General features: G+C 38.0%; 1 protein-coding gene across 2 annotated transcripts; it reads right to left on the bottom strand.

Annotated features, from left to right (window-relative positions):
- Positions 1–24,632: 24,632 nt before the first annotated feature.
- Positions 24,633–54,250, bottom strand: LOC118626508 (guanylate-binding protein 6-like). Of its 2 annotated transcripts, none has more exons than XM_036256299.1 (11): positions 54,127–54,250; positions 47,688–47,883; positions 44,667–44,794; positions 43,351–43,460; positions 42,978–43,171; positions 29,762–30,007; positions 28,741–29,021; positions 27,875–28,087; positions 26,500–26,602; positions 25,965–26,158; positions 24,633–24,965 (listed from the first exon to the last, which is right to left on the bottom strand). In XM_036256299.1, exons 2-11 carry the CDS (start codon positions 47,875–47,877, stop codon positions 24,744–24,746), a joined length of 1,881 nt encoding a protein of 626 aa, XP_036112192.1. In that variant the 5' UTR covers positions 47,878–47,883; positions 54,127–54,250; the 3' UTR covers positions 24,633–24,743. The 2 variants fall into 2 exon arrangements, with proteins under 2 accessions (XP_036112192.1, XP_036112191.1); XM_036256298.1 differs by lacking the exon at positions 54,127–54,250 and adding an exon at positions 52,292–52,336.
- Positions 54,251–72,089: the final 17,839 nt, after the last annotated feature.

The raw sequence follows: 72,089 nt of genomic DNA, 5'->3' as shown, positions 1-72,089 counted from the left end.
CATTTTAATGATGTTAATTCTTCCAATCCATGAACAAGGTATGTGCTTCCACTTTTTATATCTTCCTATATTCCTCTTTCAATGTCGTGTAGTTTTCTGCAAATAGGTCCTTTACTTCTTTGGTTAAGTTTATTGCAAAGTATCTCAATGTTTTTGCTGTAATGGTAAATAGAGTTGTTTTTTGTTTCTCTTTCTGTGACTTTATCACTGGTGTATAAGAATTTCATCAATTTCTTGATGTTAATTGTGTATCCTGCTACCTTGCCAAATTTGTTTATTAAATCTAGTAGATTTTTGATGGAGTCATTAGTGTTTTCTATGTACAATATCACGTCATCTGCAAATAATGACAGTGTCAGTTCCTCTTTCCAACTTGGATCCCTTTTATTTTTTCTTCATGTCTAATGGCTTTGGCTAAGACTTCCAGTACTATGTTAAATAAGAGTGGCAAAAGTGGGCATTTCTGTCTTGATCCTGTTCTTTAGGAAAATGCTTGTAGATTTTGCCCATTGAGTATGATGTTGGCTGTAGGTGTTTCATATATGACATTTATTATGTCACGATCTGATCCTCTATTCCCACTTGCTGAGTGTTTTTATCAGAAATAAGTGCTGGATTTTGATGAATGCTCTTCAGCATCTATTGATATGATCACATGGTATTTATCTTTTATTTTGTTTCTGTGGTGTATCACATATATTGATTTAGAAACATTGTACCAGCCTTGTATCCGTGGGATGAATCCCACTTGGTCATGGTGAATAATTTTTTTGATGTATTGCTGGACCCAATTTGCTAATATTTTGTTGAGGATTTTGACATCTATGTTCATCAGGGATATTGGCCTGTAGTTTTCTTTCCATGTAGTGTCTTTATCTGGTTTTTGAATTAGAATTATGCTGGCCTCATAAAAAGGGTTAGGAAGTTTTCCTTCTTCTTGAAAATTTTTGAAACTGTTTGATGAGAATGGGTGTTAGTTCTTCTTTGAATGTTCGTTAAAACTCCCCCATGAAGCTGTCTGGGCCTGGTCTTCTACTTGCTGGGAGTGTCTTGATTGTATCTTCAATTTTGTTAGTTGTTATTGGTCTGTTCAAGTTTTCTATCTCTTCCTGGTCCATGTTTGGGAGATTATGTGTTTATAGAAATTTGTCCATTTTGCTTAGATTGTACAATTTGCTACTGTATAATTGTTCATAGTATTTGTTAATTATCCTTTGAATTTCTGTGGTGTCAGTTGTTACTTCTCCTCTTTCATTTCTGATTTTGTTTATTTGGGTCCTCTCTCTTTGTTTCTTGGTAGCTTAGCTAACAGTCCATCAATTTTGTTTATCTTTTCAAAGAACCAGATCTTTGTTTCATTGATCTTTTGAATTGTTTTTTTTTTTTTGGTCTCTATGTTATTTACTTCTGCTCTGATTTTTACTATTCTTTTTTCTACTTGCTCTAGGGTTTTATTTTTGTTTGGTTTCTAGTTTTTTATGTTGTGAGATGGGGTAACCAATTAGAAATTTATCTTATTACTTGATATAGGCCTGTCGTGCTATGAACCTCCCCCTCAGGACTTCTTTCACTGTGTCCCATAAATTTTCTGCTGTTGTGTGTTCATTTTTATTGGTTTTCTGAAGTTTTAATTTCTTCCTTAATCTCCTTGGTAACCCATTCATTGTTTAATAACATGCTATTTAGCCTCCATGTGTTCCAATGTCTTTGCATGTTCTTGATGCAATTGATTTCTAGTTTCATGTCATTGTGATTTGAGAAGATATTCAATATAATTTCAATCTTCTTGAACTTGTAGAGACTTAGTTTGTGTCCTAACATGTGGTCTATCTTTGAGAATGTCTCAGGTGCACTTGAGAAAAATGTGAATTCTGTAGTTTTGGGGTGTAATTCTCTGTAGATATCTGTTAAATCCATTTGATCTCGTGTTTCATTTAGAGTCTGTGTTTCCTAGCTAATTTTTTGTCTAGAGGATCTATGCAGTGTTGTCAGCGGGGTGTTGAAGTTTCCTACTATGATTGTATTGCTGTCAATTTCTTCTTTGAAGTCCCGCAAAAGATTTTTAATATATTTTGGTGCTCCTATATTAGGTGCCTATATGGTTACCAAGGTTATATCTTCCTGTTGGATACATCCTTTTAATATTATGTAATATTACATATGGTTTCTTTGTAGATAACTTTTTGTTTATCTATTGCTGCATTTAGGATTCTCTCTTTGTCTTTAAATTTGGCATTCTAATTACTATGTATTTTGGTGTGGGCATATTTGGGTTTCTCTTACTTGGGGCTCTCTGTACTTTTTGAACTTGAACGCCTCCTTCCTTCATCAAGTTTGGGAAGTTTTCTGTCACTATTTCACAAATATATTCTCTAACCCTTGTTCATTTTCTTCTTCTTCTGGACATCCTATGTTGCAAATGTTGTTATGTTTCCTGTTGTCCCACATTTCTCGTAAGCTGTCTTTCTATTTGGAATTGTTTTTTCCATTTGGTTTTCTGATTGGTTGATTTCTTCTACCCTGTTTTCTAATTCATAGATTTGGTCCTCAGGTCCCTTTAGTCTGCTGGTTGTTTCTTCCAATGTGTTCTTTATTTCTATTATGTCATTCTTCATTTCCAGTTGGTTGTTTTTCAGTGTTTTTATATCTTTACTCGTGGTGTTGAGATCCTTATTCATGCTGTTGAGCTTCTTCAAGCTCATGGCTTTGAACCCTACCTATGATAACTTGCTTAACTGTATTTCATTTATGTCATCTGCAGTAGAGTTCTCTTGTTCTTTCATTTGGGATTTGTTTCTTTGTTTCACCATTTTGATTATCTCAGTAGGTTTTGGAGCCTGCCAAATTTTTCTTGTGGATGTTGGTGTTCTGCTTATTTTGGCTCCCTCTACTGGATATGAATGACTGTGGGAGGACCCTCATTAAACACTACTATCATGTCTTAGTTTCTTGAGTAAATTTGCAAGCCCATGAAAGGGTCAGTTATCCTCTAGCTTTATGCCTGGAGGCCATTAGTCTCAGTTACTTGATGAGCCTTGGATTGTAGCCCCCAGCTGGATGAAACGCTCCCTCAAGTGTTCAGTGCAAGAGGATATTTAGAGGGTGGGGTAGATGCTCTTTATAAATGAGCATCAATTTGCCTTTCTCTGGCCCAGCTGGGTGGAGTTAAATCTTTGAGGGAGGGGATTATACTTCTCCCCACAGCTCTGGGAAGGAAATGAACTCCCCCAGCAAGATGGTCACTGTCCTCTGTGACTGTGACTCAGCAAAAACTCTGAGCACCCTCCAAATTCTGAATGTTTCTACCCATTTCAATTCTAGACTTCCCTTCCTCTGTTGGAGGCCAAGGTGAGTAGTTGTAGTTAACTTAGTGCTCTGTCGTGGCCCTCTGCACTGTGGAGCTGGCTTGGGATTTTAACCCCGGAAGAGGTGCTCACAGCTAAAAGAGCTCCTGTCCATGGGCTCACAGCCTGCCCTCTGGTGCCTCCAGAGACCTACCAGGCTCAATTCAGTGTCCTTTTTTCCTGTCCCTGGTTATATGGGTCCTCTCTGGCTGCTTCTGTATTGCTTTTTCAGATGATTTGTCTTTATTTTAGTTGTAATTCCAGTTTGGTCTCGGAAGATGGTCGATGTAGCTTCCATTCACCCCACTGCCATTTTGGAATCCCCTATGAGATCTTCTTATATTCAGGATATGAGTGCCTATCAGATATATATTTTGCAGACATTTTCTTGTATTTGATGGGACGCCCTTTCATTTTGTTGATGGTGTCTTTTGTTGTGCTGAAGTTTTTTAGTTTGATGTAATCCTATGAATGAGAAATTATTCTATGAAGTGACCGTTGCTGGACTACGAGCTAGATCCAGGGCACAAGAGAGATTGTGTTACAACACTCAAGTTCATGCACCCAACACTTCAAAGCAAAATCACAAAACATCAGAGTTTGGAATAAGGACAGGTTTCTTGATCAATAAGACACCAAGTGAGATAATGGGAAATTGAATGGTGCCTCAAATCCATCTTGTTAGCTGGACTAGGTTAAGTGTTTTAGTGCATTAGTGGGAACAGGTGTGTAGAAGTGTTGGGGGGCAATTTCTAATTTGAGCACCTTGGAACTTAGCCATTTATGATAAAGGAGCATCAACCCCAGATCTTTCCGGACAATGGACCTTTGGCTCCTAAATTGTTCCACTGTTTACCTGCCAGTTATATGGTTCCATGTTTGTGAATTGAGTAAGACTTTGGTTCTGGGTGTAGCGGGAGGTCAGAGTACTCTCCTCTACACATGCTTTTGCATTTTTGGTCGGTTATCTCTAAAAAGCAACTCAATATCTCATTTAAGGGCATAAAACCACCTTGTGGTTACAATTGCTTCCCATAAATCTCAGTGTCTGTCTGATCAAATTCCCCCCTATGCCTCACAGCGTGTTGGTTTCTAGAACAGGCTATTTCTGTGGGTCACAGACCAGTACCCCTATTCTTCTGCCTTGTTCTATATAATTCGTTAGTGCCTGGCATGGGGAGTGGAGGATATCCATGTCATCTTGTCTCTGCCTAGATGTGTGACTCTATGTAAGTTCCCGTAACAAATTCTTAATGTACGCTGGAGTTGTCAGCAGCCTCTTTCTTGATGTCTTGGTCTCGGAGAAATTTTACAAACACGTCCTCAAGTTTATTTTTGCTTTTGTTGCCCTCGCTTTTGATGCCAAATCCAAAACATTGGCTGGACTGATGCCTAGGGCTCTACAGTTCCCAGTCTTACAATCAAGTTTCAATCCATTTCAAGTTGATTTTTTCTTTGATGTAAGACAGTGCTCCAGTTTCATTCCTATGTATGTGGGTGCCCAGTTTTTCAACACCATTTAGTGAGGAGACTGTCCCATTGTATTTTTTTCTCCTCTGTCATAGCTTAATTAACTGGACATGTTTGAGTTTTTCTCTGTGCTTTCTAATCTGTTCCATGATCTACATGTCTGTTTTTTATGCCAGCACCTCTTATTTTGGTAACAGTGCTTCCTACCTAGTGCTTCAGGTGGAGGTGGTCACTAACTGTTCCTTTATGTTTCCTCATTCCAAGACCTTCATGTCCCAGCTTCCCTACACCATTTGCATTAGACATGATTTCATGCAATTTCTACATTAAAAATATTCTATAATGTTTGGTGGTGGCTCTGTTTTTCTGAGAGAATCCATACTGATGCTCTGACATTGAATAAGAATAAAATTCTAATAAAGGATATTTCTGACATTTTAAAATTGTTCACTGTCCTGTGCCCCTACAACAGTCTTATAGTATGAGCACTGCATAAAAACAGATAAGTAATTTTATGAGAATATGATGATTATAAAGCCATAGTTTTAACAACATTTAATTTATCTATTTTTATTTTAGAGACAAGGAAAACTCTACTGTAGAGACTTGTATGTATTTTAATCCTGAGTACACAGTTTATACATATGCATATGTATAAAAGAGAATTAATTAAAATATTAATAAAAATAAAAATAACATAAATGATAATGCATTACTACAAATTTCATGTCAGGAAAACTTCCCCAGAATGAGCATATATTTAATTAAAACAGGAAATATTTTATTTGTTTAGAGTTAATTAAAAGTTGGAATTTTTTAATGATTGTATTGAGCTTGATGTGTGATAAACTTTTATATGCATTATCTCAGCGACTCCTCACAAATCGTCATGGATTGGTTATTAATCCTGTTGCGAAGAGACTGTGGAGTTAACTAAAGCGGAGGCCTGGCAGTTCAATTAGTTAAATGGTATACCAGGAGCTCTCTCTGGGGGTCACTCTCTATCTTTATCCATTTGCTTAATTCCACAGAGGTGGATGTGAGGTAGATTAGTTGCCCATCTTGCTTCTCATTATTACTTCTAGAGCATTTATCCTTTTTCTTTAACCACCTCTCAGAACCCCCATGCCATTAAAACACACAAAACAATGAAGACATAGTGTGTCTCTGAGGCACGTGTCATTAGATCATGCTACTCGTTGCTCCCTCTTATTCCTAGGTCCTGGATCCCCCAATCCTGTCATTCACTGAAGAGTTTAATTCCTGATTCTTCCCCATTTTACCTCTCCTCTTGTTCTTCATCGTGGGACCTTTACCATCCAGGACACAACCCTCTAAGGGCCTGACCTAGCAGACCCTTGACTTTCTCACATCTAAATTCTTGTCAATTATTTTACCCCAGACTGGACACTTTTTTACTGGCAATTAAACCTCTCCCATAATCTCATTTTCAAGCATCCCACACAATTCATACCTCTCAACACCTCCACGATGCCATATCAAATGGTCAATTCCCCACCTTCATTTTCAGTATATTTTATTTTAATTTAATTAATTTATTTATTTTTGTTACAGATGTTTCTCCTTTTTCCCATCCCACTCCCTCCCTTCCCTCTCCCCAGCTTTGTTGTCCATGTCCACTATTCATGCATACATGCATATAAGTTCTGTGGTTTATCTCTCCCTCACCACTCCCTCTTTCTGGGATTGTCAGTCTGTACACCACTTCCACGTCTCTGGGACTACCCCATTCCTCACACTGTTATCTTCATTATATTCCACAAATAAGTGAGATCATATGATACTTGTCTTTCTCTGTTTGGCTTGTTTTGCGTAGGATAATGCTTTCCAGGTCCCTTCATGTAGTCTCAAAGGATAAGAGATCTTTCTTTCTTCCAGCTACATAGTACTCCATTGTGTATATATACCACAACTTTTTTATCCATTCATCTACTGATGGACCTTTGGGCTGTTTCTAGATCTTAGCTATTGTTAATAGTGCTGCTACAAACATGGGGGTACATATATTCTTTCTGATTGGTGTTTCAAGCTTCTTAGGCTATATTCATAGAAGTGGGATCACTGGGTCAAATGGCAATTCAATTTTTAATTTTTTGAGGTAACTCCATAGTGTTTTCCATAGTGGCTGCACCAGTCTGCATTCCCGCCATCGATGTACTAGAGTCCCCTTTTCTCCACACCCTCGCCAACACTTGTTGTTTGATGATTGGTTGATGGTGGCAATTCAGGCAGGTGTGAGGTGATAGCTTATTGTTGTTTTAATTTGCATCTCTCTGATGATTAGTGATGTTGAGCATTGCTTCATATGTCTCTTAGCCATTTGCATGTCCTGTTTCGAGAGGTGGACCTATTCGCAGAAAACTACAGGACATTGAAAAAAGAAATAGATGAAGATATAAAAAAGTGGAAGCACATACCTTGTTCATGGATTGGAAGAATTGACATCATTAAAATGTGCATACTACCAAAGCAATCTATAGATTCAATGCAATACCCATCAAAATACCAATGACATACTTCACAGAACTAGAACAAATACTTCAAAAGTTCATATGGAACCAAAAAAGACCTTGAATAGCCACAGCAATCTTGAAAAAAAAAAAAAAGAATGAAGGAGGATGGATCACATTACCAGATTTCAGGGTATACTACAAAGCCACTGTAATCAAAACAGCCTGGTACTGGCACAAGAACAGGCATATAGACCTGTGGAACAGAACAGAGAACCCAGAAATGGACCCAAGGCAATATGCTCAATTCATATTTGACAAAAGTGGCAAGAGCATACAGTGGAGTAGACACAGCCTCTTTAATAAATGGTGTTGGGAAATCTGGACAGCTACATGCAAAAAAATGAAACTAGACAGTCAGTTTACACCCTACACAAGAATAAACTCAAAATGGATAATAGACTTAAATGTGACTCATGAATCCATAAAAATCCTAGAAGAAACTGTAGGTAACAAAATTTTAGACATATACGCAGCAAAATTTTTACTGGTACATCACCTAAGGCAACAGAAACAAAGGAGAAAATGAACACATGGGACTACATCAAACTCAAAAGCATCTGCACAGCAAAAGATACAATCATCACAATGGAAAGGCACCATCTGTATGGGAAATCAAAATTGCCAATGATATATCAGATAAGGGGTTAATTTCTAACATATATATAGAGTGCTCATACAACTCAACAAAAGGAAGACAAAGAACCCAATTAAAAAATGGGTAGAGGAACTAAATAGTCATCTTCAGTGTTTGACATAGGTATCACCTCTTCCTGCTCAAAGTGTTTTATTTTTACGGCTGCTTCTCTGTCAGGCAGGTTGAATTTCCTTTATCTCTCAAGCAAGCTTTTTATTCTTTTCATTATTTCTGCTTCTATGTTCTCAGTACTTCTTAGTCTCAAAATATCATAGCTTCTCAGTCCTTGAGACATTTGTTTCTGAACACTGTCCCCAGTCCCATGGCTGCAGTAAATAGGTATAAATAATATCATTTCATTATTTCTCATTTCAGCTCTTGCTTCAAGCTTTTAAATCCCATTATTTGTTTCACATCTCCACTGTGTCTAATAGATATCTCAAACTTTACATGTCCAAACAAAATATGTTGATTTCCCACTTCTGTGATCCAAAACCTGATCCTCTCACAGTCTCCCCTATATCAGTAAATAACAACTGTTCTAACATGTCCTGATTTCTGCTTTTCCCTGCTGTCTCAAATTCAATGCTAGGGCACACCATGGCAGCTCGAAATCTGAAATACACTTAGTGTCAAATAAAATGTCAACCTTTCCAGTCCAACTCCCTACTGACACTCATCTCGAAATCCAGACTCCTAATTTAATAATAGTGTTCACTCTTACCCTCCTAAGTTATACCCGAGGCCTGGCAATAGTCACTGTTAAAAATCAATTGAAGCCCTGGCCAGTTTGGCTCAGCTGTTAGAGCATCGGCCTTCGGTCCAGAGAGACCCAGGTTTGGTTCACACTAAGGGCACGTACCTCAGTTACAGTTTGTCCCTGGTTGGGTCGTGTGGGTGACAACCACTTGATGTGTCACTTTCACATCGATGTTTCTCTCTTTCTCTCTCCCCCTCCCACTCTATCGGCAAAAAAAAAAAAAAAAAAGGAAAAAATGTTCTGGGATGAGGATAAAAAAACAAATTGATTGAAAAGGTATATGCAGAAAGAAAAGTAATCAAATTATACTTCAACAGTAGATAATTTTCAAAAAGTAGGTATGTCCTTGTAAATAACGGGTTCTTCACCTTCCTAATGCCATGACCCTTGAATACAGTTCCTCATGTTATGATGACCCCAACCATAAAATTATTTTTGTTGCTACTTCATAACTTGTGCTACTGTTATGTTTTAGGCGACCCCTGTGAAAGGTTGAGATATGCTGTTGTAAATCATGTAAGTCAAGAAATATATTTTTACAGATACTCCCAGAGGCTTAGTCACAGGACCTCGCAATATGAAGTTTCTCCCTCCTCCCACAAGGAAACTGTGGCAGACAGCTTCTGACATGGCTCCCAATGATTCTAGAGTCATTCAACTCCACAGTATTTACACATTTGTGCAATTCTCTCCCTTCTGAATGTCAAGCTAGTGATTTGCTTCTAAGATTATGGCAAAAGTTAGGAGATCTCACATTCGTGACTAGGTTATAAAAGATTGATAATCTCTCTCTCTCTCTCTCTCTCTCTCTCGCTCTCGCTCTTGTCTTGGTCACATTGATGAAGCATGTTGTCATGGTAGAAAAGCTTACGTGGTAAGAACTTAGGGTGCTCTCCAGATAACAGCAAGTGTGTAATTGAAGCCTTTAGTTCAACAACCCATGATGAAATTAATCCTGCCTATAACTGTGGGAGTGAGATTGGGAAGTGGATCCTTCCCAGTCAAGGTTTAAGATGACTGCAGTCCATGTGGGCACTGTGACTGCAGCCCAGACAGAGCCTGAAGCAGAGCCCAGACGCACCACACCTGGATCCCTCTTCTTGTCCTGCTTATGCAGGACTCGTGTTATTTTCCTAATAGGTTGCTTGTCTTATTTTTATCTTGATATAAAGATTGCTTTGTGTATTCTGAATGTGAGCTGTGATTGTAAATTCTTAATTTTAATGTAAATTAATCCCTTTGTCCTGTTGTCCACCTTGGAGTGCATGAAAATAATGTCTTTGATGTTTACCAAAACCTTTTGTTCTTTTATATTTTGATCAACAAACCACCTGGAATTAACTTTTATCTATCTATCTATCTATCTATCTATCTATCTATCTATCTATCTATTTTTAATTACAGTTGACATACAATATTACTTCTCAATTCTGTCAATTTTCACCCATCCATTCAACATCTCTCCCATCTGACAATCATCAATTTCTTCTCTGTCTCTACGAGTTTGTTTCTGTTTTGTTTTGCTGTTCAGAGTCCACATATAAATGAAATCATATGGTACTTTTCTTTCTCTGTCCAACCTATTTCAAGAGCATAAAGCCCACTAGGTCCATCCACACTGTCTCAAATGGCAAGTTATCATTCTTTTCTCCTGGCCAAGTAATGTTCCATTGTATGTATGTACCACTTCTTTTTCCATTTGTCTATTGAGGGACACAAGGATATTTTGTATCTTGGCTGTTGTAATGATGCTGCAATGAAGATACGATGCATACAGCTTTGTGTATTAGTGTTTTGGTTTTATTGGGATAAATATCCAGAAGTGAAATTGCTGGGTTGTATGGTTGTTCTATTTTTAATATTTTGAGGGAACTCTATGCTGCTTTCCATAGTGATTGCACTAATTTATAATCCCAACCAGAGTGCACAAGGGTTTGGAACAATTTTTTTTACAGCAGTGTACCTGATTGTTCATTTGGCTTAAAAGGAAATATAGCCAGATATATGATTATGTACTGATTTATGTGCTGGGACCTATCGTTTGGATGGATGATGAGAGACATGGAAGAACATGATTAGAAAAGTGGTGAGAAAAATTTTACCTAAGAGGTATGTCTATAGATCATTCTGAATGGGGAAAAAGTGAAGATATTTGCATGCCATGGGAGTCCCTACCAAAATGTGCCATCAGCAGAGAAGTTTAGCATCAGAGGGTGAGGATGCCCCATTCTGTGGGTATCGGTCGGTCACTTTCCCCAGCTACCCCTGTCACCACTTCACAGGCACATAGACAAAACGGCCATGCTGGCAGGTGTAGAGGGTGATCAGGGACTCAGCAGCGTGGATTCCGTTCTCTGACACGGGTCTGCTCCACTGCTGAGTGCCGAGCCAGCCAGCAGCAGAGACCCACACTGAAGCCCCGCGACGGTGCCCTTTCCTGGGGTGATCATTCTTTTTCTACCCTGATGTCTCTGCTGTTTCTTTTTCTGTCTGTTTTCCTCTACCACTAACCTGATTTTTGGAGAGAAGAAAATGACTTTCACAATGTAACTTCGAAGTCATTCTGTATTGCTTAGGTTTGTGCTAGCCTTGCATGCTTGCTCTACCACCTCGCTTCAGGGGGCATGTCCGGTCATTCTTTACAAACATGCAGTTTTCCTCTACCAGAGAAAAACAGCAAAAATAGAGTTAGTATTAAAAACAGAGCGATGTGAAATGGGGCCAAGAGGCCTCTCGGAAGCTGAGGTAACATGTGAACGATGTGAAACTGAACTTTTGACCTGGCCTAAACCAAACTACCACATCCTGGTACAGTTCTTGGAGCTAGTCGGCATCACTGAGCTCTCGAAATAAAATAAGATGTTAACCCAGCAACAAACATTGATCACGTACAACATAGTGTAAATCTGCTTGCGGTCACCAATGTCATCTCTTTCTAAACAACTTGTGTTAACTCCTTTGAATTTCCCATTTTCTGTCTTCATAAACTCTGTCCCTAACTTTCCCTCTTGGATTTCTATCATATCTTTGTCTCCTGGATGGCAATGTTTAAAAAATCATTTGTTTGCCTTCAGATCTTGGTCAAAATTGATTGACACCACTCTAGAAAGAAATTTGCAGGAAGGTGTTACAGTAACAGAATTTTGTTTTAATTGATATTCTAAAACTGAGCATGTTCAATAACTTATTTTTCGTGCTTTCAGTTTCCATCTGAATTATGTTTTATGAAATTCCATTTGAAGTAACCTGGAATTAAACTAACAGACTGTTTGCCTGACTTAAAAAACATTGTATGAGGTCATTTTAAACAATATCTGGATGTGCATTCGATTTGAAGGGATAAGGAGAGATTCCCACCCCTCCCTTCTTGTTGCTTTTCAAGAGCAAGTATGTGACATTTATCTCCTTTACATCTTTTTAAAACAGGCTGGTCAATATAAGAAGCTGCAGGTGGGCCTATTACTCGGGCTGATGTCATCACTTACAATCATTAGTTTTGGTTGTCTTCAAGTTATGCTTCATGCCATAAGGAACAATTTTTTGAAACACATAAATTGAACCCTGTGTTTTTTTCTGCCAATAAGCCTCAATTGACTCTTGTTGCAATTATTGTAAAGTCCAGTCTCTTCCCTGACCTGCAAGATAACATGTAACACCCTGGCTAGAGCCTGCCCCTCACTAAACCTAGGCTATCTCTGTTTCACCACATGAACCTTCATTCAAGATTAAATTACCCAACCTACTCTCCAATCAATAGTTTTGCTCAAGCCCTGGCCAGTATGACTCAGTGGTTAGAGCCTCAGAGGGTTGCAGTTTTGATACTCCACTCTGACCCCGGCACCTGTGGGAGGCAACCAATAGATGTGTCTCTCTCATTTCTCTCTCTTTATCCCTCTGTCTCTATCCCCCCTCCCTTCACACCATGTCCACTCTCTCTAAAAATCAATTGAAAAAATATCCTCGGGTGGGGATTAACAACACAAAAAAGTTTTGCTCCAAATCCTTCTGCTTACAATTCATTTCCCTCATTTTTTTCTCACTCCATTGTACTCATTAAAACTTCGTTTCAAATCTCATTTACTCTGGGAGGTGTTTCTAAAGAACTAATCTGGATTGGGTCTCCTCTCTATATTAACCTATGCACCCTGTACTGGTCCTTTACCGTGCTTATCAGAAATTAAAATATTACACCTGTTGGTAGGACACTTTGTTAATGTCTTACTTATGGACCATTAACATGCGTGAGTGTGCAACCATGGCTATTTTGCTAACCATGGATTCTCTGATGCCTTCCCCAATGCCTTCCACAGGGTCACATGGTCAATGTTTGGTACATATTTGTTGAATAGCTAAATGCAATCATGATTGAACGTGCATTCTTTATCAGTCTGGTCTACATTTGCGTTTGACTCATAGCACCTTGGATGTTCGATCTGGTAAAATAAAATGTGGAAACATCCATCCTTCAATGCTGAGACATAATTTCAAGAATGTGAGCTCCTGTTAGTATTCTATTTATTACAATCATTGTAATCATCCCCACCATTGTCATCTTATCCTGTGGGGTGAAACTTTGCTCCAACTGTGAACCTGGGAAATCAGATCCATTACCAGCTTCCAATAAGCTGGTGTATTGTATATTGCATGGGCAGACATAAGATAGACATTCACATTCCAAAAGGGAGAAATTGGAGGAAATGAATAAATTTTGAGTACCAAGCAAATTAGAACCCAAGTAGAGCAAGTTCTACCTGATTTTCAAGTTTGAGAATATTCTGTTCTGGCTCCATAAGCTTTCCTTCTGGCCACATTGGAGTGGTGGACCTGTTGTCCAAGTTCACCTGGGCAGCGGACCCATGCCTTTGCTGTAAGTGGCAGCTCTGCCTTCTGGAACCAAGCAGGAGATGACTCTGACCCATGGGCTTGTGTCTTTTGAAATCATGGTGGCAGCAGCACGCTGGCTCTTACATCGGTGGCTCTTCTCTCATAGATCTCCTCCCTTCATTTGGTCATATCTCTGTCACGTTTGGTGTGGGCTGTATTGATTTTGCTAGTGTAAAAGTCTCAGAAACATGTTGGCCTCCTGGGGGTCTATGCCATCAAGAAGGTCTTCCATAGGTCTTTCCAGGACAGCTGCCTCCCTACTCCTAGCTTCTACCGAGATGATCGAGTAGATCCACAAGCCAAACACCTAATACCTTTAGCAAATGGTTGTCCAGCCACAACCTTGGCACTATTTCCAGAGCGTGCTATCGGGATAGGCTGAGAATCATACAAATCAGGTGCTCGTTTCACACCTCTAGCAACATCTTGTTGGTGACAATGCTCATGTTCTCTAAGGTGACAGAAGCCTTCTCCACAGCTCCCCTCTTATCACTGAGCTGTCAATGGAATCACCTTTAATGGACTGTTTCTATCAGTAGTCTCCTCAAGACAATCTAGAATGTTCTATTATTCACCTCAAAACTCTTCTAGCCTCTGCCCATCACCCACTTCCAACACCTCCACATTTCTAGGTATTTGTTACACCTTCCAGGTACCAATATCTAATTCCACCGAGCCTTCTAGAACAAAGTACCACACACTGGGTGACTTAAATATCAAAAATGCATTGCTTCACAGGCCTGGAGGCTAGAAGTCCAAAGGCAAGGTCTGGCCGAGTTGGTTTCTTCCGTGGACTATGTGGAAAAGACGTGCTCCAGGCCTCTCTCCTTGGCTGTATGTGGCCATTTTCCCCCTATGTTTCCCCATCTCCTTTTCTTCCTCCTCCACCTCCTCCTCCTCCTTCAATTTTTTTCTCCCCTCCAAATATGAATTTGGAACTTATTCTTGAAATTTATTTTATGTTTGGTTATACCCCGGTTGATGATCACATAATTCTCAATATCTAGAAATGTCATTGCACTATTGTCCGACTGCCTTTGATACTGCCAAGAAACCAGCATTTGATTTTTAAAAATATTTGTCCTCTCTCTGTAATCACCTTTACACAATTCACATTTGCATTCTATTATTTTGCCCTGGTTTCTCCAGATGTGAATTTACTACTTTTTCTATTTTGATTCAGTGTGTTTCTAGTATCTGCTGAGGGTGATTTTACAATTTCTAGACAACTGTTGGCCACTATATCTTTAAATATGGCCTCTGCCCCATTTCTTTGTTCCCTGAACTATATTCACTGATTAGCTATACATGGGATCTTCTTGTTTTATTCTGTCTATTAACATTTCTTCATCCCCCTTATTATTTTTCCTGATTTGTATTCCAGATCATTAAATCTGTTTTCAATAGATTCTAACCTGCTTAAATTAATCTTTTAATATTTTACATTAATTATGCTAATTTTAATATTAATAGTTCTACATGATCATTTGTAAGTGCAGTATGCAATTTTTGTAGATTATTAATTTATTCAGATATATCAAAGCTTATCTTCTATTTACATAGGCCAAGGAAATCATCCAAATTGCTTCTTCTTCCACAACACAGTTGTTTAATAATTCATTTGGTAAGTATAGTATATCAGTCAGGGTTCTCCAGAGTTGTGTATGTGTTTCTATATATAGACTGCACATACACACTCACACACTCACACACACACACACACACCCACCCCAATACAGAAAGAAAAAGAAAGAGACAGAGACAGAAAGAGATTTATTTTCAGGAATTGGATTAAATGTAGGGCTGAGAAATTCCTGCAGGCTAGGAATTTAGGGAAGAACTTATACTGCATTCTTTACTTCAAAATCTACAAGGCACCAGGTTGAAAACCCAAGCGTGGTTTCTGTATTACAATCTTGAGATTTCTTCTTGAGGAAATTTCAGTCTTTGTTTTTGAAGTCTTCACCTGATAAGTTGAGAGCCATCCACATTCCAGAGAGTAATCTGCTTTATTCAAAGTTTACTGGTTAATATGTTAATTACATCTAAAAAAGATAGATTTTACATCTGGACTAGTGTTTTACCATATAGCTGGGCACCATAGCCTACCTCAGTTGACAGAAAATTAATGTCAAGAATGTGACACATTTTACCACCTGATACACTGTTACTAGTAGGAGCAGTTCCAATGTCTGGAGGATAAGAAAAAGCATTAGAATGTAGTAGTCCCAGGATGTCAACACACTGCATGGTTTGTAAGTGTCATGGTCTTCAGGAAAGATACAACTCACACAGAGACCAGATCAATTTCAATAGTAAGCATCAGTCTTGGGTGGCCAGCAAGTCTTGCTCTGCAGCTAATGCAGACCAATGATTTGCACACATCTCTTTTATGCAGCAAGTGAAGGACCCCCTTCCCTCTCCTCCAGGAACAGAGAAAGCAGCGGGTTGGCAAGGCACCACATGACACACTCTTTAAGCAGAATGAAACAACACTCATCAAGTCCACAACAGGGAAAGATATTCCCAAACAAGGCAATAAGCCCAGCATGGGCTGTGTGAGCTCCTAATCTTCAAGTAAAGGAATGTTCCAGGCCAAAGGCTGCTCTTGTGCAGCTCTGTAGGGGTCAAAAGAGTGTATACATTAGACTGCCTTTACCAAACACTGCTCAGCTGCTAAAATAGCAGAAAAAGCACATCGAATCTGGCAAGACAACTGCTATCGTTTTGAGACAGCACTTCATCTGGATCACCGAGAGAAACAGATCCAGGGGCATGATAAGGCCTCCCTGGAGCATGATACTAAACTAAAAGTTTCATATGTCTGGACTAAGACAACTAAAGTGGTAAAAAAAAACAAAAAAACAAAGAGTCTAGGAGGTACCATGGATAGAAACATCCCACCTGAGCACGAATCTTCTCCAGATCAGTTCCTATGTTCTCTGAGTTGTTCACGTCTACACTGCAAAGCTGTAGGCAACAACACACCTGTTCTGTAAGCATATAATTGGCAGCCGTTCAGTTATCCATCACCACCCTGGCTACTGAGTTTAGCAGTCTTGCTAGATATGAAGCTTCAGGAAGGTCTGTCATTGTGTACTAGCCAGGTCTTTACAGTAGAGGTGTGTGAGATGAGACAACCGTCTGTGGGTGGTAACAATTCCAACATGGTTTCAGGTTGCCTCCTCTCACCAAAGCTGTGCCGATTTTATGTTAGGGCATTGTTTGCTATGTATGCCAAAGGCTTCTGTGGAAATGATAAGGAGAAGCATTAATGCTCCCCCACTGAGCTTCTGCTCCAAGAATCTCCTGAGGCAGCAGATCCTCTTGTCCAATGACCATGGGTGAGGATTGCCCAGCTACAGCTATAGTTCTGTGTGCAAGTTCTGAGGCTACAATTCCCATGGGGACACACTGACCACCCCATTGCATGACCCAATATTGCCCACCTGAATTGAGGGTTTAGGAGTTCCAAGTGTGACTGTTGATATTCTGTTGCCCTTTTCCCCATCTGCACTGGATTCTACAGAAAGGAGGTACGTGAAGGTAACAGCCCCTTGAAGTTTGAATCAGGAGGACCCATTTGGTCATACCACTGTGGCCTGGATCACTAACCTCCCCTGGGTATTATGCTTCACTGGACAAAAAAAAAACAATGGTTGGGTATAATGGCAGAGATTTTGCAGGCACAGGCTGAGCAGGTGAGTAACTGGTCCTCCATGCCCTTCAAACTCAGTATTACCCAACATGCAGTGCTCTGCTTAACATCCAAATGGCTTTTTTAGGGAAGGGTACCACCTGCTAACTTATCCTTCTTGATGGCCTTGGCATACTTGTTGCTTTAGCTGCCCATAATTTCATTTTATCACCTTGTTTGCCTGAACAAGGTAGGATCCAGAAACGTCCACCTTATGCCAGAGAGCACAGAGCCATCGCTGGGTAGAATGTGCAGGGAAGGCAGTGCCTTGATTGGATTGAAAACTTCTGGATGTTCCAACACATGGATGAGGTGCTTTTCTAAAGCCACAGAATAGTCTACATAATGCACTGGAATGGCAGTCACTTATCCAGAATATGTGTTCACGGCAGTTAGGTAGCATGACTCTGTGATTGGGAGCTACTGGTCCGACGTTGTCGATTTGCCACGTTCCTGTGAGGCTTATGCCTGGTTGCTAGGATTTAGTGATCCACACTGCAAGGTCCGGGCACACTGGCAGCAGTCACACAACTGTGCTGCACCGTTGGCGTCTGTTTCTTCTGGGGCTAGTCTTGTGATCTGGCCCATTCCTGAATCTGAGGCTGGCTTCTGTGTCCTGTTGTGCTGTAGAGGCATAGGGAAATCATGGCAATTTGCTGAGTGGATGGGAGGTCAGCTTGGGAGTTCCACCTGTGTTCCCTTTTGAATAGCCCTTCGGTGCCAGCATGAGTGATGGATAGGTTTCCTTTCCAGTCCTGAAGCTGCTGCCACAGGATGTTCACAATGATTATTTCTTTCTAAGACTATTTCTAGTTCTGGTAGCACATCATCTGTAGCTCGCCATCCCGGTTCAAAGTTATGCAAGGAACTGGTGTGCAGAACACTGTCTTCATGCATGAAACATGATAAAGAACAGAAATCAATCCTGAGACATCTGGAAAAGAGTTTTGTTTCTTTTCATAGGAATTGACTCTCAGAGCTCATTTCACGTGCTAAGTCATGATAGACTTATTCACTCTATTAAGAACATTCATTATAAGAAAATTCATTTCTGTAACTCAAACCTATCGCTTCAAAGAGCATGCTCTCCCAAAAAGGAAAAACAGATCAAAGACTGATTCCCCTAATTTGCCATATGATTTGGGTGGTTTTCCAGGGCTAGCTGAGACCATGCTTGGTCATTTTCTGATTCGTATAGCATGATGGTCATCTCTCAGCTTTGGGTTGTAATTGAATGAGAGATATAGCTCGTTAACTTCTCTTATAATTCCCATTTCCAAAGTCAAGACTACCCCAAATTTAGTTATAAATATAGATTTTACTGAACATGTGAGGTGGAGGTAAGTGTTTACTTAGATATCTTTGCCTATCACTTTTGTGGGGAACAACAAACCTCCCACTCCTACAAAGACCATCTCTTTCTGTCATGTGAGTTCATTCTTCCTCTTCTCAACCTATGCTATTTCTCTTCTCTGTTCATTACCTTGCTTTTAAGTGCAAGTGCAAATGTAACAAGGCAAGATAGCAGTCATTTTTCATTGTTTAGCTCTCTGCTGAGACTTACACCTGGTGGTCTGTGCCTCTGTTAAAGTAGGCATTTCAAAGTGTTTTTTATAAACATACACTTTTCGTCTCTATCAGGAATTTGGGGACCTGTTGTTAAGATAATAAACTGTTGTTTTCCAATTTCATATGATACCCAGTAGCTATTCTGCTACAAGAGAGAAGGAGGTTATAGGTTAAAATCTGAGCATTGCACAGGTACCTTTGTTTTGGAAATTCTGGGGCAAAGGGTACCACAAGGTGGACAGAGGTAAAAATTTTCATAAACATTTTGTGGGCACTGGAGCTTTGGTGAAGTTCCTATCCAAGCCTTAGGTGCCCATGCCATCGAATTTTTCTAGACCATGAAACTCAGGTGTTGCCAATGAAAGAAGGAGGTGCCTGCAAAGGCATCCTTACGGGATGGTGGTTTAGGTGTCCTTGGACACTTTTTATGCAATCTGCTATGAGTTTGGAGCTTAAAAGAATTAGTTCTTATTATCCTAGAACTGAAAAACAACCGATTTCCAAGAATTGAGCTTATTATATAAATAGCTCTTCATTGTTTTCTGGTTCAATCTAAATTACAATTATGGGAAATACCATTTCAAGTGGACTTGAATGGCCTGAGACATTGTTCTTCTGTCTCCAAAATCTTTATAGGAGCTAATTTGAAAAATACAAAGATTTGTCACATTTTTAGAAAAGGGTTAAGATAATAAAAACCAGTGATTGAAAGTGAGTTCAATATAGAGGGTAAGAAAAGAAACTTCATAATTGGAAGTTACAGTAACTTCCTTTTTTGTTTATCAAGGGAAAGTGTATAGCACTTAGCATCTGTTTTTAAAAATATTTTTCCTCTATTGATTTTTTAGAGAGAGAGAAAGATAGAAACATCGATGAGATAGAGCAATCGATTGGCCACCTGCTGCATGCCCCCCACTGGGGATCAGGCCCTCAATCTGGGCATGTGCCCTGACCGGAATCATACCGGTGACCTTTGGTGCACGGGTCAATGCTCAACCAGTGAGCTACACTGACCACGCTCCTTTGTAAGTTTTTTAATTGAGTATTTAAGCAAGGGTTTACTTCTGGACTTTCTATTCTGTTCTGTTGATCTATGTGTCTGTGTTTGTGCCAGTACCACAATTTTTTTGCAATTATTGTACCTTTTTAGCATAGTTTGAAATCAGGATACATGATACCACTTTGTTCTTTATTCTTAGGTTGCTTTGGCTACGTCGGGCCTTTAGTGTTCCATATAAATTTTATATATATTTGTTCTAGTTCTGAGAATAACTTTTGTATTTTGATAGGGATTGCACTGGATATGTATATTGCTTTGGGTAGTATGGATATTTTCACAATATTAATTTTTTTTAACCATGAGCACAGTACCTCCTTCCTCTTATTTTAGTACTCATCAATTTCTTTCTTCAATGTCATAGTTCTTTTATCTCTTTAGTTGAATTTATTCCTAGGTATGTTATTTTTTACTTTATTTTTTCATTTTTTTATTCTCCCCACAGACCCACCCTCACCCTTTCATAAACCCCAGATGTTTCTGAGTCCTACAGGGACCCAGCTTATAACTCAGACCTAATTTTTTAAATGCAATTGTAAATAGAATTGTTTTCCTACTTTTTCCTTCTGATTGATTGTTATTAGTGTCTAAAAATAAGACAAATGCATTATTTTACAGTTCTGGAAATCAAAGGCCAAAAATGGGTGAGCAGGGATGTTTTCCATATAGAGGCTCTTACAGAGAATCTTTCCTTACCTTTCCTAGCTTCTGAAGGAGCATTCCGTTCTTTGGTCTTCCTGCATTTTCAAAGACAGCAGTGCAGTATCTTTCGATGTCTCTCACTTACTATAGTCAGTTGACTTTTTCCCTTACTTTTCCCTTCCTGCCTCCTTCTTATAAGAATCCCTATGATTACAAGGGCCCACCTGAATCATGTACCCACCTCAAGATCCTTCACTAAATCACACCTGCAAAGTCCTTTTACCACATAAAGAAACATTCACAGGTTCTGGTAATTATCTGTGGATGTCTTTGGGGAGCCATTGCTCCACCTTCCATAGAGGATGTCTGTAGTCTGAGATTCAAGCTCTTAAGAACAGATATTTCTATAGAATAGCTTGTTTTCCCATTGAACCCTTCCATTTATTGGCCACATATTCGTTACTGTAAGTTTCTCTCTTTAAAACATAAAGCCATTTTTTTTTTTTCTTCTGAACACTTGAAATCACTGCTGGATGAAGTGGTTTAAACTCTCTAATGTGTTAACATTCTCATGGAGGCGGATACCGTAACACCCAAGGTCATAGAGGAGGAGACTTCACCAGGAAAGTTTCTTTTGAACTGTGAGCTTTTAAATCACTTTAGAGACAAAAATCTGGTTTCTAAAATGCAAACTACCTATCCTCAACATTGAAAGAGTTCGTCTACTTTTTGCAATTGAAAATACTCATGTATGAATCATTTTTTTGTCTTGACAATGGAAGCTTATTTAGTACATTCCATGTCTTAACATATTTTGAAGGGATGCACAAAAAAATTGACAAATTGTCCTCAGATGAATTTACTATCTAATTGGAAACAAATACGAGACCCCAGTTAGTTGTAATTGGGCAAAGACTGTTATTACCTGAATTCCTGTGTCCCTAGTTTAATAGGAGATCTATGAGTGTATCCAGTATTTAAGTATCAAAGCCAAGTAAGATTCTGAGTCAGGATTTCTTAAATGTTTGAATATTCCTCTTTCTCTAATGCATATGGACTTGAGTAAATGGTCAGTGGGCCCCTAGAGGGAGGGCAGGAGGAATCATTTTCATTACTCTTCTCCCAGATTTCCAGGGTCCTTCTTCCTGAGGACCTACCTTCTCCTTAAGGAACTCCTTCCTCCAAGTGATGGGCTTGAGGTCTGAAATTGGCTCAGATCAAGGAACTGTACCAATTCATTGAGGCTATAAGTCAACAGCCTCAATAAACCATCCTTGACTTCATTGATTATTTTCTCCCTATCCCTCTTGACCATGTTCTATTCATCATCTTCTGAATTTTTCATGGTCAGGCCCAACAGGCTGTCACTCCAGCCTTGGTGCTCGACTATTACGGCATCAACTTGGCTTCTAACATTTAATGGCAACACCTGGCCAGCATGCATCAAGATCTATCATCCTCAATGCTAACAGGAGTCCAGTTCTGCAATGGCACATTCGACTACATTCACTAGCATACAGCAGAGAGGCCACCACTGAATTTTTTTAACTTTATCTTTATTGTTGGCACTATTACAGATGTCCCCATTTCCCCTCCCTTTGCACCCCTCCACGCAGCCCCTGCCCACCCTTCCCTCTGGACATTACTGCACTGTTGTCTGTGTCGGTGGGTTATGCGTATATGTTCTTTGGCTAATCCCATCACTTTCTTTCATCCAGTCCCCACCCCCTGACAACTGTCAGTTGGCTCCATGTGTCCATGTCCCTGCTTCTATTTTGTTTGTCAGTTTATTTTGTTCATTAGATTCTCATATATGTAAAGATAAAGGCATCCTTCTCACCAGTACATGTTCTTATTTTTCGATAATTCTGTTTCTAACATCTTAAAGATATGATTCAGAAAAAGAAAATAGAGGACACTCTTGCTGAAATTTCAAACAATCACCAGAAGTTTTATAGCTTAGTTTTGAAATAAATATAGGGATTAAAAACCAAAGCCACAATGAAAACATTAGGATGCAAATTTTGTGCTTTCCAGTATTCTGATTCTTAGCCTAAAGCCCTTCAATGACCTGGCTAATGTCATTTCTAGAATCAATGAACAATTTATCATCTAGTGGTCAATTTTACATCCCTATTAATATTTTAGTAGTATTATACATTTTTTTCTTATTCATGACTAGGTAATACCTGTTTTCTTTACAAAATTCAAAGGATAGAATATACAGTGAAAACTATGGCTCCCTTCTATTCCTGAAGAGGTTACCTAGAATTCCACTACATGTATATACTAAACTTTATATTAGCAATCTTTCCATTAAAAACAATGCTGCAACGAATCTCATTTGTGTGTATACATAATTATGCACATGTATTTCCTAAAAGTCAACATACTATATCAAGGCCTAAGTACATTAAAGTGTAAGGAATATTAAGACAATTTTGCAACAGAAATTGTACATTTAACTTCCATATGACACTTTTTCCATGCCTTTCTAACACAATTTGCTATCCAATGTATTGATCCTTGTCAGTCTGAGGAGTGAAAGATTATATCTGGTAGTTTTAGTTTCATTTCATAATTATAAGTAAGGTTGAATATATTTTATTTCTTTCTGTGAACTAACTATTCACATACATTGAGTTTTATCTCCTTTATATTACTTAAATAAGTTAGGTCTTTTTATGTGATAAAGATTGAAAATATATTTTCAGAGTGATATTTGTCATTGACTTAGATTTTTTTTTTAACAACCAAAAAACCCTACCACATTTCAGTTTTATGAATTTTTGTATGTATTTTATGTCTTCTGGGTTTTACAAGATGTTTAGAAATAACTTCCAAGATTTTTTAAAATTATTTGCAATTTCCAAATTTTTTAACTTCAATCTTCATGTTTATAGTAAATCTGGAATTTATTTTGCTCTAATATCTATAGGAGATTCAATTTCTCATCTCCTTCAATGTCTATAAAGTTGTTTTAGTTTGTTCCACAGTTCACTACTTCCTACTGACTTGAAATAAAATCTTTAGATAAATAGTTCCCGGAAGTACTTGTTTCTCTCTCTAGACTCTGTGAACTATTCTATAGCTCTGTCTCTGTTGCTGAGTCAGTACTGTGCCGGTCTAACTATGCAGTTCTGGTCAGGTGTTTTCAGGTGGAGCAGACTCGGTTCCTCTCTTTACTCTTCTGTATCACCCTGACTATAGTTGAAGCGTTGGAGCATTTTCATTTAAACTTGTACAAAGTAGCAGCCTACCTATCTTTTCAAATTGAGGTATAATTGACATACACATAAACAACACATTCAATATTTGTTTATATTGTGAAATTATCACCAAAATAAGTCTATTTAACATACATAGTTACAGAATTATTTTTGTAATGAGAACTTTTTAAGATCTACTGTACTAGTAACTTTCAAATATGCAATAATACAATATTACTAACTAGTCACCATGCTGTACGTGACATTCCAATGACATACCTATTTTACAACCGGAAGTTTGTTCTTAGTGACTCCCTTCACCATTTCACACATCCTATCGTCATAAAAATATCCTTTTATTTTATTTTTTACCTCAGAATATGTTACATTTATAAATGAATTAGGGAACAATCGACTTGAATTTATATTTCTTCTTTTGGATTTTCTAATGCATTCTTGATAAGTTTTTTTCAAAGATAATTTTTACCTCTACTGCAAATTTGGTCTCTTTCTATCTCCTAAACTAGTGGGTGAAAACCTTTTTCTATAAAGTGCCCAAGAGGAACTATTTTAGGTATGGTGGGTCGTACAGTGACTGCTGCAACTATTTTACTCTGCTACTATGGCGTGAAAGCCACCTGAGGCAATATGTAAATATTTGGGTGTGGTTGTTCCAATAAAACTTTATTAACAATAACAGTCAGCAGGACAGCCTTAGACTGTAGGCCCAATTTTGCAAATTTCTGTTACACATAGATGCTTTTTAAAATTTAAATGCATAAAACCAGTTCTTAATTTATCTAATGTATGTCAGGCGCTAATATCCTCCAGTAGGCACTTTTTGTTTAAAACTTTTTTTAAGTGAAACTAAAAATACATACACACCATACATAGGGCACAGCATATATGCATATTCTATAATTTCCTTTACGAAAAGCTAATCCTATTTGAACAGTGAGCTCAGGGCACGCAGACCTTTACCAATTAATACAGCAGGAGCAGAGAGAATTGTAGTGGCTTCATTGGCAAGTGTGTCCAGGGCCTGTGATATCCAGGGTCCTTTATCCTTCTTATTATTATCAATTGCATTTCTCAGACGATTTATCTCTGCCTCCATCTCTTCAGATTTCTTCCTAAATCCTTCTTTAATCAATTTCTCTTGGGCCTAAAACAAAGGGTGTAGAGAGATGGAAAAGTAAACTTTTGAAAATCCCCATTTCTCAAGACTAAGATTTTATATGTAAGAATGTTATTAAATTTATTTTGTACATAAAAGTATTCTCTATTATCAGATCATCAGAGGATAATATTTGAAGCAGACAAAATCTTCTGGGTTGGACCTGCACAGTGAGAAGAAGGGTAGTCTTCAACCTTACTTATAATTATGCACCATTAGGGCCTTGCTAGGGTACTTAGTCAGGCATGAGGGATATGCAATGATATGTTCCAACCAAAAGTACGGATTGGGAGGGAGCCATTACTCCATCTGCACAAATTGTCAGTCTCACTTGGATGGCATGGTTCCCCATTTTGTAGAAATAATAGGAATGCATAAGCTGATCAAGAAATCTGATGTAAGCACTTCGAGATGGGAGAAAAGAGAATTCCTCCGATGCTGTGTGGTGACTTAGGCAAACTATCCTTACCCGGAGACAACTGAAGCAGGTATAGAAGGCGTCAGTTCCCCATATTTCCATGTCTGGACATATATGATAGTTCTAGGCCAGCATGGATCCAAATCAGGGTCACTGCTGGTAGTAGGGTTCTGGATGATTGACAATGATCTTAGAGAAGTACCCATTTGCTGCTCATATTAAAAACACCTGGTTGGAATATGTACTTGATAATCTATAGAACCCTGTTTAATTAGGGCTTCGTGAGATCATTCTAGAAACACACTAATGTAGAAAACTCAAACTTTGGAGGTTATTTCTATTCTCCAAGGACTTGGAGGAGCCAAGGTCATCTTGGAATCTCCAGAGTCTCAGTGTGGAGCAAAACGCCAAGCCTCTTGGAAATCCAGGATTGGGTGCTTTCAGTGAAGCAAATGCAATAAATCGCAGTAGCGATTCTCTTTTTAATTTTGCTTTAATTTTCACCCATTCCTTCCTCGTTTACCGGGGCAGTGACCAGCAGCAACTACTGAGGGCATGGCCAGACTCACATCCAGCTTGTGCTCCAGCGCCCTTGTCAGTTCTCTCAGAGCCTCTTCTCTTTCGCCCTCGAGCTTCTTCTTCAGTTGGTCCATGTGTTCCTGCCGACTCCTATTTTGCGCCTCCATGTACTGCTGCTGCTCCTGGTATTTCTGTCTTAGGCACTCCTGTTCCTTCTCAGCTTCCTCCCTCCTTGCCCGCTCCTCTGTCCCAGGAAGTTTTTAGAAAGAGAGAAAGTACAAGATCAGGCCTGAACTCTACCATCTTGAGATTAGAGAACAAATCAAATTTGAAAGAGAAGATGAGGAAACTCAGATTTCACCCAAGGGCTACACCATCAAGAGCAGATTTGAGAAGGTGGTGGAAAAGGCCACAGCTGTCTGGCTGACATGCATACAACCACAATTGTGCTGGTTATGTTCAGATTTGGCAGCATGTGAATTCCACAGAAGGGCAAGTTTGTTGTTTTGGAAAGACCTTCATGCGATCTGTCAGAGCACTGCGGGAACCTCCCCGCCCCACTGAGAGGTGCATCATGCCCCATACCTGCTATGGCCTTCTCACGTTGGCTCAGGGCTTTATCTGTCTGCAGGATGGATTTCTCTATTGACACCTGTGACTGCAGGAAGTGTTGGAAGATCTCTTTTGCCTGAGTAATCAAGAGGGAACAAAGAACTTAAAGTTCCACTGAGATTTGTTCTAGGCAAACAAATTAATTCGTACTATTTTTACTCTGTTTAAAATGCTTCATAAACCCCTACAAAGTCCCGAGCACCATACTGTGCCCAGAGGCTCTATATCTTATTCCAGTCCCTGTTCCAGCCCTAGTTCTCTCCACATGCCTTTGGTTTCAGCCACTCAGAATTATGTGCAGTTATACAAACCCGTAATCTTTTGGTGCTCTTATAGATTTGCCTGTTTACTTGGGCACTTCCACTTGAATAACATCTCAACTTGGACAACATGCATAAATATTTCAAAATGTATATCCCCTTCCTTTCATGGGAGGTTTTATAGAATATATGTCCAACGTGACATGCAGACTCTATGCTGCTGTTCTCCCCAGCCACTTGCTAGATGTGCAACCTGAAGCAAGTTATATAACCTGCTTCTGCCTCCTAATTCACATCTATAAATGTGGGTAATGAAGTTAATGTTTCATAATATTTTTTGGACTAATATATTAGAATGTTAAGAGAAAGAGCTTAACACTCAGCCTATAGATAGTAACAGTTCAATATGTTCACTGTATTGTTATTATTATATTTATTGATTTATGTCCGTATATATTTAAAAATATGATGTTATTGCTTTTTTCATAGACAAAAGAAGGGAGAGTGAGAATGAAACATCGATGTGAGAGAGCAACATCGATCTGCTGCCTCCTGCACTCACACCACTGGGGATCAAGCTTGCAACCCAGGCATGTGCCCTGATCAGGAATCGAACTGGGACCTCTTAGTTTGTGGGATGATGCTCAGTCTACTGAGCCACACTGGCCTGGCAGTTATTGTTACATTTATTACCATCACCAGTGCACCCCAGTCACAGGTTCATAAGTTTTAGCACTATGTAATTGCCCATTTATTTGACTCTCTCTCTCACTTTGATCAGCTTTGGGAGCAAATATTCTGACTTTCCACCATGAATCCCCCACCCTTATTATACTACATGTCATGTTGTTAAACAATAAAATGTATCATTTTTATTCTGTCTCTCACAGATTTCAGAAATTTAGCCTCATGTTTGAGAATGAACATTTCTACGCAGGAAGAAAGAACAAATAGTGGACTTTAAAAGCTAAAACAGCCATAATATCCCCATGCTCTCAATTTACGCACAACGGATGCTGTGCTCTCAGATGCTCAGGGGACCCTCTTGACTGTCATCTGTAGTATCTCCATGTGTCCCTACATCTCACCTTCACTCCTTTGCTGGGTACTTCCCAGTAGCGCCGTTCAATCCTTTCCTTTGCTCTCTTGTATTTCTCGTGTCCTCCAGAAACAGAGAAAATTCCTGCTGAAAAACTTTCCATTAGGGGCATCGTAAGCTGATCAAGTACATGCTGGCAATATTTCTCAGAAGCCTCTTCATTCTGCATCAAGAAACTCTTCTTCTTATTGTTTATGATTTCCTGCAAGGGAAATGTAGACATGCATCACCGGAAGAAAGGAACAGAGAAAGTAAAACTCCAAAGGATCTATTAGCTGGGTACTCTGTGGTCCTCTTACGAAAGGCATTCTAGTAAATGACACAAGTAATGTAGCAAGAATAAAGAGATTTATTTCCAACTTTGAAAACTCTGTGCAAGACTCTGCTAAAGCTTCTTAAACTGCCTGGGCCTCATCTTCATTTGTGAAATGTTGAGTTTACATTATATAGTCTTTTACATAATAGAATCCTGTGATTCAATTTTCAATAAATAGTGATACAACTAAAATAATGTAAATAATGACCTGTTAAGTGAGTCTGCTAAGGAAGTCATGGATCTAGAAATGGGAGGGCAAACACCTAGAGAGCAACCTGCTCAGGAATGACTTTGAGGAGTTCTGGAATCATGCCACAATTCACTAAAGGAGAAATTGGTACTGATTTTGCTTGAGAGATCAGGCAGATCCTGAATAACTTTCCTAAGTTTGAGGAACAAGAAGTAAATATCCTCTCTCTCAGGAGAATCCAGACTATTCTACCCTGAGTAGGAGATGAGCTGTGAGATGGGTATGTAGAACTGCAAACATCATTCCAGAAGGACAAGAATTAGGAAGGATAAATACTAAGACAAAGTACCATGAGCTTCGTCTGAAACCCCCGCTTGTCATCCTTGAAGGAGCGCTCCATGAAGATGGCAATGGCTTCCCTCTCGCAGGCTGCGTGCAGGTCCAGCAGCTCCTGGAGCGAGTCTGTGGGGAAGCTCACTCGCTGGGCCATCTGCTCAGTGTAGTGATCGGCCGCCTTCTGCACGGCTGCTGAGTTCTCAAGCTCAGCCAGTGCTGTCACCGCGTTCTCCAAACAAGGCACAGCTCCGCTGTTGATGGTATCCACATAAGTCACCACCAGAGTCCCCAGCCCTGAGTAAAGCAGGAAACAAAGATCAACATCAATTTACCTCTCAGTGAGATCCAAGATTCTGAGATTACAGTTTTGAAACTACTCCCATACAGACAGGCACACACACACACACACACACACACACACCCCTACTTATTGCTATCGTAACTTTTATTTTTACATTTATTTGTTATTCTAGTGTGCAACAGGCCATCATATTAAATATTAAATACCTACCTTTGTCTAACATAATCAGAAGTGTCTGTGAATAACTATTACACACTACACAAATAAAAGTTAAAATACAAATAAAGAAATAAGAAGGATAATTCAGATAATTATTCTTAATTCTTATGCTTTCAGTAGAGTTTCAGTTACTCAGAAACTACTATTAATTTCAGACTGGTTAAACTTCCAAGAAGTCACTGTGAGAAAAACACTTAATGTATAGGACTTCCCCTGAAAATATAACATACTCCATTTTTATATCCAGTTAGTGGTTTTATAATCAGTGGTGGGGTTCTTCTTAAATATGGGACTACAATGTATCAGTGATAATATCTGGAGTTTTGAAAAGGATTTGTCACTACCATGCTGAGATAATTACTGAAAACACATACATATTTTTCTATAGAGTATGAATATTTATAAGTGCACATTTTTATATAAAATAAAACAAAACTACTAAAGAACACAAATACTTGAATAGTTAACATGCATTAGACTACTCAGAAATGTGGTTTTGGAAAAGGAGACTCACTATTCCCAGTGACCTTGACTCCTTCTCTGAGCAGCTTGGTCTTTGCATGGTTGAAGATATAATAACAGAATTTATCTGATTGTTCCCGGAATTTAGGATCCAGTTGGCTTTCCAAAATAGTCTCAAGTTTGGCTAGGAGCTCTGTCTCTTTTGTTGGCCGGTCAAAGACAAAACACTTTCGCTTTGGAAAATAATTCCTGATACACTCCCTGGGTATGTTGGAATTTTTAGCTCTAGGATTTAAACCTGGAGAAAAGGATAAACACAGTTGCAGTCAGCATGGTCTTGGGATAAGACAGCTAAAGGTTTTTTATGACTGGGGATTTTAGATTTTTGGAGACTTCTATGCTTATAGAACTCCTTTAACATATTCATAGAAATTAAAAATTAAATTTATATGAATGACATGTTACTGGAGAGTAACTTTAGGAGAGTAATTTTAGGAGACATGTGCCCAAGAAAAAGAAATGTATGGCTGGTATCCTCAAAATCAAACACGTTGACTGTTTTATTAGATGTTTATCAAATGAATGCTTTACTGGGTGACGGTCATATTTCAATTTCTGGTCTACTGCAACCCATGTTGGAAGTAAACAGTCGGAACAAAATGAAGAGGAGCCACAAACAAAGACAATGGAGTCATGATGAATAGGACACAGGAGAGCTTGTTCCTTTAAGAAAAACCCTGCATTGACTGAATTCACATACTACAAATAGCACTAGCTATTTTTTGTAGAAACTCCAAAGACTAAACACTACCTAAATATAATCTGAAAAACTCACCACTATTCCAAAAACACATTGGTTTTGTCAAGTACTCACCTACCAAAATGCCATTAATTCAAATAAATTATTAACTTAAAATAGTGACAAAGTGAATAACTATGTTAACACAAAAAGGAGGCTGTGATAAGGAAAGTAAAATGAGGAATCTGGTTATTTTAAAAATTAATAAAGAAAATTGTTCTAGTTCAAAATGGTGATAGAGGATATCCTCAGCTTACTTCCACTGACGCACAAAATCTACAGCTATGTATGGAATAATTTTCTCTTGGGGGGAGGAAAAAACCTAAAAACTAGTGGAACAATCACTTCACATTGGGTAAATCAGAGGGAAACCACACTGAAGGGGGTAGGAGACCTGAGACATAGTCTCACCATAAACACCACCCCTGGCACAGTGATCCCGAATCTGGAAGGCACTCAAAATCTGGAGCGTCTCCCTGAGGAGTGAAGGGTTTGTACCCCACATCAGACACCCAATAATTTAAGCCCAGCACTTGAGATGAGCCCCAAAACATCTGGCTTTGAAAACCAACAGGGCTCACATCACTAATCATCAGAGAGATGCAAATTAAAACAACAATGAGGTATCACCTCACACCTGTCAGAATGGCCGCCATCAACAAATCATCAAACAACAAGTGTTGGCGAGGGTGTGGAGAAAAGGGGACTCTAATACACTGCTAGTGGGAATGCAGACTGGTGCAGCCACTATGGAAAACAATATGGTGTTACCGCAAAAAATTAAAAATTGAACTTCCATTTGACCCAGTGATCCCACTTCTAGGAATATACCTTAAGAAACCTGAAACACCAATCAGGAAGAATATATGTACCCTCATGTTCATAGCAGCACTATTTACAATAGCTAAGATCTGAAAAGAGCCCAAGTGTCCATCAGTAGACAAATGGATAAAAAAGCTGTGGTACATATACACAATGAAGTACTATGCAGCTGTAAGAAAGAAAGATCTCTTATCCTTTGAGACGACATGGAGGGACCTGGACAGTATTATCCTAAGTGAAATAAGTCAAGCGGAAAAAGACAAATACCACATGATCTCACTTATATACGGAATGTAATGAACATAACAGTCTGAGGAATGCGGTAGACCCAGAAACATGGAAGTAGGGCACAGACTGACAGCCCTCAGAAGGGGGTTGGGGAAGTGGGAGGAGCTAAACCACAGAACTTACATGCATGTATGCATGACCAATGGACATGGACAACAAAGCCAGGGATGGGACGGGGGTGGGATGGGGGGTGCCAATGGGGTAAAAAAGGAGAAACATCTGTAACAAAAAAATAAATTAAAAAGAAAGAAAGAAAGAAAGAAAGAAAGAAAGAAAGAAAGAAAGAAAGAAAGAGAGAGAGAGAGAGAGAGAGAGAGAAAGAAGGAAGGAAGGAAGGAAGGAAGGAAGGAAGGAAGGAAGGAAGGAAGGAAGAAAGAAAGAAAGAAAGAAAGAAAGAAAGAAAGAAAGAAAGAAAGAAAGAAAGAAAGAAAGAAAGAAAGAAAGAAAGAAAGAAAACCAACAGGGCTCACACTCACGAGACCTGTGGACTGTGGTGAGTGAGCTCTTAAAGGGCTCACATGCCAACTCACTCACCCCAGGGCTCAGTGCAGAAACAAATCCTAGAGAACACTTAGAAAAATAATTATTTTCTAATTTTAAAGCATTGGCCCGAGGGCACGGGGCTGTTGGTGTATTCTGGGAGTGGAAGCTGATGAGTGCCATCTTCCTGTTCTCCCTCTACCTTGCTAAAGCCCACAGGGGCCGTCACTTTTTTCTCTTTTGATTTATTTTCCTTTTCCTAGTGGACAGTATCTTTGTGCTCTCCCTCTGCCACACTCCAGGCCACAGTTATCTCCATGTGAGGAGCTTCTAAACATTTCTGGTGCCTGGTTTTTATGCCTGGTGACTCAATCTTTGTGGCTGCCATTCAGGAGGTGCCCCACGATTGTCTGGCTTTAGAGGCCAGGGGTTTACATTACAGGACCCCATGGGACTAATAATTGAAGAGGCAGTTCTTGGCAGACTACCACTCTCAGGGCACTGCACAGATGGACTGAAACATATCCCCAGACTTTCTGAAAAGAGTCTTCTTTGCTTGTTCAGGAACTTAGGCCTCAGGGGCAGTCTTCTGATTTGGCACACTTACAGTGTTTCAACATGGTGCATAGGAGGACTCTAAACTCACCTCCTCCATTGACAAACTGAATATACACCTACATATAAAGCAATTCTTCCTGGAGAACTGAAGGCTGATTGAACGGCTTTTATACAACATAAAGAGAGGCCTCATACAGAGAAGGTTAGGAGAGATGGAGAGGTGGTACCCTTGCGAACCGTATCCATACAGGAAGACCTGCAGTAAGAAATATCACTGTGGGGCCCACAAAGGCAGACCTGCCTACTCTGGGGCAAAGAAAAACACAATGTTTTAAAAAGCATTTAAACTGCAAATTGAAGCATTAAACCATTTACTAATGCCTCGATGCCTGTCAAATGTGTGGGGAACTTCAGGAACTCTCCTGTGTCCATGGGAACTCCCTGAGATCAGAGGTATCAGCAAGCACCATTGTCTATGTTCCCCCTCATTAACCTCCTTATAGATAGTAGGGGCAGAGCTGAGTACAAGAGCTCTAGCAAGCATTCAAGGCCTACATGGCATGCCCCAGGAGCACTGCTAGAGCCCTGGCCAGTGGCCCCCCAGGGCACACCAAGAGTCATGCAGCCAGGATCATCCCAGAAAGTGCTCACTTCGGCCCCAGTCAGCTCCCCAGAGTACCCAACAACCCCACTCCCAGGATGACCTCAGGCACCATCCACTGATGCTCTAGCCACCCAGTTCCATAAAACACCCCAAAGCCCCATGTCCCATGCTGCCTCAGCCAGCATCTGTTATAACACCAGGGCACCCTTAAAGCCCTGCACCCTGAATCAATTCAGTCAATGCCTACTGAAACACCAGCCAGATAGACACCCAGAAGACCTCAGGCACTGCACAGACTCACTTCAGCTGACCTGCCAAAACTACTCAATTCATGCAATCTACACTGAAGTCACTCCTATGCAAGGTCACTCCTTGAAGAATAGGAGAGATAACTCTTCATCTAATTCATTGAAACAAACACATAAAGTCAACCAAAAGAAGAAGATAGAGGAATAGGTTTTAAAAGGAGAATTTAAAAAAGTAAAATTTAGAAAACTGAAACAAATCCTTATGAAATGTATACGAGTATTTGCCTAAGGAAGAATTCAAATTAATAGTTATAAGGATGCTCACTGGACTTTGGAGAAGTCAGTGAAAACTTCAACAGTTAGAAAAAATAATAAAGAATGATTTAGAGCTGATGAATACAGTAACTAAAATGTAGAATACAGTAGAGGAAATCAAAAGCAGATTAGATAATACAGAAGAACGAATTAGTGACCTAGAAGAAAGAAAAGTGACAATCACCCAATCAGAACAGCACAAAGAAAAAAAGAATGTTATAAAAAGAAAGGATAGTTAATGGGACTTTGGGGACAATGTCAAGTGCACTAATATTCACTTTATAGTAATTCTGTAAGGCTAGGACAGAAACTTATTTCTTTAAAAATGGTTAAAAACTTTCCTAACTTGGGAAAGAAAACAGAAAATCAGGTCCAGGAATCACAGAGAGTTTCAAGCAAGATGAATCCAAAGAGACCCACACCAAGACATATTGCAATTAAAATGACAAAACTTAGAAGAGAATCCTGAAAATAGCAAGAGGAAAACAATAAGTAACATAAAAGGGAACTTCCATAAGGTTATCAGGCAATTTCTCAACTGAATTTTTACAGGCCAGAAGGCAGAGACAGTGTATATTTAAATTGCTGAAAAGAAAGAACCTACAACACAGAATATTCCATGTAGCAAGGTTAACATTCAGAACTTAAAAACAGATTGTTTCCCAGAAAAGAAAAAAATTAAAGAAGCTCATCATCTCTAAATTGCTTAACAAGAATGTTCATGGGTCTTCTTTAAGTGAAAAACTTAAGGCCACAATCAGAAATTTTAAAAATACACAGGAAAAAAAGATGGCATAGAGATCGGCAGCTGAGACCCATCCCCACTGGCATCAGCAGAGGCTGATCAGGAGAAGTGGCCCAACCCAAGCAGCAGTGAGGCTCAGGCAGCCAAAACCCACCCCTTGCAGCAGCCAATTTAAAGTGGAGCCTCTTCCCCACCAGCAGCAAAGTCCCAGGAATTGAGTATCCTCAGTCCCCAACAGCAACAGAGGATTGGGAGCTGAAAGCACCCCCTGGCAACAGCAACAGCAGTAACAGCACAAACCGAGAGCTGATACTCGCAACCAGAAACATCAGCAGCGAATGATCAAGATCCAAGCCCCACCAGGCAGCAGTGCACCACAGCAGTGCCCCAGTGGGACTGATGCACCCCAGTAATGCACTAGTGGGACCCACACACCTCAGCAGGACACCATCTGGAATCATGCACCACAGAAGCACCTACCATGACAGACCAATACTAGCCACCAGTTGCCAATCCAACAGGACCCACAGTAGGCAAGAGGCACCACATACCAAAACAGACTGGGAGGCACAGCAGCCTTATTTGCCACACACTGACCTACCTACACATTCCAAGATCCATCACTGGGCCTAGAACAACCAAACTGCTAAAATGGTGAGACAAAGAAACAACACCCAAATGAAAGAAAAGGAGAAATCACCAGAAAAGGAACTATAGGAAATGGAAGAAAGCAATTTGTCAGATAAAGAATTCAAAGCAATGGTTTTAGGGGTGTTCAAACAATTTAGTCAGAACAACAAGCAGGTTAGTAAGAATTATGAAGAACTCAGTGGAAACTGCATCAGCATAAAAAAAAAGAGGTAGAAGTTTTGCATAACAATCAAGAGGAAATAAAGAATGACATAGCTGTTATGAAAAATACTACTTCTAATAGTAGATTAGAAGCTGAAGACCCACTCAGTGACTTAGAAGACAAGGTAGAAAAAAACATTCAAATAGAGCAGCAAATGGGAAAAAATAAAATAAAAAGCAGAAGGAGAGTTTAAGGAAGCTTAGGGACAATACAAAACATAACAACATTTGCATCATTGCAGTACCAAAAAAGAAATCAGAAAAAAAAATAGAGAACTTGTTTGAAGAAATAATGACAGAAAACTTTCTAATGTGGTAAAGGAAAAAGTCACACAAGTCCAGGAAACACAGAGATTCCCAAGCAAGATAAACCCCAGAAAATGCACAGCTAGACACATCATAATTAAAATGGCAAATATTAAAGACAGAGAAAGAATCCTAAAGGAAGCAAGAGAGAGACAAAGTTGCTTACAAGGGAACTCCCATTAGATTGTTAGCTGATTTCTCAATAGAAACACTGCAGACCAGAAGGGGATGGCATGAAGTATACAAACCAATGAAAGGCAAGGGTCTAAATCCAAGACTACTTTATCTAGCAAGGCTATCATTCAAAATTGAAGAAGAAATAAAGAGCTTCACAGACAAAAAAAAAATTTTTTTTTAAAGCTAAAGAATTTTACCACAACCAAACGAGCACTGCAAGAAACGTTAAAAGGACTGTTGGAAGAAGAAGAAGAAATAGAGAGAAAGAGAGGAATACAGGCATAAAATAAAAATAACAACTAATCAGTATTTATCAAAAATAACCTTAAATGTAAATGGCTTAAATGCTCCAATGAAAAGACATAGGGTAGATGATTGGGTAAGAAAACACGACTCACATATATACTGTCTACAATAGATCTACCTCACACACACCAAAAAAAACACACACAGGATGAAAGTAAAGGGATGGAAAAAAATTTTCCAAAAAAAAAGCTGGTATAACAATACTCATATCTGATAGGATAGACTTCAAGACGAGGAGCATAATAAGAGACAAAAAAGGTCACTACATAATATTAAAAGGATGACTCCAACAAGAGGATATAACCCTGGTAAACATATATGTACCAAATACAGGACCACCAAAATATATTTTAAAACTTCTGGAGGACTTCAAGGGAGAGATCAATAACACTGCAATCATAGTGGGAGACTTTAAAACCCCACTGACACCACTGGATAGATCTGCCAGACAAAAAATTAACAGGGACACAGGATCCTTAAATAACAAACTAGATCAGCTAGAATTAATTTATATTTACAGAACATTTCCCACAAAGCTGCAGGACACACATTCTTCTCAGGTGCACATGTGACATTCTCAAAGATAGACCACATGTTAGGACACAAAGTGAGTCTCTACAAATTCAAGAAGACTGAAATCATATCAAGCATCTTCTCAGATCACAATGGCATGAAACTAGAAATCAATAACAACAAAAACACGCAAAAAATTCAAACACATGGAGGCTAAATAGCATGTTATTAAACAAAAAATGTGTTAGGAAGAAGTTAAAAACTTCCTGGAAACCAATAAAAATGAACACACAACAACACAAAATCTATGAGCTGCAGCAAAAGCAGTCCTGAGAGGGAATTCATAGCACTACAAGCCTACCCCAAGAAACAAGGAAAATTCTTAATTGACTTTCTAACCCGACAACTTAAAGAACTAAAAAGTCAACACAAAGAGAAACACCCAGAGCAAGTAGAGAAAAGAAATAGTAAAGGTCAGAGTAAAAATAAATGACATAGAAACATAAAAAACAATTCAAAAGATCAGTGAAACAAAGAGCTGGTTCTTCAAAAAGATAAACAAGATTGATGGACACTTAGCCAGATTCACCAAGAAACAAAAAGAGAGGACCCAAATTAACAAAATGAGAAACAAAAAAGGAGAAGTAAAAATTGACACCACAGAAATACAAAGTATCATAAAAACATACTACAACAATTATACATCAACAAATTGGACAATCTAGGTGAAATGGACAAGTTTCTAGAAACACGCAGTCTCCCAAAATTGAACCAGGAAGATGTAGAAAACTAGAAGAGACCAATAACAACTGAGAAAATTGAAGATGTAATCAAGAGACTCCCCACAAATAAAAGCGGCTTCACAGGGGAGTTTCACCTAACATTTAAAGAAGATCTAACACCCATTATCCTCAAACTATTCCAAAAAAGCCATGAAGAAAAAAGGCTTCCAAACTCATTTTATGAGGCCAGCATAATCCTGATTTCAAACCTGGATAAAGATACTGAAAAGTGCCCTAGCCGGTTTTGCTCAGTGGTAAGAGCGTCGACCTGTGGTGCGGAGAGACCCGGGTTCGGTTCCCGCTAAGGGTACATACCTCGGTTGCAGTTTGTCCCCGGCCCTGGTTGGTCGTGCGGGTGCAGCCACTCGATGTGTCCCTTCACATCGATGTTTCTCTCTCTCCCTTCCTCTCTCTTCCTCCCTCTCTATCTGTACAAAAAATGGAAAAATATCCTCGGGTGAAGATAAAAAAAAAAAAAAAAAAAGATACTGCAAAGAAAAAAAAACTATAGGCCAATATCGCTGATGAACACAGATGCCATAATCCTTAACAAAATATTACCAAATCAGATCCAGCCATACAACAAAAATGTATTGATCATGATCAAGTGAAATTCATCCCAGGGATGCAAGGCTGGTACAATATTAACAAATCAATAAATTTGATACACCACATAAGCAAAAGATCAAAACCATATGATCATTTCAACAGATGCTGAAAAAACATTCAACAAAATCCAGCACCCATTTCTGATAAAAATGCACAGCAATGTAGAAATTGAGGGATCATATCTTGACATAATAAAGGCTATATATGAAAAATCTACAGCCAACATCATACTCGATGGGCAAAAATTAAAGCATTTCCCTTAAGAACAGGAACAATACAGAGATGCCCACTTTGGCCACTCTTATTTAACATAGTATTGGAAGTCTTAGCCACAGCAATTAGTCATAAAGAAAGAATAAAAGGGATCCAAACTGGAAAGGAGGAAGTAACACTGTCCTTATTTGCAGATGATATGATATTGTACATAGAAAACCCTAAAGCCTCTACCAAAAATCTACTAGATTTAATAAGTGAATTTGGCAAAGTAGCAGGATACAAAATTAACATCAAGAAATCAGTGGTGTTCTCATTCACCAATAATGAACTCAAAGAAATAGAAACTAAAGAACAATCTCACTTATCATTGTAGGAAAAAAAAATTAAGATACCTAGGAATAAACTTAACCAAAGAAGTAAAGAACCTCTTTGCAGAAAACTACAGGTCATTGAAAAAAGAAATAGAGAAAGATAGAAAAAAGTGAAAGTACATACCTTGTTCATAGATTGTAAAAATTAACATCATTAAAATGTTCATACTACGCAAAGCAATCTATAGAGTCAATGCAATCCCCATCAAAATACCAATGACATACTTCACATAACTAGAACAAATACTTTAAAACTTCATATGGAACCAAAAAGAGACCCAGAATAGCCACAGCGATCTTGAAAAAAAAAGAACAAAGTAGGAGGGATCACAATACCAGATATCAGGTTATACTACAAACCACTATAATCAAAACAGCCTGGTACTGGCACAAGACCAGGCATATAGATCAATGGAACAGAACAGAGAACCCAGAAATTGATCCAAGTCATTATGCTCAATTAATATTTGACAAAGGTGGGAAGACCATACAGTGGATTAAAGACAGTTACTTCAATAAATGATGTTGGGAAAATTGGATAGCTGAGTGCAAAAAAATGAAACTACACCACCAATTTACACCACACACAAGAATAAACTCAAAATTGATAAAAGTGATTCATGAATCCAGAAAAATCTAGAAAATGTAGGCAACAAAATTTCAGACATCACTCACAGCAGAATTTTCACTGATACAATGCCTAGCAAGTGAAACAAGGAAAAAAATTAACACATGGGACTATATCAAACTAAAAAGCTTCTGCACAGCAAAACAAACAAGCATCAAAATGAAAAAGGAACCCACTAAATGGGAGAGCATAATTGCCAAACATACATCAGATAAGGGGTTAATTTCCAAAATATATAGAGTGCTCATACAACTCAACAAAAGGGACACAAAGAACCCAATTAAAAGGGGGCAGATGACCTAAACAGACACCTCTCCAAATAGGACATACAAATGGCCAAGAGACAAAAGAAAAAATGCTCAACATCACTAATCATCAGAGAGATAAAAATTAAAACAACTATGAGGTATCACCTCACACCTGCCAGAATGGCTACCACCAACAAATCATCAAACAACAAGTGCTGGTGAGGGTGTGGAGGAAAGGGGACTCTAGTATACTGATGGTTCGAATGCACACTGGTGCAGCCACTATGGAAAACAACATGGTGTTTCCTCATAAAATTAAAAATAGAACTGCCATTTGACCCAGTGACCCACTTGTAGAAATATATCCTCAGAAGCCTGAAACACCAATCAGAATGAATATATGTACCCTTATGTTCATAACAACACTATTTACAGTTGCTAAGATCTGGAAACAGCCCAAGTGTCCATCAATAGATGAGTGGATAGAAAAGCGGTGGTACATATACACAATGGAACACTATGCAGCTATAAGGAAGAAAGATCTCATAGCCTTTGAAAGGACATGGAGGGACCTGGAGAGTATTATGCTAAGTGAAATAACCCAATCAGAGAAAAACAAATACCACATGATCTCAATTATTTGTGGAATGTCATGAACAAAAGAAGCTGGTGAATAAAATAAACCCAGATACATGAAAGTAGGGAAAAGACTGACAAACCTGGGGTGGGGGCAGAGGGTAAGAGGCAGGAAGACATAAACCGAAGAACTTATATGCATATATCTATCCGTAATCAATGGACACAAACAGCAATACTGTGAAGGTGTGGAGGGAAGGGGATTGGGAAGAAGGGTGTCAATGATGGAAAAAAGATGGACATCTATAATATTAATTAATAACTAAACAAACAAACACTGGTTATAAGGATTCTCAGGGAACATATTGAGGACCTCAAGCACATAAAAAAGGACCAGTCAGAAGTGAAGGATGCACTAACTAATATAAGGAATTATTACAGAGAATCAATAGTACAGTAGGTGAACCCAAGAAAGAAACCATTTATTTGGAATATATAATGTTAAAAACACCCAATCAGAACAGCAAAAAGAAAAAAAAATCACGATTGTGTAAGGAGCCTTTGGGACAACTTCAAGCATACCAACATTCACTTAATGGGGCTGCCAGAAATGGAAAAGAGAAATCAAAAAATTGAAAACCTATTTGAAAAACTGACAGAAAACTTCCCTAATTTGGTGAAGGAAACAAACATACAAGTCCAGGAAGCAGAGAGAGTCAGAAACAAGATGAAATCAAAGAGGCCCACACTAAGACACATCATCATCAAAATGCCAAAGGTTAAATACAAAGAGAGAATTTAAAAAGCAGCAAGAGAAAATCAGTTCTTTTCCTACAAAGGAGCTCCCATAAGACTGTCAGCCAATTTCTCAAAAGAAACTTCTCAGGCCAGAAAAAGTGGCAAGAAATATTCCAAATGATGAAAAACAAGAACCGACAACCAAGATTACTCTATCATGCAAAACTATCATTTACAATCGATGGCCATATAAAGAGTTTCCCAGACAAGTGAAAGCTAAAGGAGTTCATCACCACCAAACCAGTATTATATGAAATGTTGACAAGTCTTCCTGAAGAAGATCAAACAGATGAACATTAAATGGCAATAAATACATAGCTATGAACAACTGAATTTACAAACAAAAAGAACAAGCAGAATGAAAATAGACTGATAGAGAGAACTCTTTGTTGGTTGCCAGGTGGGAGGGAATTGGAGAGATGGGTGAAAAGTGAAGGGATCAAGAAGTACAAATTGGTTGTCAGACTAAGGAACCTCAAAGGGAAGAGGGGAAGTAGGGTGGGAAGAGATAAAACAAAGAACTTATATTCATATATGTATAATCAATGAACACAGATAATAGATGGGGAAGGCAGGAGGGGGGTGGGAGTGAAAAGGAAGGAGTCAATGGGGGAAAAGAGAGGTGACATCCGTAACACTTTCAACAATAAAGATGTTGAAAATAAATAAATATATACGTAGAAAGAAAGAAAGAAACAAGTACCTTAAATGACACATTAAATCTGATGGACTGAACAGATATGTACAGAACATTTTATCCAAAAACATCAGGACAATTCTCAAGGACACATGGATTCTCCAGAATCTATCATAGATTAGGTCATAAAACAAGTCCTAACAAATTTAGGAAGAATGAGTTGATAACAAGCATCTTTTCTGACCACAATGGTAGAAAACAAAAAAATCAATTACAAGAAGAAAACTAAAAATTTCACAGGTATGTGGAGATTAAACAACATGCTACTAAACAACCAATGGGTCAATAAAGAAATCAAAAGAGAAATAAAAATAGCCCTGGCCGGTTTGGCTCAGAGGTTAGAGCGTCGGCCTGCGGTACAGAGAGAAATAAAAATATATCTTCAGACAAATGAAAATGGAACTGCATGCCAAAATATGGGACTCAGCAAATGTTCTAAGAGAGAAATTCATAGTGATAAATGTCTACCACAAGAAACAAAAAAAATCTCAAATAAACAACCTAACTTTACACCTCAAGAAACTAGAAAAAGATGCAGGGGCATGAACACACTGAATGTGCACCTATATTTAAAGCAATTCCTCCTGAGAGACAACTGAGGGGTAACTGAAGAGCTTCTGCACAACAAAGAAGACAGAGAGAAACCATGCAGAGAAGATATGGGAAATGTATGAGCCTCCCCAAATCTGAAGGAGACTATCAGTAATGAAGGAGGCAGTGAGGACCATTGTTTACATTCCCCCTGCACTTGAATAGTGCGGGCAAAGGTTCTACCCAAGTTGTGTGTCAATTATACTCCAATTTACAAAAATGAGAAATAATAAAAACATATGCACTGGTAGTAGATCATCAGATTTATTTAGGGTTTAAATTCACTTTTTGGGCAAGATCCAACTATCCACACACTGGAAATATATTCCTCCTTGAGAAGAATAGGAATTAAGTAAAATGTGTACTTCATTGTGATTTTAGGCCTAACAATTATATGATTCATTGTTTTCATCAATATGAAAAGAGAGAAGCATAATAAAGAACAAAAGTGTCCGGTCTTTTAAAAGTTTTAGCATCCATTGTATTTGAATGTTAAGGTATAATTCATCTTAAGTGAAATTTAGTTGTGAATAAGTTTTACTCTATATTAAGCCCCAGTCTTCTTGGGTGAGCTTAACTACAGTCATTAGAACTGACCCACAGTAGCAACCTAGGTCACAGTAACCAATTCTATGGGGCTCGATCTAGTCTTAATATACAAATGCAATTCCTAGAGATGATAGTGTTGAGAACCTCCCACCTTGTATTGCAACATCACTGCCCAGCCATGCTCTGTTACCTGGAATCAGTTTCAAGGAATTCTCCAGGTATTCATCTTCTGTGATAGGGTGACCATTTAACTTCAGCTCCAGGGTGAAATCCCGTACAGCCCAGATAAAGTCCGGAAAGAAACTCACAAACTCTGAGGAATCTTCTTCACTGCGTGTAGGGGAGGACTTTGCCCTGATGAACTCTGTCAGCTCTGTCACATAACTAGAACCAGGTTAAGGAACATACCCACAATTCCTACATTTCCCTCAAAAAAATTCTTATACGCATTAACTTTTGTCCTGGGTTTCCTCTGCTCCACCAAAGGCCACTCAGCAACAGTGAAGGGGAACTTAATTTGATGTCCATTTCCATCAATTTCTCAATAAAATTGGGAAGGATACTGGAGTTTCTCCAAGGCATCATTGTTGATAGTGCTCATGCTGTTGTAGACTAATGTGCTACTCAGAAGCACAGACAGGGCAAAGATCCATGAGTCGTTCTTAGAATCACCCTAGAAAACATGTTAGAGAAATCACTTAGCGGTCTTCTCTTCAGAAACTCATTCAGTTATTTGTGCAATCACTTTTTATTTGTTATTTCAGATCATACTGTTTGGTACAAAGCAAAAACCCTGAAATCAGAATTAAAGTCAAATCTCAGCTCTGGTAGATTACATTGACATTTCTTATGACCTCATTTTCCTCACATATAAAAGATTCTAATAATACTTTCCTCAAAGTGTCCCTATTTTCCATAAGTGGGAGTAAATAAAATAATTCTGAATAATTCATTGTTCATAAGTGACTTCACATGTTCATTTAACAAATATTGAACTACAAAATATCTACTATGCTGGTCACATTTGAACTCTCAAAATAAAATCAAGTAAATTAAACATTTATAAACTTTATAAAATGTTATGTATTTTTCTTAATTATAGGGAAGCAGAGATAAATATGATAATTGTTATACTTGAGATGACTATTTCATAGTATTTACAAACATTTGAAAAACAAATGCAATGGAGATGACAATATAAGTAAAAGATTACATAGTAATAGTGAATGTTAGTAAAAGCAGTAGCCATTATATCAAACAGAAATAATTGATCTGTCAAAGGAGAACAAAATACACTGGAGTTGGAGAAAGAGTGTGTATGTAATTTGAAACATTCCTACAAATGTTGTGTTGGATGTTAAGGGATTGTAAAATCTTGACTTGGAGAAAGAAATGGAAGAAGCACAGAAGTAGTAAGACCTGCAGAAGCAAAATGAGAGTGAGAATGCAATAGATAGAACTATTGTTCTGACTGGCACAGAGCAGAAGACAGGTAGAGAAGATTAAGCTCAAAAGCAAATTCCCGTGCAGAATGATGAAGAGCCTTGAAGATGGGCAAATTTTTCTTGCCTAAATTATTGCAGAAACCAGCATTTAGTCATAGTATAAACAGTGTTTAACTCCACTCAAGACCCTTAAATTCAGCTTCTTAATAGTTTATTAAAATGAATAAAATTATTCACTTCATTGATCAGCAATAAAAGATCTTAGAAAATTTGTCACATTATTTTCTCTAACCTAGAAACACGTTTCAAAGAGATCAAAGTCTGCTTCATTCAGCATTTCAAGAATAGATCACATCAGTTAAGTAACAAAGGATCATAAGAGATAAAGAGACAATCCAGGATGAAAGATACCTGTTTGTGACTCTCTGCCATACCTTTTCTACGTCACCCAGGCCCTCAGTGTCCAGAAGGACCAGGGTGTGGTCATGTTTGGAGGGGTGAGGCACACACCACATCCAGATACCTTTGGTTTCAGACTGCACTGTAGAGCCCAGAGGGAAACCTGCAAGAGAGTGAGAAACGCAACGTAAAGTGACAACAAGGAGTCCAAGAAGCCCATGGGCTACAAAATGAGACTTAGAGTGTTATAAATGCCCTAAGATAGAATAGAGTGCTGTCTCCATTTCAAGAATGCCCAAATTTGTATAACATCTAACTACTTTTAGAGGTCATGTGCTATCACATAAGTTTGGATTATTCAGATGACTAATTCCATTTTGCAATGTAAAGATATCTCTGTTCATGTCTCTGTGGCCTACCCACACATTAGGCGAGAGAAAGGGCATGCTGTACACGAGAAAGCTTTGCTTTTTAACTGTTCAACTATCATGACTCCCTAAAGAAGTTAAGTGATTTGAATATATCATAATAGATCAAGACCTTTCAATAGTCTGAAGAATGAACAGGACAATATACTCAATATTTTTTATTAAGTACCATTATGTTCTTAGCACTGGGGATATGTTCAAGGCTCAGGAGATACAGCAGTGGCTAAAATAGACAGAAATACCTTCTCTCTGGAGTCTTATAGCATATGAGTCCTAAGACCTTGCTAATTTATAACTGGTTTATGGGTCAGCCGAGTGAAACCTGGTCTTAATGGATGGAACTATGGAGAGACAGGAATGGGTAATACATAAAAAAATAAGCATACTTTTATAAACCCTCATAAAATATTATGGCTACATCTCACCTCTTCTTTTAAATATGATGTGAATCACAACTAATTCAAGGAATCCCACAAACAATTAAAACATTATGTAAGAGAAATATTATCACATCATATTCATTCTGTTTTTTTTCTATGTTGAGGAAAAACACAACTTTTGAGGGCCCTACATAGAACCAGAATAGAAAAAGTGTTGATGTGTGGTTGATGCTGCTTCTATAGTCTCATTTTCTGCCCGTGAAATTCAGTATGTTCTCCTCTATTTTTCTTATGACCTTTTTTATATTCCTGGTGTCAGCAACTCTTTATATTAAATCATATTTGTGGGCTTTGTAGGATTTGGATATGCTGGTCTATAAGATATTCTGCAACACCAAGGTACTGTGTTCTAATCAGAATTTTTATGAAAGCTAGCTAAAGCCCCACAAAAATTATAGTGAGCTGAAAGATAAATATTCTAATATATTTTGTCTTATTCCGTTAAAGTGTGCTTACCATGTTCTACATACTATCCTTGCTGCTGAGAATTTGTCAGTAAAGACTCCAGGTTCTTTTCTTCTACTGATATTAATTTTAATATAAAAAATAAATAAGTAAATATATAAAATATGTTCATATTGTGTTAAATTTAAGTGAAGGGGCAACATGAGACAGGATGATCAGGGAAGACTTCTTTGAGAACTGACATTTGTGCAGAGCCTTGAATAAAAGGAGCTAGATGGGTAAAGAAGCAGCAAGTATTGCAGGCAGAGGGAACCACAGGTTCGGTGACATAGAGATGGGAAAGGGCTTGCAATTTGCAAGAACCTAAAGGAAGCTAGTATGGCTGTATCATAACTAGTGGTGGAGAAAATAGAAAAGATGACTTTGTAGCAATAAGAAAGACTAGGTCATAGTGAGCCTTTGAGGAATATAGATTTTACGTAAGAATAATGCAAGCTTAAGGACGGCATTAGAAGCAACTACAGTAAACTTTGCTTGGTTGCTTTGAAGGTGATTTATTAGAGAGGATCAAAGTAGAATAAAAGAGGACACTATAAGGGAAAAAAAGTATTTCAGGCAAAAAATGAGACTGACTTACCTCATAAATAAAAATGGTAAAATACAGTGTGGGTTTGTTGGTTGGAGCATTGTCCTATACACCTGAGAATAAAAGTGTCATTTAAAGTGCAGAGATCGGATAAGATCACATTGATGGGGCATAAATAGAGGAGAGAAAAGACCCCAGGACCAAGACCTGGAGTGACCTACAATTCATATAAATAAATGAAAAGTTAGAGGCTGATTAAGAGAATGAAGAGAACTAAACATAGAGGTAGAAAGAAACCTAGAAGAGCATGGTGCCTCAGAAGCCAAGCAAGGATCGAAGTTCAAGGAGCAGAGAGAAGTCAGCTATGAGCTATGATGTCAAACAAGGAACTAAGATGGATCCAAAGAACCATCCACTGAATCATACAAATGGAGGTCAGTGGTAAATATAACAAGAGTGAGTGTTCAATGGACTGTTAGAGCTAAAACCAGAAAGGAGTCAAATGAAGAGAGAGGTGGGACAAGAATTGGGAAAAGGAAACTAAGACAAATATTTTAGCTTGAAGAGGAGTACAAAAAAACAAAAAACAAAACAAAACGGGATGGTGGTCATAACAAGATATGAAGTCCAGGAAACAATTTTAAGATAATATTCAAGCATATTGGTTAATTAATAAGAACACTATAGTATAGAAAGCAAAATTTCATGTGGGAGACATGACTTCACGAGCTTAGTGCTTAGCTGGTTAGAAAAGATGTCTCTGAGAGCACTTGTTTGGAAGATTTTCCTTTTTTATTTAAATATATTTTTATTGATTTTTTAGAAATGGAGAGGAACTCCAATATGAGAGAGAAACATCCATCAGCTGCCTCCTGCACGCCCCCTACTGGTGATTGAGCCCTCAACCCCGGCATGTGCCTTGACGGGGAATCGAACCAGGACCTCTCAGTCCTTGGGATGATGATCAATTCACTGAGCCACACCGGCCGGGCTGGGAGATATTTCTTGTATAGGAAGCAGAATCATAATTGTAAGAATTAGGAACAGGAAAAAATTGCAAGTTTTCTGGTGAGAATTAGAATCAGGAAATGTGTTTAAAAAGAAATTTGGAATATCCACTCATGTGACCCTAGAGAAGTGGAGAGAGGCTGATTCAGCTGGCGTTAAGCAAATAGTCTGTCACAGGACTCCACTCACCAAGCTTTTCTCCTGCAAGACAGTTCATCAGGTAAGATTTTCCTGTACGATACACCCCAACGATAGCCACCACCACCACTGGTTGAGAAATCTTGTAAAGAATCTTTAAGGCTCTCTGATTCACCGACATCTGCTGGTTCTTGTTTTCCACCAAACACATGGGGGCCGACATGATGGGTTCAGATGCCATGGCAACCTGCAAACCCAAAAGAGTTTGTAGAAATGAGGTCACAAAATCATTCTCTGCCTCAAGGTTAATCAAAGCATGTGTACAGCAGAGGGTCTGTGGGACCTCTGTACATACTTTTCTATGACACAAAATGTAGAATAGCATTAGCAGACCACAAGACAGAAGGCTTCCTTCACCATAATCTTTGATGATGATAGTGATAAAAGACCAGATAGACCTCCAAAGTTTTACTTCCATTATAAAAATTCAAGCAATGTTTTTCATCCATTTGGAGTCTACATTTGATGAGCTCTGAGACATGTGCATTACAGAGCTGACCTCACTGCTATTTATAAGAACCTTGAAAATTTGCACCTACTACCCACTTTACATATGTAGTTGATGAAGTTCAGAGAGACTGAGGAATATGCTCAAATTTATATATGAATAAGTGGTAGATCCTGGATTTCAAACCAGGGAAGTCTGGTTCACCATACTTCGCCTTGCAATCACTTATCTGGTGGAATAATCTTTCTCAACATTCATTACTCCATATTCTCCTCGATGAGTGATGTATAGGAGTTTTCTATTGACTATCCTATACCAACAATACATTCTCTAGTTTGATGAAATGGGTTCCTCTTATCCCTGCAGAGTTAGGACCTCATTCCACAATCCACTCCGCAGCTCCCAGACCAGGCTCTTTCCTTGCATGATTAGTTTTTCATCAAGGGCTCCAGGTCACTAGTATTTTTTGAATTATATACTTTCATGTTTTCACTCCTGATAGCCAGTAGTATCAATACTGTCTTTAATTTATTTAAATGCATCGGATTAGCATCTACTATGTACCTGAAACTGTGCTTGCTTACTGGGTTAAAATTATTGACGAACTGTGGCCCCTGGCCACAAAATCATACTAAAGTAACTGTATCAGTTAGAGTTAGGTTTAGCTGTGAGAAACAAACAAACAAATAGTTCATAAAAAATTTAATTCTACTATTCTTTTACAAATCTTCCAGGATTAGTAGTCCACAACTAGTAGGGTAGATTTGCTTCAAAGGATTGGAGCCCAGAAACCTTACTTACATCGTATGCTCAGCCAACTCTGAGAGGCAGCCCGAGGTCTAAGGTGGTGTGCCATCATGTTTGTAGTAAGAGCAGATTAAAGAAGGAAAAGTAGCAGAGGCCACAGCTCTAAGAATTCATCACTTCTACTTAACAATAATAAATTTTAAGTTATCACATTACCATATCCAGCATCAATGTTCATCAGGGATATTGATCTGTAGTTTTCCTTTCTTGTAGTGTCATTGTGTGTTTTGGTACCAGCATAATACTAGCCTCATAGAATACTAGCCTCATAGAATGAACAAGGAAAAATTTCCTCCTCTTTAATTGTTTTAAATAGTTTAAGAATTGGTGTTAGTTCTTCATATGCTTGGTAGAAATTAACAGTTGAGCCATCAGGTGTTTTCTTTTTTGTTGTTTTTTGTTTTGTTTTGTTTTGTTTTACTAATTAAATATCCTTACCAATTGTAGGTCAAAAATAATTTTCTTTGTAATTTAGTGTTGGAATATTTTATTTTCCTAGGAATTTATCCATTTCATCCAAGTTATTTAACCTGATGGTGTGCAATTGTTCATAGTACTCTCTTATATCCTTTCTTTTTTTTTTTTTTTTTCCTACAAAGTCAGTAGCAATCTTTCTGGAATTATCCTGAGGAAAAGAGTATGTGAGTGACTTTCCTTTTTAATTTCAGTATTTGTGTTTTCTCTCTGTGTTTCTTAACCAATCTAGTTCAACGTTTTTCAATTGATTGATCATTTCAAATAACCAACTTTTATTGATTTTCTCTATTGTCTTTCTGTTCTCTAATTTATCTCTATTCTAATCTTTATTATTTACTTCCTTCTGTAACATTTATGTTTAGTTTGTTCTCCTTTTTCTAATTCTTTAGATTAGAAGAAGTTAGACTTTTTATTTAAGACTTCTTTTTTTTTTTTTTTTTTATCCTCACCCGAGGACATTTTCCCATTTTTTTGTTCAGGTAGAGTGGGAGGGAGAGAGAGGAACAGAGAGAGAGAGAGAAACATCGACGTGAAAGGGACACATCGAGTGGCTTCCACCCAAACGACCGACCAGGGCCGGGGATAAACTGCAACCGAGGTACGCACCCTTAGCGGGAACCGAACCAGGGTCTCTCAGGACCGCAGGCCGATGCTCTAACCGCTGAGCCAAACCGGCCAGGGCAAGACTTTTCTTTTCTTTAATGTAAACATGTATACCTATAAAATGTCCCCTTTGCACTGCTTTCACTGCATACCATAAGTTTGGTATGTTGTGTTATCATTATCACTTGTTTCTAAGTATAAGTATTTTTCAGTTTCTCTTACGATTTTTTCTTTTATATATTGATGTATCTAGTGTGTTGTTTAATTTGCACAAATTGGTTGACTTTCTAGTTTCACTTCTATAATTGATTTCTAACTATATCCACTTTAATCAAGGGAGGTGTTTTGTATGATATCTATCTTTTTATATTTATTAAAACTTAAATTATGGTTAACATGTGATCTATTCTGGAAAATGTCCCATGTGTACTTACTTGAGAAGAATGTGTATTCTGCTGTTGCTTATAGAAGGTTCTGTTAGACCTAGTTGCTTTACTACATTGTTCAATTCCTCTGTTTCTTTATTTATCTTTTGCCTGATTTGTCTATCCATTATTGAGAGTAGGATATTGAAGTATCCAACTATTATAGTAGAACTGTTTATTTTCATTTTGATTTCAATTTTTGCTTTGTATGTTTTGAAGGTATGTTACTGGGTGTGTAAATGCTTATATTTATTATACTTTTTCTATATTGAATCTCTTCTTAATGTATAATGTCCTTCTATGTATTTTGTCACTTTTTTATTTTAAAGTCTAGTATATCTGATATTCATATAACCACCCATGATCTTTTTTTATAAATATTTTCACAAAACATCTTTTTCCACCATTTCAATTTCAAGCTATTTGTGTCTTTAAATTTAAAGAAAATTTCTTATAGACAGCATATATTTTTATTATGGGTTTTTTAAAAAATAAATTCTACCAATCTCTATCTTTTGATTGTGGAATTTAACTCATTTACATTTAGAGTAATTACTGAGAAAGAGGAATTACTTTTGCCATTTTGCTATTTGTTTACTATATGCCTTATGGTGTTTTTATCACTCATTTCCTGCATTACTATCTTCTTTTATATTTAGTTGATTTTTTGTACTAAAAGATTTTAATTCCCCAATTATTTCCTTTTGTATATATTTTATAGCTATTATTTTGTGGTTACCATGGGGATTATATTAAATATCCTAAAATTATGACACCCTAATTTTTTTTTTTTTAATCCTCACCAGAGTACATTTTCCATTTTAGTTCAGATAAACTGGGAGCGAGAGAGAGGAAGATATGGGGAGAGAGAAGAACATCAATGTGAGAGAGACACATCGACTGGCTGCCTCCTGCAAGGCCTTTGTCAGGACCAGGGACGAACCACAACTGAGGCAAGTGCCCTTTACTGGATTCAAACCCGCAACTCATTGGTCCGTGTGCCAATGCTCTAACCACTGAGCATACAGGCCTGGGCATATCACACCCTAATTTAAATGTATACCAGTTTAACTTCAATAATATATAAAAACTCTCTCCTTTATAGTTCTGTTTCTACCCCTTATAGTTGTTGATATCACAAAATGACATCTTTATATACTGTGTGTCCACGAACATAAATTAATTGTTATAAATCATCAGTCTTTTAAACTATACAGAAAACAAAATGTGAACTTACAAATTAAAACTAAAATAAAACTAGCTTTTAAGTTAAGTTTTCTAATGAAGTGGTTTCTTAAATATAGCTGAAAACAAAAGGTAGAGTGACTGACTGTTGTTACAATAATACTAGCTGTTATAATTGGCCATATATTTACTTTTAATGAGATAGTTATTCTGTTGGTGGTGCTGCCATGAAGCAAATGGACAGAGAAAGGCCCTGAGAAAAGCCCAGCTATTCCAAGCTCTAAATACTGGATTTATCCTTGGTCACCTTAATGTGCATAGCTCAGGGACCCAAAGGACCAAAACACAGGTCTGTTGTCTAAGCCACAGACTAACAAAAGGAGAGCGTCCTTCCCAAAGCTAGACTCGGGTAATCATAAACGCTTGCCCCCTTCCCTTCAAAAGTCCATCTATGCCCTCGTGGCTTCTAAGGCTAACCCACTCTGCAGCCCACAGTTTGGTCCTGGTAGAAACTCCATCCATTAATTATGTTTTAAGGAAACTATGAAGAAAAAGATGCAAAATGAGTAACCAAAAGGAAATGCTAATATCAACAGCTCCTCCTGGAGGTCCCCAATCTCCATTCCAACAAAAACAGTGATAATCATCACCTTGTGCTTCTCTGGAAGTAAGGTTTCCATATGAAACTGCTCTCTAGCAGTCTCTAGTTTAGTTGTCCTTTCCTGCTACATTCCTGGCACAGCAAGCATAGGCTGATCCCTGCAATGAGAAATTCATCTGTTTTTGGTTCTGCCCTTACAATTTCTGCTAAGGCCAATAGTGCTCCCAAACCATGAGGATTTTGGATTGAATGTTATGACAGCCACATCTTCTAATGCAGTAGAGCGGCTCTATCTAAAGCAGGGGTCATCATCAGAGAGAAGCAAAGTTGTCACCTCATCGATGTCCTCTGCTAAGACCTAAAGCTTAACCAGCTGTTAAGAGAGTATTGTGGCTTATAATGAGGAAGGACCTGGCAGTAGGACAACCTGGGGACACAGCCATTAATTGTTAAGGCACAGACTCCATGCATCTCTCCTGTCTCGTGGTCCTAGTTGTTAAGAACAGCTATGGAACTAGCAATGAGTATGGCAAGTTTCATCAAAATCTGAGTTTTAAAACTGACTGCACTCAGGCAGCCCATTTATTTTTGGCTCTCTCTTATTATTTCCCCTCTAATAAATAAAGGCAGCCAGGGATCCCTGAAGCAGAATGCTCTTGAGGCCAAAAGAGAGAGTAGAGGAGGTGAATCTAATCTAATGTGGAGTCAAGATTGAGAAGCATAAATCCTAATGCAAATTATGAGAAACATGAAGAAACTGCCTTCACCTCCCTCCCAGCTTTAAAGAGCCCAGAGAAGACCCTAAACTCTCATCTCTCTATGCACCCATCTTGGCCCCACCCCACTTGCCGCTATCTTGGTCATGAGACATGTTGCAAGGCTGTCACCTCACAGGGACCACTGCTCCCCATGGAGAAGCTGAGCCTTCTCAGAACCAAAGGCAGCAATGGACCCCTGAAGCCAAGACTACCAGGCGACAGGGGCCCTCGCCTCTCTATTCCTCAGAGTCCAAATTGGGAGGTTTAAGCTCAAGACCGGTTGCATGCAAAAGAAAGTTGAACTAGCATTTCTGCCGGACAGCTCCTCAGGTCCCTGGGTCCAAGTACAAGCTCCCAGTTTTTTCCACTCCTCCTCTTTCCACTTTTCTGTTGTCACTTTATAGAAGATAGAAAGGAAATGAAACAAAAATCTGAACCTAATAGTAAAAGTAATTTCTGTCTTTTCTTGGGTGGGTGGGTAGGGACCACACAGACGAAATGGTACAGGGTAAAAAACAGACTTGGACCGTAAAGTTCATAACGGTTGTTTAAAGAGACTGTGAATAAATTAGTTTACATAAATAGAGCTTGTTAGAATTTTTTGAATACTGAATATCGTTAATACAAGAGGAAGTTTTAAATATCATCGTGTATGTTGAGTACTGCCTTTCACTCTTTTCCTCCAGTGTCTAGCAGAGGCCAGTCAGAAGTCTGAAGCAGAGGGAGGAATCAACTCCAAGCCTCACCTGCGCAAGAGGATTAGGGTTTAGAGCCTCAGCCCCGGAGAGGACTTCAGCCCCTTCCCACAGACGAGGTGGGCACTCCTCCAGTGTAGGACTCTGTGCAGCCCTGAGTGGGTGCCCGAGGAGAAGCAGCGCTCCCGGGGACACGCTGCGCTCGCTGCCGCCTTGCAGCGGCCGCGGGTCATAATGCACAGGCTAAGGTGCCCTGAGCAAAGCGCCCACCCTCTCGGGCTCCAGCCCTCTGGGGCCCCCGAGTCCCGCTGCTCCCGCACCTGACAGGGTCTGCCAAGCCTGCGCCTCCAGAGTGGGAAGAGCACCTGGATACCCCTTGCTGTTGTTTGACGAACGTGTACGTGGAAGACCAAGTCCAGGAGCGAACTTACGTGCTGTGGGTGCGGCAGACAGGGAGCAAGTTCTCAGCTGTCCTCTCCTTCCCTGGCGCGCTCCTCCGGCGTCTGTCTCCTCCCGGTGCTGACTCCTCTTTAGAGGTTGGAAAATTCAGCGGATGTTATGGCCAAGATTCCGGCTCGGGCTGAGAACTGAAACCGAAAGGACGCGACGCAAGTTGTCTAGAGGTGTTAACTGCTAAGGGTGTTCTTGTTTGTTAACGGAGACTGGAGGTCCGAGGGCGGGGGCCGACCTGGGATCCGGGGTCCCTTCACTCCTGCCCTGGGAATCCCGAGCTGGTGCCCCTCCTCGGGTGGGTGCGGCCCCTGACCCCGCAGGGAACCCAGAGCCACAGGCTGTAACAGCAGGCTGACCAAGAACTGCAGCCTGTCTCTTAGGGCTACTTTTGTGGACAATTTGGGTGTTTTGTTTTGTTTGTTTTAATTTTTCGTTTAGACCATCTCAATTCTTTCGCTCTTTTTAAGTACTCTTGTTATTAACGTAAGTGATTTTTCATTAATGAATTTTGCAGTCCTGAGATAATCGCTATTTTGAAGCATGCTCTTCCACTTATTATTATTGTGTGGTGGCTTTGTGGGGGATTATAAAGGCCCTGAGTTTATATATTTTGAGTTTATACTTTAAATAAATAAAATGATATAAAAATGTAAATTCAAAAGTATTTATTTTAAATGAGCAAAGAAGTCACAATCATCAGTGCGTTTTTAAAAGTTGACAATGTATATTTTCTCTCAGTTCTCTGGTTTTATCTTCTATTAAGGTTTCCCCTTCATACTTGAATTTTAGTATGAGCATTAATTCAGAAAAAATAAATATATAATTTTAAAGCATTCCACTATATTAAACTACGGACCAAAAATTGTATATTCAATTAGTCATTTGCTCTAGCTGTTGCCTTCTTGATGGATATAAGTAGGAGTTGTGTTATTGGAACTAATTTGAGTTTGTTTCATTGACTATTTTTCTCTGCCTAGAATATTCTGAGTTAGTTTCAAAGACATTAGCCCTGGCCGGTTTGGCTCAGCGGTTAGAGCGTCGGCCTGCGGTCTGCAGAGCCCCGGGTTCGGTTCCCGCTAAGGGCGCGTACTTCGGTTGCAGTTTGTCCCCGGCCCTGGTTGGTCGTGAGGGTGGCGGCCACTCGATGTGTCCCTTCGCGTCGATGTTTCTCTCTCTCTCTCCCTCCCACTCTATCTGTACAAAAAAATTGAAAAATACCCTCGGGTGAGGATAAAAAAAAAAAATTACAAAGACATTAAAATGTTAATTCCACTTATATCAATCTGTTTGGTTGAAATTAACTCTTTGAAAACATGATAAAAACTAAGTAACAACAGCTATGTGTCAGATGTTCATTTTTATAGCATTATCAACAATATAATACTAAAATGAAAATCTTGTTCCAAGAAAGCTGTTACATTGAATACAATATCAGGAAATACATTTAAAATTGAACATTTTAAATTCCTTTATTTTTTATATGTGATGTAATATTACCAACCATATTTTTATTGGAATGTTTACCTGTTAATGAGTTGATATCCTAGACATCCCATTTTCAGAGTTAAAATGTATTCTTATTGTGTCATATTGTTGGGCAATTTTTATAAATTGTCTTTATTTGGTATTTTTAATTTGGGTAATGTATGGTTTTTCTGCAGCACTTGGTGGTGCATTTCACTGGTACAAGTATTACAATTGTGAGGCCCATTGACTTTCCATATTTAAAGATGAACAAAGTAAGGTTCTCACCTTTAGACAATCTAAACCTTGCAGATGGCAAATATAAAATGAAACAAGAAGTAGTGGGTGCTAAAATGATGTTACAGATAAAGTGCTTGTTACTACAAAAGTAATCATTGTATTAGGAAGGCTTATAGGTGGCTTTACAGAGAAGGACCCATTTTTGTTGAATCTTCAAGAATGACTCACTTTTGAAAAAGGAGTGATTGAAGGCAAGATATTTTAAAGGAAGGAAAGAAATGAGCAAATATAGAGAAGTAGGAACTAGATGCTAGGAATCAGTCCAGTTCAATGCAGCCAGTATAATGGGCTCACTGAGAATAATGTAGAAAGATCGACTGAAACCTGTATCATTGACAGCATTGCACAGACAGATAGAGACTTTGAAGGTTACTAGGCATGCTCAGAGCCAAATATTTGAATTGTGTTTTTCTGATGGCACGAGTAGGAGTGAATAGATTGAGGACATTGGAGATCAAGATTATTTCAGAGGCTGATGCTCCAGCTTAGAAAGCATATTATAGTCCCTCCACTCTAGGTTCCACAGAGTTATTCAAGGGTTCAGTTTCCTTCTATTCTGTTGTTCTATATCCAAGACATTGTATACATTTGTAAGCACTCAAAGGTTGAGTGCTGTCATATCCAGACAGTTAGATGGAAAAAAGAGACTGGCAGAGAACTGACCTAAAGCTCTCTGACCCAGACCCACCAGTTATATGCACATACTTCTGGTTATATTCCATGTGCTCATGGCCACACTTAGATGCAAGAGCAGCTAGAAAGAGGTAATGTCTACCTGGGTTGCCATGAGCTCATCTTATTATATAGAATAATATAATACTTGGAGCCAAAAATTCTGTCATAGATCTAAAAATATATGCAACAATATCAGAATAAACTTTATTAAAAGACGTTTAATTTAACTTGGCAATTTGTAGAGTTGAACATAAGCTGCATTAAGTATAGTGAACCTATATGACTGAGATACAGAGATCTGATGATGCAGGATGAGAGGTGAGGAAGAATATAAGGCTAGTTAGTTCTTTTGACCTTTAAATAAATATTTTATCATTGTTATTTTATTATTTATTATTTTAATGTTTAAAATATTATTTTATAGTTATTTATATTATTATATTATATTATATTATTGATGAAAAAAATATATTTGGAGTCTTTCTTCATCTTCCATGGTGGTAAATAGTTGCAAAATCTGTGTCTATATCTTTAAAACATATATTCTAAAAGTGTAAGTTACAAAGAGTAATATTAGTGAAAGAAGAACTATAAAAATGATTTCCAAAACCAGTGGCGGTTAATGAGACTGGATTTAACTGAAATGAAAGTTTTGCATGTTCTATTAATTTATCTCCAGAAAAGATGACCTAGCAATTGCTTTAGAAAGTATGTTTATGGCATCAAATATTCGTAGTTTTGGGGACTGGTAGGAATTTTCAGACAGAAGGAGTCTCATTTTAACATGCTGTATGCAGTTTGGCAGAAGACCATAAAGGTGCTGATATACCAGCCTTTCCAGAGAAGCACAATCTTAAAGCAATTTCAGTTCAAAAGTCTGTTGAGCTTAGCTCTTCAACAGAGAAAAATGTAGGTACAAAGGAATAATGGACCCTAGAAGACAAGATTCAGAAGATTGGGAAATTCTAGAATCAAAGACAGTAGCCCACTGTAACAAAACAGTAAAAACTAAGCAAAATTAAATGCACTTTGGATATTGCTAGGCATTGAAATATACAGAATAAAAGACCATGGTTTCAGAATTGTACAAAATGTAAGCAGTGGACCCTCCTTGGTGGGTTGGCTGTGTAAATATGTTACTTTGCTCACAAACTGGACTAAGATTTTATCACTGTAGGAAGAGTACACTCCCGTTTGTTCTTCCTGTACCTGGAACATAGAGCTTAATGAGAAAACTGAAATTACAGACATTTTTAATTTGTAGGATGCACATCTTGGGGAAGACAGAACTTCTGGAAAGACCTCCTAGACACTGGAATGCTAGGGTTACATTTAGAGTTGTACAAATTTAGCTTATCTCATGTCACATTCTGGGAGGCCCTTGGAAACTCATTGTGCTCCTTCTCCAGGTGTGTTCAAACCATGACACTTCATTTCACTCTTACATGAGACTTAGCTTTGTCCCTGGTTCTTCTTCCTTCAAGAGACACATCATAGACACTGCTCTGAGTCTCCTAGAGAACAGTTTAGTGACCTGGACATGTGCCTGATGTGAAAAGCACCTCATCCTTGTCCTGGAGACATAATTTGAAAACAACTTCCCAAGAGTCAGCTGGTGTGGCCCTTCCATGCCTATCACATTTGTTTTGATATGAAGACGTATGTAAAGTGGGCTCTTCTTGGCCCAGACCTCAAGAAGCACCCCCTTTCCACATTTGCAACACTTGTCAGGGCTTGTCCATTTAAGTTACATATAGGTAAATTAGAAGAAATTTAAAATTTTTTACTGGTTTCAGGTCTCAGGTTAAACAGTGCTCACTCTAAAGCCTCTTCAAATCCCATTTATAAGTGGGAAAGCATTCTTCATGGCTTTTTAAAAAACTTTTATAACATTTCTTTGGTATCAGAGAATTCACATAACAAACTTAAGAGACTTTTAAATTGAAGGAGTGTGTGTGAGAGAGGGGACACTGTCTTTTAGAGCTACCCCAAAAAATATATCATAAAGCCATATCAAAATATGTAATATGTATACCATTGGAAAAGCAACATAGAAGAGGGAAAGAAAAGAAATATGTAATTTTTTCCAAATGAATGAAAGACAAGAAGCCACATATCCAGAAGTTCAGAGAACCCCATGTAAAATGAGTAACAAACAAAATCACACCTATGCAACCATAGCTAAATTAAGACAGTCTTAAACACATAGAAAAAAAAAAAAGAAAACATTACCTACAAAAGACCGAAAGAGTGGATGTCAGAAGACTTTTTCCTAGAAACTATGCCAATTAGAAGAAAGAGGAATAACATTTCCAAAGTACTGAATAAAGAAGAATATCAAACCAGAATTCTTTCCCCACTAAAAACATTTCTAGAAGGAACACAAAATAAAGACTGATTGAATTTATTGTAAGCAGACTTTTATTAAAGATTGAAAAAGAAGGTTTCTCTCATTCCTACAAAAAATGAGAAATCACTGAAATAATAAAAATGTCAGTAAATTTAAGTAAAATAAAACACATAAATAAATCTATATCAGGAATTTATAACAAACCCAAAAGTGAAAACATAAGATGATATGAACAATTTTATGTGAATAATTTAAAAGCTCAGTAAAATAAACAAATTCTGTGAAATGTAAATTACTACAATTGATGCAAGGAAGAAATAAACACATGGAAATGTCTAATAACTATTATCGAAATAGAATCAGTGAGAAATGTCTTTCTATAAACAAATCACGAGGCCTAGATGTTCCCATTGTGATTTCTACGAATACTCAAGTGAAAATAATTTCAGTTTTATATATAGTCTTTTTTTTTTTTTCCAGTTTTTTGGTTTTTACTATTGACACTATTACAGTTGTTCCCACTTTCCCTCCCTTTAACCACCTGCCACCCAGCCTCCATCCTACCTTCCCTCTGGCCATCACCACACTGTTGTCTGTGTCTATGGGTTATGCATATAGTTCTTTGGCTAATCCCTTCACTTTCTTTCATCCAGTCCGTCGCTCCCACTGCCCATCTGACAGCTGTCATTTTGTTCCATGTTTTATTTTGTTCATCAGTTTATTTTGTTCATTATATTTTACATACAAGTGAGAGCATATGGTATTTGTCTTCCACTGGCTTTTTTCACTTAGCATAATAATCTCTAGGTCCATCCCTGTTGTCACAAAAGGTACGATTTCCTTCTTTTTTATGGCCATGTGGTATTCCATTGTGTAAATGAATCACAACTGTTTTATCCATTCATCTCCTGATGGACACTGGGGCTGCTTCCAGATCTTGGCTATTGTAGATAACGCTGCTATGAACATAGGGGTGCTATAGTTGTTTGAATTGGTGTTTGGGGGTTCTTATGATGTATTGCTAGAAGTGGGATTGCTGAGTCAAAAGGCAGTTCCATTTTTAATTTTTTGAGGAAACACCATAGTGCATTCCCAGTAATAATGCACTATGGCTCCCCTTTCTCCACATCCTTGCCAGCACTTGTTTTTTAATTTATTAAAAGGTAGCCATTTTGGCAGATGTGCTGTGAAGTCTCATAGTGGTTTTAATTTGCATCTCTTGGATGACTAGTGATATTGACCCTTTTTCATATGTCTTTTGGCCATCTGTATATCCTCTTTAAAGAAGTGTCTATTGAGTTCTTTGCTCATTTATAATTGGATTTTGTCTTCCTGATGTTGAGTTGTATAAGATTTTAATATATTTTGTAAATTAACCCCTTATCAGATGTAACGTTGATGAATACGTTCTCCCATACAATGGGTTCCCTTTTCATCTTGTTGATGGCTTCTTTTGCTGCGCAGAAGATTTTTAGTTTGATGTAGTTCCACTAGTTTAGTTTTTTTGTTGTTGTTTCCCTTGCCCTAGGAGAAATATTGGCAAAAATATTTCTGTAAGAGATGTCTGAGATTTTACTATCTATGGTTTCTCCTAATATTTTCATGGTTTCACAACTTATATATGTGTTTTATCCATTTTGAGTTTATTCTTGTGTATGGTGTAAGTTGGTGGTAGTTTCATTTTTCTGCGTGTGCCTGTCCAGTTTTCCCAACTCCATTTATTAAAGAGACCGTCTTTACTCAATTGTCTGTTCTTGCCTCCACTGTCAAATCTTAATTGACATATAGGAGTGGGTTTCACTTCTGAACTCTCTATTCTGTTCCATTGATCTATATGACTGTTCTTGTGCCAGTACCAGGCTATTTTGATTACAGTGGCTTTGTAGTATAGTTTGACATCAGGTATTGTGATTCCCTCCAACTTTGTTCTTTTTTCTCAAGATTGCTGAGGCTATTCATGGTCTTCTTTGGTTCCATATAAATTTTTGGAATACTTTTTTTAGATCTGTGAACTATACCACTGGTTTTTTAATAGGAATTGTGTTGAACCTATAAATTGTTTTGGGTATCATGGACATTTTAATGATGTGAATTCTTCCAATCCATGAACATAGTATATGCTTCCATTTATTTGTATCTTCATCTGTTTCTTTCTTCAATGTTTTATAGTTTTCTGAGTACAGGTCTTTTATATTCTTGGTTGAATTTATACCTAGGTACTTTTTTTATAATAATAAATGGGATAGTTTTCTTAGTTTCTCTTTCTGATAATTCATTATTGCTTTATAAAAGTGCTGCCAATTTCTGAATATTAATTTTGTATCCTGCTACTTTGCTGAATTCATTTATTAGATCCAGTTGCTCTTTGGTGGGGTCTTTAGAATTTTCTATGTACAATATCATGTCATCTGTGAATAATGACAGTTTTACTTTTTCCTTTCTGATTTGGATGCCTTTTATTTCTTCTTCTTGTCAGATTACTATGGCTAAGACTTCTATTACTATGTTGAATAAGAGCAGTGAAAGCAGACATCCCTGTCTTGTTCTTGATCTTAAGGGAAACATTAAGGTATGTTCCCTCTATTCTCATTTTTTCTGAGAGTTTTTATCATAAATTAGTGCTGGATTTTATTGAATGCTTTTTCTGCATCTATTGATATGATCAGGTGATTTTGTGGGGGGGTTTTTTAGCATTTATTTTATTTTATTATTTTTTTTATTCTCACCCGAGGACATTTTTCCATTTTTTGTTCAGATTGATTGGGAGGGAGAGAGAGAGAGAGAAGGATCGAAGTGAAAGGGACACATCGAGTGGTTGCCACCCGCACAATCCCACCAGGGCTGGGGACAAACTGCAACCAAGGCATGTGCCCTTAGAGGGAACTGAACCCGGGTCTCTCTGGACCACAGGCCAATGCTCCAACCACCAAGCCAAACTGGCCAGGACTGATCAGGTGGTTTTTATTCTTCATTTTGTTTATGTGGTGCATCACATTTATTAATTTGTGGATGTTGCAATAATCTTGCATCCCCAGAATAAATCCCACTTGATCATGGTGTCTGGTCTTAATGCATTGCTGGATCCAGTTTGCTAATATTTTGTTGAGGGTTTTTATATCTATGTTCATAAGAATTTTGACCTATAATTTTGTTTCTTTGTAGAGTGTTTATCTGGTTTTGAAATTAGGATAATGCTGGCTTTGTAAAATGAGATTGTGTGTCTTCCCTCCTCTTGAATTTTTGGAATAGTTTGAGAAGAATAGGTGTTAGTTATTTTTTTTTTTAATGTTTAATAAAATTCATCTGTGAAGCCATCTGGTCCAGGACTTTTATTTGTTGGAAGTTTTTGTTGTTTTTTTTAATAACTGCTTCCATTTCATTAGTTGTAATCTGTCTATTCAGATTCTCTGATTATTCTTGATCCATTTTTAGATGATTGTATATTTCTAGGAATTAACCCATTTTTCCAGCTTGTCCAATGTTTTGGCATATAGTGATATTTTCTTACAATGCATTGTACTTTTTTGATTTCTGTTGTTACTTCTCTTCTTTCATTTCTGACTTTATTTATTTGGGTTATCTCTCTTATTTTTTTTTTTCTTTTTTCTTTTTCATCCTCACCTAGGAACATGTTTTTACTGATTTCAGAGAGAGACTTAATGTGAGAGAGAAACTTCAATCAGTTGCCTTCTGTACATGCCCCTACCCAAAATCAAACCCACAGCCTATGTATGTGTCCCAAACTGAGAATCAAACCAACAACCTTTTGGTGTGTGAGACTAGGCTCCAACCAACTGAATCACCTGGTTAGGGCTCTTTTTCTTGATCAGTCTGGTCAAAGGTTTGCCAATCTTGTTTATCTTTTCAAAAAATTAGCTCCTGGTTTTATCGACCTTTTGTGGGTTTTTTTTGTTTTTTTTGTTTTTTTGGTTTTTTTTGGCTTGGTTGGTTTTTTTTAGGCTGCATTTTGTTTATTTCTTCTCTGATCTTCATTATTTCCTTCCTTCTACTCACATTGAGCTTTGTTGTTGTTGTTGTTTTCCAGTTCCTTTAATTGTAAAGTGTTATTATTTATTTGAGATTTTTTTGTTACTTGAGGTAGGCCTATGTTGCTATGAATTTCCTGCTAGGATGGCTTTCACTGTCTCCTATGGGTTTTGTGTTGTTATGTTCTCATTTTCATTTCTTTCAAGGTAACTTTTGATTTCTTCCTTGATCTCATTGTTAACCCATTTACTGTTTAGTAAAATATTATTAAACCTCCATGACTTTGTGTTTTTCAGATTTTTTTCTTGTGGTTGATTTCTAGTTTCATACCATTATGGTCAGAAAAGATGCTTGTTATGACTTCAATATTCCTGAATTTGTTGAGACTTGTTTTTTGTCTTAACGTTTGTTCTATCCTAGGAAATGTTCCATGTGTACTTGAAAAGAATGTATATTCTGCTGCTATGGAGTGAAATGCTCTGAAGATATCAATTAAGTGTATCTGATCTAGTGTGTCATTTAGGGACATCATTTCCTTGTTGATTTTCAGTATGGAAGATCTATCCATTGATGTCAATGGGGTGTTAAAATCCACTACAATGACTATATTACTGTTGATTTTCCTTTTATGTTCATCAGAATTTGCTTTATATATTTAGGTGCTCCTGTGTTGGGTACATAAACGTTTACCAGGGTTATATCCTTTTGTTGGATTGTTCTTTTTATCATTATGTAGTGTCCTTCTTTGTCGATTACTATAGCTTTTGTGTTAAAGTCTGTTTTTTTCAGATATAAGAATTGCTACTCCAGCTTTGTTTAAATTTCCATTTGCATGAAAAATGTTTTCCATCCCTTTACTTTCAGTTTGTGTTTGTCTTTTGTTCTAAGGTGGGTTTCTTAATGACAGTGTGAGTCTTTCTTTGTTATCCATTTAGCTACCCTACATCTTTTGATTGTAGCATTTAAGCCATTTACATTTAAAGTTATTATTGATAGCCCAGCAAGGGTGGTTTAATGGATTGAGCATCTTCCCATGGACTGAGAGGTACTGTTTCAATTCCCAGTCAGGGCACATGCCCAGGTTGTGGGACTCAATCCTCAGTAGGGGGCATGCAGGAGGAGGCAGCCCACTGATGTTTCTCTTTCACATTGATGTCTCTCTCTCTTTCTCTCTCTCTCTTTCTAGCTCTCTCTACTCTCTCTAAAATCAATAAAAGTATTAAAAAATAAAGTTATTATTGATAAATACTTATTTATTGACATTTTATTCTTTTAATTCTGTTCCTATCCTCCTTCTCCTTTTCCTCCTCTTCCTCCTCCTTCTTTTCCTTCTTCAAGTAGTCTCTCTAACATTCCTTGTAATACTGGTTTGGTGGTAACAAACTCCTTAAAGTTTTTCTTGTCTGGGAAGCTTATTATTTCTCCTTTAATTTAATTTTATTTTTTGTTTGTTTTTTTCTTATGGAAAAATAGTTTATTTCAATATTATGGTTAGCCAATTTTGAGGAAGGGTACACTATTAATATTTTAAGTATAGTTATTTTAAAGCTAGAGGGGAGACTAGGGCAAGAGAGCCAGAAGGTACAGTTGCAAAATCATTAATTTTTGCTTCTTTTTGTTCTTCAATTCAAAGGCAATTCTTGGTAAGAAGTATGTTTTATAAGTGCATTAAAATTCACAAATTTTGACATTTTCTGAGGAGAGAGACAGAATTTGTAATTAGAGCAAAAGTCTTTACTAAAACTAAGAATTTCTTTTAGGATAAGAAATGAAAGTATTTATAATAGCTGATGAATTGTTTGCAAATATTTGATAATTTTGATGGCTACCTGGAGGGTTATCAGTATAGTCAATGAAAATGAATATATTTCTGATGAATTACTTTTTTCATATTCCTTCATATATAGGTTTGTTCATTCATTCATTCATCAAACATTTATTGAGGGTCTGTCTTCTCCTAGTGCTCTGCTTGTCATAAGGATACAGACTTGAAAAAGGCCTGCCTCTGTCCTCATTCTTAGGTAATTTACAGCCTGAGTGACTATTTGTGAGATTGTCATTTCCATTTGGAGAGAGGATCTCTATATGACTTGATGATTCTTGACATGTCTCCATTCTGCTTCTCATTTACCACAGATGCTCTTCCAGATCTTTCCCACTCTCAAGCCTCCTATTCCATCCAGTTACTTCACTCCCAGCACATGATCTTGCCTCCTATTTCATGAAAAATGAAACTGGTTACTGATTTATTATTCTCTCTCTCAATCAAGTGTATCTTTCTATAGTCATCATGACCTCCTCACCCTCCTGTCTTAGACAAAGAGATATCAGAGCTGGTACTTCTAAAGGACTCTCCATCCTTCATTTCTTACCTTTTCTAAGACCTTGATTCATAAGTTCCTTTTGGTTATCTTTAGTTTCTCTTTACTAATTCTTTTCCTTTTGTCTGTAGATACACTCATCTTACTCATACACTGAAAAATATAAATGTGTATTTGTTGGGTGGTGAGTGAATGAATCAGCAGGTCTTTTTTAAACCCCTGATTCCCTCAAACTTCTTTCTTTTGTTTCTTTTCCATTACAGCCATACTTGAGAGAGTAGTCTACACTGGCTGTGTTAGTTTACCCAGTTCTTATTTCTCAACTTCTGTAAGTTGACTCCTTATAACATACTATTGAATTTCCTCTCCTGGTTACTGACTATCTGCCAAATATATGTATTTGTTCCCTTTCTTTCTCGAATCTACTTGATTTCCTGCTGCATTTGATAGTGCTGATCACAGGTGCTGACACCTCAGAGAATATTTGCCTGGCTTTCACAACATCATTCTATCTTGATTCTTCTCTTTTTCTCTGACCTTTTGATTTTTCTCTCTAACTCTTTAGATTACACCATTCCTATACATTCTCATTTTTCCGTTTCATACTTATGTCTTCCCTTTGCCTTTATATTCTGCTTTTTCAGCATGTATCTGTTTTCTAAAGTCCAGATCTTATTTTTAGTAGTGTACTCAACATCTCCACTTGGTGTTCTATAGATATGTTAGATTTAAATGATCAAAATGGAACCACCATAATTTTCTTCCTCTCCAAAACCTGTATTCCTTAGTAATCCACTTATATGTTACCATCACCCATTTCTGTTATGTATCAATGTGTAACACACTGCTCTAAACTTAATGACATAAAACAACCACCATTTTATTATGTTCACAAATTCTATGGAACAGGAATTTGGATAGAGCACAATAGGGATGGCTTTCTGTGTTCTTTGACCTTTGGGATTTCACCAGGGAAGACTCAAATCGCTAGGGACTGGAATTATATGGAGGCGTTCACTCCCATGCATGGTTCTTGGACTGGGATTATTTGAAGGATGAGTTCAGCTGGGATTGTTGTTAATTGGGTTACCTTTCCATGACCTTTCCATGACATATGGGCTTTCTCACAGCATGGCAGCCTTAGTGTAGTTGAACTTCTTACTTGTGGCTCAGGACTCCAAGAGTTAGTGTCCCAGTGAATAGTCTCCTTTAATTTTAAATAATAGCCTTTGCTGGGTAAAGTAGTCTTAGTTGTTACTTAATGTTCTTTATCACTTTCAATACTTCATGCCAACCCCTTCTGGTTGAAATATTTCTGTTGAGAAATCAACATACAGTTTTATTGGAGCTTCTTTGTAGATCATTAACTGCTTTTCCCTTGCTGCTTTTAAGATTCTTTCTTTGTCTTTAGCCTTTGCCATTTTAATTATGATGTGTCTTAGTGTAGACCTCTTTGATTTCATCTTGTTTGAGACTCTCTACTCTTGCTGGACTCCTGTTTCTTTTGTCTTCACCAGGTTAGGGAAGTTTACAGTCATAATTTCTTCAAATAGGTTATCAATACTTTGCTCGCTCTCTTCTCCTTCTTTTACACGTATGACGCGGATGTTGTTATGCTTCATATTATCCCAAAGATCCCTTAAACTGTCATTCTTTTAAATTATATTTTCTTTTTACTTCTTTGATTGGGTGTTTTTTCCTATCTTGTCTCCTAACTTCCTGATTTAATCCTCAGCTTCATTAAACTTACTATGTATTCCTTCTGGCATAGTCTTGATGTCAGATATGGTATTCTTTGTTTTTTATTGGTCTTTTTCATGGTTTTTCTGTCCTTTACATGCTGTTGTTCTCACTAAGTTTCTCGATCATCCTTATAACCAATCTGATCAAATGTTTGCTTCTATTTCATTTCACTCTTATCTGGAGAGTTCTCCTGTTCTTTCATTTGGGGCACGTTTTTTGTCTCTCTATTTTGGCTGCCTCTTTGTGTTTGTTTCTGTGGATTAAAATGATCTGCTATGACTCCCAGTCTTCATGGCATGACCTTATATAGTAAATGACCTGTGGGACACAGTGGCACAGTCTCCATGATCTCCTAAGCTTGGTTTTCTAGGAATGTCCCTGGTGTGTGTTATGTGAGCCTTCCTGTTGCAATTGAGCCTTGATAGCTGGTGGCCCATTTGTGTATGGGATTGATCCCCAGGCTGGTTGACTGTTACGCTCAACTGAAACCATGGCATGTAAGTTGTAGTGTTTGTGCTAACCACACAAAAAAAAAGAAAATGCAATTTTCCTTAGCAGGGTTTGGTGCCTGCTGTGATGTGCTGTTTATAAAATTTATTGGAACCTGCTCTGATGTCTGAAGCTGGTGACTTGATGTGTTGATTCTGGGCTCCCCAGGTATAGATTTTGATGCCAATTGTAATGAACATCTTCATTCAATTTGTGAAATTAAAACTACAGATTGGCCTCCCTGCAGTGCCTGTGACATCTGGTTTGAGATAATGATAGTATGTATGTACATAGACTGTTAAATTCTACTGCTGGAAATGCACCTTAAAACATGTGTCCCAAACTTTTCATGGAAGGTTCATTTTAAGCTAAAAAATTTTTAAATTGGTGACTCTATGACCAAAAGCTACTGATTTACATATGTTGTGGTTGTCAGTTTTATTTTAACTCATCTTTATTTTTGAATGTATTACAGGTGTCCTGTCTTTTTTTCCCCATTGACCCCCTCCTCACCAATCCTGCCCCCCTCCTGCTGGTGTCTATTGGATATGTATATATGCATAGAAGTTCTTTTGTTTATCTCATCCCGCCCTCCCACCCCCCTTCCTTTAGAGGTTCATCAGTCTAACAACCAATTTGTACTTCTGAAGGATAAGTGAAAAAGATGTAGTTGTCATTTTATTTTGCCAATATCTGCAAAATGAGCAGGGGCGGATGGAAAAGACCAGATGTCACACAGTCTCAGAAATAAGGCTCACTCCACAAAGTGTACAGGTCTTCACATTCCTTGATCCAGGCTCCTCTTGAGCACTCTCTGCAGAGTCCCAGGTCCCAGAATGTCCTGAGTTCTGTATGTAGATGGGCTTCTTCTGTATAACTAGAGGTCCTCTTGCCCCAACTTAAATACCTGAGTTAGGTCAGTGAGTGGACACCTACTCAGGAATTATTCTTCTCAAACTATAGAATATGACCAAACCTGAGGAAAGACATCAAGTCTTGTAACTGAGAAGCTGTTTTTGTTGTTGTTTTTTAAACTCTTACTTAAGGATATTTTCCATTTAGCTTCAGATAGGGTAGGAGAGGCATAGAGAGAAAGAAACATCGATGAAAGAGACACACATCGACTGGTTGCTTCCTGCATGACCCTGACCAGGACCAGAGACCGAACCAAAACTGAGGTATGTTCCCTTGACCAGAATTGAACCCATGACTCTATGGTCCATGCCCAATGCTCTAACCTCTGACCCAAACCAGCCAGGATGAGGAGCTGTTATTTTTAACGTAGTGCCCAATTTTTTCCAAGATTATATGTCTAGTACATTTCACCAAAGAAGGCAGAAGCATCCTTTGTTCTTTTCTATCTGTCACTTTTCCTTGTCCTGTCTTCTCTCTTCTTCCTCTCTCCTCTCCAACCATTTTATGCCTCTTGTTCCTTGGGATATTATGCAGAGCCTGTTGAATCACACATTTCTGTTTACCACCAAGTTCATTCCACACATTATTCTGCTCATTGTCATGGCTTCATCATTTCCAAACAAATATAAACTATATGTCTTATCTGCCACTATGAACAGGTAGAATCATTAAATATACACAAACTAGTTTAGACTAGTAAGACTCTAGAAAAGCCATTTCTCTTTTAGTAACCATTGTAAGTGTCATGAGGATTTGAAGTACTCTCAGGAAAACTATTTGGAAACGTATACTGAAGTTGAACTGAAGTTCCCTATGACCTGGATATTTCATTCCTAGCATATGTCCTGCAAAAGTGTGGGTACAAGGGCATAAAAAACATTCAGAGAATGATCATAGGAGCAATATGAATAATAGCTCAAAATTGAATATAATCAAATGTCCATCTAAAATAGCCAAATAAACTGTGGTGTATTGGGATATGTAATAGTAATGCAAATAATCAAACTATACTTAAACCTAACAACATGGATTTATCTGACAGTCATAATGGCGAGTAAAATAAATGGCACACTACTCAATACATCTTTTTTACTCCATTTATATAGAGTTAACAAACAGGCAAACATAGTCTTTGATGAGAAAAGTAATAATAGTGACTATCTTTGAATAGGGTGGAGTGGTTGTTGAGTAAAATGGGCCCAAGAAAATTTCTAGGATTTATTTGGCAGTACTCCTTCTTTTAGCCAAGATATTAATAACAGGGATGCATTCATTTTGTGTGTTTCACCTACTCCTTACATTTGAGCTCAGAACTTTTCAGTTTCTAGGTTATGCTTTACTTTAGAAGGTGAATTATTTTGGTAAAAGTTTTTATACTAACAAAAACACCACAGGACAATTTAAAATCTGATATAAAATTCAGATTCTTTCCCAAGCTATCACTAATATAGGATCAGATCTGAAAATGTCCACTATGCCAATACATTTGGGGGCTATATGCAACTGTCATCTGAGAGGAATTAGGGAAAAATCTCACCAATTCTGCCTGTCTCTCCTCTTGCCTTTCCTAACTTTCTGTCTGATTAATATTTTGTAGAGGTAAGGTCTAAGGTTCATCCCCACCTGCTTGTGAATGCAAAATTCTGTTGTTGATCTCAGGACAAAATATGATACCTAACTTTCAATTAATAAAAGTGAGAATGCACGTAAAGTAGAGCAGGAATACTTTGAAACCGGACTAATGCTAAGAAATCAGCTGCTTGCTCTTCTGACCAATAATGTCTTTGTTTATGTCAGGGAAGCAAAAACAAGCTCCAGGAGCAACTGAATGTTTTTGTGAACTTTGCGAACTGATATTCTTGCCAATCCTCCAAACCATTTCAAGATAAGCTAGAGTTATTTATTATACGCAGACCAACTTGGAAAATTACACCAGATTAACTTAACTCATGGTAGGTAGAGTAGAAGTCTGTTTTTTAAAATTTGTAAGTCAATAAGGTGTAGATAAACCCTAGAACATGTATACTAAAATTAACAATATTTCTAGGTCATCAAAGTAATTAAAGTTTATTTTTATAGTTTTGTGTGTTTTATGAATTTATTTTCAATGAATGTGAATTATTTTTAATCATATAAGTATACATATATAATAAAAAATTTTCCATTTTAAAAAAGAAAATAATTTTTCTGACTACTGCAAGTCAATTCGTCATTCATATGTTAGACAACGTTTTAATAAGCACTGACTAAATCAAAACTCTGGCACCCTATATGAGAAAGGAAGATGGTGGCGGGCAGGACTGGAGCAATGGGTGAGTATGTGAGAGTGTGAGCGAGTGTGAGAGACAGTGTGAGTGGACGTGAGTGTGGACAAGCAACCTCGAGCCATGCAGAAACGTAGGGCAGAGGGTTCCTGTGCTGTGAACGGGGAGCAGACGGCTACCCCCCTTAAGAGGCTTGTCAGGGTGCTTCTCCCAGCACACAATAGTGGCACTGTCAAAGTGTCCGCTTGCTGAAGCAGCAAAGGGCTAGGAGGTCAGCCGACATTCTACATGGCAGCAGCCTGATTGGAGCCAAGCACCACCCCCAGCAGCAGTAGCCCCAGCTTAGGGGTCTGGCACCTTCCCCCACAGCAGCAGTGACTGGGCAAGAGTGGAGCCCTACCCCCAACAGCAGATGAGGCTCCCAGCCCAGACACCCAGCAGCAGAGCTTCAGAGCCAACATCCATCCCCAGGCAGCAGCAGCTTACAACAGTCCCTTTAGCATTTCTTGCAGTGCTCGTTTGGTAGTGGTAAATTTCTTTAGGTTTTTTTTTTTTTTTTTTTTTTCAGTCTGTGAAGCTCTTTATTTCTCCTTCAATTTTGAATGATTGCCTTGATAGATAAAGTAGTCTTGGATTCAGACCCTTGCCATTCATTGGTTTGTATACTTCATGCCACTCCCTTCTGGTCTGCAGTGTTTCTATTGAGACATCAGCTGACAGTCTAATGGGAGTTCCCTTGTAAGTAACTTTCTGTCTTTCTCTTGCTTCCTTTAAGATTCTTTCATTGTCTTCAATGTTTGCCATTTTAATTATGATGTGTCTATTTGTGTGGTTTTTGGGGGGTTTATCTTGCTTAGGACTCTGTGTTTCCAGGACTTGTGTGACTTTTTCCTTCACCACATTAGGGAAGTTTTCTGTCATTATTTCTTCAAACAGGTTCTCTATTCCTTTTTCTGATTCTACTCTTTCTGGTAACCCTAAGATGCAAATGTTGTTATGTTTTGTATTGTCCTAAAGCTTCCTTAAACTCTCCTTCTGCTTTTTAATTTTTTTCCACTTGTTGCTCTATTTGAGTGTTTTTTCTACCTTGTCTTCTAGCTCGCTGATTCAGTCTTCAGCTTCTAATCTATTTCTAAGGTATTTTTCATAACAGCTATGTCATTCATTATTTCCTCTTAATTTTTATTCATAGTTTCCACCTCTTTTCTTAAGCTGATGTAGTTCCCACTGAGCTCCTCATCATTCTTATGAATTGCTTATACTTCTCACTAAATTGTTTGAGCACCCTTAAAATCATTGCCTTGAATTCTTTATCTGACAAATTGCTTTCTTTCATTCCCTGTAGTTCCATTTCTGGTGATTCCTCCTTTTCTTTCATTTGGGTGTTGTTTCTTTGTCTCACCATTTTAGCAGTCTGGTTGTTCTAGGCCCAG

Source organism: Molossus molossus, unplaced genomic scaffold, assembly GCF_014108415.1.
Source record: "Molossus molossus isolate mMolMol1 unplaced genomic scaffold, mMolMol1.p scaffold_m16_p_12, whole genome shotgun sequence".
In the NCBI taxonomy this organism is placed as follows: Eukaryota; Metazoa; Chordata; class Mammalia; order Chiroptera; family Molossidae; genus Molossus; species Molossus molossus.
This window is presented reverse-complemented; position numbering and strand designations above follow the sequence as displayed.

What these genes read in the sequence shown, in the direction of transcription:
- LOC118626508 (XM_036256298.1), bottom strand. Translation starts at nt 52,321, where the DNA reads ATGGAAACCTTACTTCCAGAGAAGCACAAG. An exon ending in TCTTGCAGGAGAAAAGCTTG is followed by an intron (nt 44,795 to 47,687) that starts GTGAGTGGAGTC and finishes ACTCTCTTGCAG; the next exon opens with GTTTCCCTCTGGGCTCTACA. An exon ending in CGCTGGAGCACAAGCTGGAT is followed by an intron (nt 24,966 to 25,964) that starts GTGAGTCTGGCC and finishes CCTTTGTTTTAG; the next exon opens with GCCCAAGAGAAATTGATTAA.